Here is a 55471-nt window from a genome sequence, read left to right on the forward strand (position 1 = left end):
AGGCTAGTGACTTTATTTTGGTGGTTAGGAAGTGCTGACTAAAAATACCTATATGTTCAGTAACGTGGGAAATCAAAGGGTGAAGTGGAGAGGAGAGGCCGGGGCGGGGGGGTGGGGGAACGGATAGTGTGGTGCGGCTCGGGAGAACTTCAAAGCAAGTAGGAGAAACAGGATGTGCAGTGGCTTCCTGAAGGGGGATCAAAATACAGTCATACAATTCAGATGCAACCCATTTGTTTCCTTTCTCACGCAGTCGATCAACTTTTTTGAGAATGAGGTGAAACAAGTTGAATTGGGTGTGGTGCTGGGATTGAGAATCAGTTGTAAAATCTTTTGAAGGATTTTAGGTTTGGGGGAGGAGTGGAGTCGTGTTTACTTGAATATCATCATGCAGTATATGTCTTCAGTAAGCAGAAGGTTAGGTTGTGAATATAGGAGACTGCATGAAGTAAAGACGGAGGGACTCTCACTCCAGTGTGTTAGCAATAGAGAGTGATTGCCTTCAGAGGAGACAAGGCTGAACACATTTTCTGAGATCTCATGTCTTTAGGAAGTGTCACGGAAATAATAGATCAGCTTGCCTATAAAAAAGAATATTGTTAGTTTTAGGGCTAAGGTTTTATTTACTGAAGCTGACTTATTTATTGACACCATTCTACGTGGCAGTTTTTGTCATAAATGTTTTGTCAATACTGGACAACGCAGCACTCAGGGAGTTTTACATTTTGTGGTACTTGAACCTGACAGTTGTTTTCCGTTAAGCATTGAAAGAAAAACCCCAAAATATCTCAAGACTTATGTTTAAACTTGTTTTATTGTGACATTTATGTGTTCTGGATTGAACCTGCAGTTGCATCGTAACTTTGAACGTTCAGTTACTTGGCAAAAGTAATGGTAACCTATGGCTATGAACTGCTTCCTGGGGAATGCATAAAAAGTTGATTGCCAAAGATGGACCTGTGAGAAGTGTAGGAGCCCATCTGGAAGATGTGTGGAAGTAATAGCTGCAATAAAAGACGTATCTTGAGATGGTCACTTTGTAAACCTACTTGTTTCTTCTAATGCAACAAAAACAATCTTAAAAAAAAAAAGGAGTTGAATATGCAGTGGAAGCTTGTGAACCTAGATGCTGGTTTGGTTTTTTTGGTTTTTTTTTTTGTTTTGCATGGCAAACACTTTTATTTTCACTTCTTGCTAGTATTTTAGTAATGCTTTTCTAGCGTAGAACCCTTTGAATGAACAATAATAAAATGTGATAATGTAATCACCCTTGATCTGGAGGGACTACCATTAGCAGACCTCACTTCGGAAAGTTCATGTTCCTAGTCTGTAAGAATTCCTTGTACCAAATTTCTTAGAAGTGGAATACATGTCAGTGCCTAAGCTTTGTTGGCATTTAAACTACTAGGAGACTTGCCACTGATTCATTTTATATGTGTTGTATGAGAGAGTGTGGTAGGGCTAATGAGATAATGTCAGTTCTGTGTAATTCTGCATGTGCAGAAAAATACTATTTGCAGTAAGCTACTATTAATACTGTTGTTTTACCATAAGATGGTAAAATCTGAAGTTAGTGATGCTATACAGATCATCACAACAGATCCAGAATTGAGGCATGTACTTGAAGGTACTTAAGTAGCTGTTACATACCTAGCAGAGAAAAAACGAGTAGGAGCACATTTGCAGACCCCAGTACTCTCTCTGTTTTGTGGGATACCAGTGTTTGCAGCCAGTCTCTAGCCTCCACTTTTCAAGTAAGAGGCAAGGTGAACTGGTCTTACCAGTTTAAGACCCCATAATATTATTTGAAAATGTGGTATTACACTTTGGCAGGTTTCCACCAGAAATCTGCTGAAGGTCTGCCCTTTTCCTTTATGATGACTTTTTTTATCAGTGACTGTATTTTCTGTGTCACAGTAATGACAAAAGTGCTTTACAGAGGTGTGTGGGCATCATATAGTTTTAGGCATATCTCATAGTGTAGTGTTTCAAACTATAACTAGCTTCTCTTTTCATTTTATGATGTACAATAGTACATTTTTAGGTGGTAAGTGATTTTAGTTGCTTTGATTTTTGGTGTGTTATCTCGTGTAAAATTAAGTTTAGGCTCTTTTTGGAGCATAATGGTTGTTAGTGTCTGTCAATCTGTCAAGATTAAGTGTAATGTTTAAAAATAATATGTATACTTCCTCCTTTCCCACACCCTTGTTAATGAAGAGCTCATTGATGCTTCTGAGAGCACAGGTTTTAACTGTGGAAGTTACTTAAGTGTCTGTTCATAATTTCCATCAGTGTACATATCCCTGACTTGGAAAACATCATACATGATGTTCAGTCTTTGTTCCTGTTAACTGTAGCTGAGCAGAGGACGTGACAGTTTGTGGTAGCCTTTCCAATGCCAGGCATTACTTAACTCTCAAGATTTTAATAATCTACTTAACAACAAAAAGTGTGTGTGGGGAAGAACAGCAGGAGAGAGCAAATGAAGTTCTGATGTTAACATCTTAACAGCATAGACATTAAAGCTTACTCCACCATGCTTCACATCTTGCAGTTTTTTAAAAAGGAACGTTTGTGTGACATTTCAAATCTAGTTTCAAGCCGTGGTCTTGAAAAGTGGAGGTGATGTCTTTTTCAGACATGATGAGTATTAAGCCATCAATGTAGTTTTCATTGTGTTACTTTTTAATGCCTTATATAAAGTTTAGATACTGTTGATTTCACATGTAGTTGGGAGAGGTATTTCCAGTAGCAGGTAAGGATGAATGCTACTGTCCTGGTTAAGGCCTAAAGCAGAGTACAATTATGGTGGCTGGTATTTAATGTAACAGTGCAACAGGGACAGAGAGTCACTGATTAGGAGCCTCTCTTCTGAGAGAATACTAGTCTTGTTTCTTCTAGCAGAATGAAAGGTGAGAAGGATCTGTTTACTGTCTTCAAAGACCTTCAGAGGGGAAGGAAACATCTGGGGGGAAATAACAGTTTAAGCTAAAGGATAGGGTTGTTGTAAAGGAATGTAGATGTATAGGGCATTCAGATTTTGGAAGAGCTTTCAAATTTGAGCATTGGGAACTGGTTTTAGTTGTAAATACTTCTAAGTCACCATTTCCAAAAAGGGTTACCTGGTGTCCAGCATTACAGTGGCCTAGAATAAATACCTAGGAAATCTTTGTATTCCTGTGTTGATAATTATCCTGTCTCATTATAAACTTCCTTTTTTTACTTGTACTTATGCATGTTGCATTTAGTCATTTAGTCAGTAGTTGATTACCCCCACCCCGCACTAGACCAGGCAGGTAGGAAAAAATAAACTGTACCATAGCTGAACCATTGAAAATATATCAGTCAACTTAAAATCAGCTGTTCATTGTGGAAAATGAATACATATTTGATGGCTAATTTCTTAATAATCATCTTCTTTTAGCCAAAATATTTGCCGAGAAAATAGCAAGCGAAAAGTAGCTCAGCAGATCATGTCTTGGTCTTATGAGCTAATGCCGTATCACCTCAGGCTGCAAGCTTCCCAGATTTAGCAGGCTACAGAGGGTCAAGCCTGAGATGAGACCTCTCAAGGGAAAGTGCAGGTTCTTTAGGAAGTGGTTTTCATGCATCTGTTTGCTGTCTGCTTTCTGTTGACTCATTCCATGTGAAGCTGGATGATTTCTGTACACTATTGGCTCTTACAAATTGAAAATTAATATAGAAATACATGAATGGAAAAGTGAATTTTGGACACAGATCAATACTGTAAATTTCTTATGCCTAATGTTTTGTGAGGTTTCCCCCCTCGATATTTACAGTCATTTTTTTTTATTTACAGATGATGCCAAACACTTAGTACCCAACAAAATGAGAGACTTTTTCTGTACCATAAACTTGGACCAAGAAGAAGTTTTTCGTACACAGGTAGTTGAAAAATCTTTAAGGTAAGCTTAATGTTTAAATGGAGATGATAAGCAGAACTGCCTCAGTTCAGAATAAAAACAAGTTATGTATCAGTGTGCATGTGCTTTTGCTTATCCCTATTTAAAAAAGAGAGCTGGCTTGTGGCAACTACTCTGTAATGTTACAGCAGTGAAAGTAGTTGAGCCTTGCAAGTGATACAGTGCTTTTAAAATGAAGCTTGCTAAAACATATTTCACTATTACTTTATTCTGTTGTGTGAGCCAGCATAACATCATTTTTTTTGCCAGGTTGTTTTCAAGGGAAAGAGGGCTTGGTACTTGCTGTCCACGTAATTTCCTGCTTCCAACACACAGTTGATCTGTATTGGTGTGTTCTGCTTTTAGTGTCTGTCTTGTAAGACCTGTTTCCAGAATGAAGGAACTAGTACTCCATATGTTACAGTTTTGTGTGCTGTGGCATGTCCCCCTATTTAAGCCTCATTCTCTCCCGAAATTCTTGTTTTGGAACCTATAATCTGAACTTGCAGAGAGCAGTTTTGCTTCTCTGAGGAAAGCTTAGCTGTAGATTCTGCGACTGTCTTAGACCCTTGAGAAGCAATGAGGTTCACTGGTGACCCATAGTGAAGCATCACTGCAACTGCATTGTTCAGAATATCTGAGTGACTGTTACCTGTAGGAGACATTAAACATTCCTTGTAAAATCCAGAAGGTCTGTTCAAACTCTTCAACAAATTTTTCCTATTTCTTGTTGTTTCCCGTGGTTTTCAAGTAGACTGTAGTTTGATGGGTAAAAAGGACCCGATGTATCCATTAAGAAGAAAGACTTTGCTATCTCATTTCTGACATGTTAATGATTGAAACCCTAAAAGTTACTACTGTCTTTAGAAAAAAGACTTGTCTACATAAACATTAAATGTAACCTTTTTATTCTGTTTAAGAACTATTAAATTTGTATACTTTAATCACGTGATAATAAAATCAGTATTGACTCCATAGTAAAACACTTGATCAATGAGATGACCATAGGCCCAGTGGATTTTTTAAAAATACTACTGAAGTTTAATTGAAACATAATTAAAGGAAAACAATGCCACTAGTACTTTACGGAAGAAAGGAAGAAAAATCTCACTATAACCAAATGACAAATTGTGGGGGTGATCTTAAGTGATACCTTCCCCCCCTCAAACTGAGAATTGTTCAGATTATGTGAAATTAATATTTCTAAGTTGAGAACATTTTATTAGGAATTAAGAGTCTGTATTCTGTATAACTCATTGCCCATAAGTGCCTTTCTATTGTTTAGAGGGCAGATGTGAAGCAAATGATTTTTCACAGTTAGAAAAACATGAATAAATACCGGAGTGAAAGAAAGCTAATTTGACCAATGGCACAAGAAATATTTCCTGACATGATGTGGGTTTTCTGTGGGTTCTGAAGAAAAAAAAATGGTTTTTTCCTTGGAAAGTTCAAAGAATATCTGCAATCCTCCTCAAAGATCTGTGGTGTAATATGAGGAATTGGGGATGGGAGGAGCTATAGTGTGTGTGTTGCTTTTTTTTTTTTTACTTAAAAAAGAAAGAAATTTGATTTAGTTTGAAACTGAACTTTGTTTGCATGCAAGGTTTGAAATGCTGGGGTTCAACCCCCAGCCCTGAATGAGGGTTGGCATATGGATGATGTCCACAACCAGGCAAGTTAGACCCTCTTGATTGACTTTTTTACCCAGGGTCTGGGCAGCTGTGGGTGGGAACTGATGAGGAGATCACCAAGAGATGCCCCCTCCTTCCACATTGACTTGGAGGCAGGGCAGGAAGCCACTTCTGTAAGAACTGACTGTGCTTGCAGTGGCTTTGGGAGCTCTGCCCACACAGTGCATGTGGGACTCCCCAGCTCTTTATGGCAAGTGGAGTTCCCAGGGTGGCAGGATCAGAACATGAAGCTGTCTCTGAGTCCCTGCTCTGTAACTGGGCTCATGGCCTGGCTGCTACCATTGCCCATGGCTTGGCTCCTCACCCGGCTTGCTCCCTTCTTCACATCCACTGTGGTGGGTGAGGGCATTGACCTGTGCCTCCCTCTGGTGGTCTGGCACCTTGGATCTTTGGTGTGTGATGTGGGAGGGGAGGGAGCAGTTTGGCTGCTGGTCTGCCCATTAATGGTAATACCATTCTATATTGGGCTAGCGGTCAGCAGAAGAAAGTTGGTGTCGTGGACAGCCACAGCTGGAACCTCTGACTAGAGGGACCCTCCATGCCGCCCGTTAGCGCGTGAGCTGGCCGAGATTGCTGGACCGTGCAGACAGTGGGAGGGTCAATTAGCAGATGCCGAACCTCATGCTATCCTAGATAATGTCCAGAAATCATCCTACCAAAAAGGAGAGAATGTTGTCAGACGGGGATGGATGTTGCTGACATGGAATAAGAAACAGCACCAACTAAAAGAACAATTGGTATCGCAGCACTCCCATTTGGAGCGACAGCTCAATGATTGACAGAATCAGATTACAATGTTACAGTGCCCAAATGAGCTGCTAGCTGATAAACTGGGTGTTTCCCAGATGTCACCCAAAAAAGCTAAAGAGAGTTGTCCACCATGAGAATAAGAGGCGACAAGTTATTTGGAGAGAGGTTCACTCAGGTGCAATACAAGAGGAGGATAATGATGATGTCTGGTACTCAGCAGACTCTGATGAGGATGGCTCATCAAGTAAGCCTCATGATGTAAGACCAGTGTATAAGCAAAGGGCAGAATTGGATGACAACAGGCACTTGCTGAGAAAAGATGCATTAGAAGATTACACACAACAATAGGTAAATGACGTTATTGGGTGACTTAAACAATGACCAGGAGAACCTCCTGCTCTCGTGGATGGTGCCTATATGATGAGGGATGATTCTTGATGAGACAGACTCCAGGAAATTTGTGATGCTGAGTTGTGATTCCCTTGTGCAAGACACGTTTCGGAACAGTGATAGAACGACTTGATTTGTTGGCCTTGGCCACTGTAGGATGTAGAAATACATACCTGGTGGAGAGTGCCTGGCCAGGGTCGGGGCAGCCGCGGCACGCCCTGTGAGATGGAATTCAACACGTGAAAGAAGAAGGGATGAAGTGAGCTATCTTTGCTGGCCAAGGCGATGTCTTAATGCAATTTGCATTAACTGTTCCTTTGAGAAATGCCATTATAACTGCTCCACCAGCCTGTAAACATACAATGATGACGCTTTTACTTAACGAGACGGGGAGCTCCATCAGAGAAGTAATTGATAAAATACAGCAACTGCGGGATCTTGGAGAATGGGGCCCAGGAGAGACTGAAAGAAATCAAAGTACCCAGCTTCAGTGGGGCCCCTGGGAGAATGAAGACTGAGAAACCCAATGCCATAGGACTAGCCAACACAGAATCCCTCGAGGGGAGTTGTTTGTGGCTTTGTTAAAGGATGGAGTACCCTGTAGCAAAACTGATGGTGCTGAAACCCAGAAACTATGGAGAATATACAGGCAGAAAGGGTTACATAAACCCCGCAGAAAAGTGCAGAGGTATAAAGTGAACAACTCAGAAGCAGTTCAGCCTTTGGCACGTCCTCTGGAAACTCAACAGTACTCCACATTTGCCCACGGAAAGCTCCCTGCGAATGGATCAGCTGTTCTGAGGGAGAAGGCAGTTGGAAACTGTATTCTGACCTGTATCCTGGGAAGGAACTCAGTGGAATAACACAACATCTCAACTCAGACTGAAATGATGGCCATGCTCTGGTACAGTGGGAACGAGAGGACTGGCAACTGTACGTGGAGCTGTACATATTCTGGAAAAAACAGTCCTCACAAACAGTAAAAGCTCTGGCTGATACTGGAGAGAAGGCCTCTCTAACTTATGGAAATCCTAAGAAATTCAGAGGACAGGTTGTGATTATTAAGGCTTGAGAGGAAAACAAATTAAAGGTGTGCAAACCCAGATAGAAATGAAAATTGGAAACCTAAAACAATAGTGTCAGGTTATGATATTCCTGTCTCAGAACATACAATAGTAATAGATATTCTAAAAGGATTAACCTTGAACCTCCCTGATGGTAAATACCAATTTGGAGTAAAGAACTGTATCAGTGCCTAGGCAATTCTAGCAGGAAAAGTAAAATGTCTTCTGTGCAGATTCTGGCTGCAGCCAAAGTTGTGACAATGAAATGGTACAGGATTCCAGGTGGGCATGAAGAGATTTCCCAAACAATTAAGAATTTATTATCTGCAGGAGTTTTAAAATCAACACCTACATCCTGGAACAATCTGATTTGTCCTGTTAAAAAGAGGGATGGGTCATGCAGAATAACTGTAGATTTCAGGGAATTAAGCACACCGCACCTCTCACAGCAGCTGTACCTGACACTGTCACTTTATAATAGAGTTCAGAAGCATCCTGGAACTTGGTGTGCCGTGGTTGATTTAGCTGATGTGTTTTTTACTATCCCTATTGCAGAGGAGCATTGGGATCAATCTGCCTTTACGTGGTAGGGACGGCAGTATACCTTCACCAGGCTGCCTCAAGGATGGGTGCATAGTCCAGCTATTGTTGGTCATTGAATAGTGGCTGAACACCTGGATGAAGGAAAACTGTCTCCTTGTATGCAGATAGTACGTTCTATAGATGACATCCTCACTCAGGGACCAATGAGAGGAGTTACAGCAAATACTCAGATTGGTTGTGGACCATATGCAACAGAAAGGTTGGAAAATTAATCCTACTGAAATTCAAGGAGCATCTCAAACAGTTAAATTTTTGGGAATCCATTGGCACTGTGGACATCGGGAGATAATACCTAAAGCCCGACAGAAAATCCTGCACTTTGCAGTACCACAGAATAAGAAAGAGGCACAGAGATTGGACTGTTCAGCTTTTGGAAGCAACACATTCCACATTTAGGGCAGATTTTGGCCCCATTCTATGAAGTGACCAGGAAGAAATATGAATTTGAATGGGGAAAAGAACAGCAGGCTGCTTTTGAATTAGCAAAAGAGGCTATTCAAAGGGCACTAGATTTATGGCCCATGCAAAAAGGAGAAGTGGAGTTGAATGTATCTGTAAATGGATCATATGCTAATTGGGGCCTCTGGCAAAAGCAGGGAAAGAAGAAAGTCACTTTAGGAATTTGGGGAAGAAAATTGCCAGAGGCAGGAAATAACTGTACTCTCTTTGAGCAACAGCTGTTAGGCTGCTATTGGGCATTGGTGGAAATGTAACAACTCACAACAGGACACCAAGTGGCTCTTTGTCTTGAAATCCCTGTTATGCCGTGGGTTAAAAATTCTCAGAAAACCCACTGGATTGGGCACGCTTGGGAACCAAGCATTATCAAATGGAAGTGGTATGTTCAGGACAGAGCTGAGGTGGGGGTTGCTGCACTCCATGAGCAAGTAGTAGCTGCCCCCGTGAAGGATCTAGAAGTAAAGTTTGATCCTACAGTTGAACAGGAATCCCCTGTGAGATGGGGAAAGACCTTGGATCAGCTAAGGCCTCTTGAAAAGGAACATGCCTGGTTTACAGATGAGTCAGCTAAATATATATGAGGAAAAAGATTTTGGAAGGCAGTAGCCTGTCTTCCTCACTTGGAGAAATTTTTAGAGAAAACAGGAGAAGGGAGAAGTAGCCAATATGCTGAGTTATATACAGCATATTATATGGCTTTAAAACAAGAGGATTTGGGGGTGTCATCTATACACCAATTCTTGGTCAGTGCTAAGGGGTTGGCTACTTGGCTGCCAATATGGGTAGCCAGGAACTGGATAATTCTTGGCAAAACCTAGACAAAGATGTCTGTGGAAAGGAACTCTGGAAATAATTCAAAGAACTAAGGTGACTGTATTTCATATTGATGCCCATAGTAATATAAATTCACTAGAACAATTTAATAATTCTGTCACTGACAACTGGGCAAAAATTTCCCAAGCTGGATTGAACTTCCCTCAGGAGGAGGACCATGAAGGCTTGGTGAAATGGGCACACCAGAAGTGTGAATGTCTTGAGAAGGCCACTTAATAGTGGACCCAAGAGTGTGGCATAGTAATGTCACTTGATGTGATCAAAACCATAACTGCCTGATGCCCCATGTGCCAGCACACTCATAAATGTCTGGTGCCAAATATTGTGAAAGGAAAACTGGAGAGAGGGGAATTGCCAGGATAAATCTGGCAGGTGGACTACATTGGATCTTTACCCCAGGACCGAGGATGTAAGTGCATTTGCACATACAGCAGTAGACACATACTTTGATATTTGATTGCTCATCCCTGTGAAAAAGCTACTCACTATAGTGTACTATCTGTACCATAGACATAATGATCTGGTACTATGGAATCCCATTACAGATTCTAACGGATAATGGGTCTCATTTTTTAAACAAATTTGTCCAGCAATATGCCAAGCAGCAAAATATTTGGTGGATTTTTCCTATATTATCCACACGCTGCATGATTGATTGAACGGATGAATGTGCTATTAAAGGAGCAGTTAAAGAAGCTGGGAGATGGAAACCTGTGCAGGTGGAGAACTCCTCTCACAGATGCATGACATACTCTCAACAATAGACCCACACGGAGATGGAGACTCCCTACATGCTCACAACTACGCCCAGTTTGCAGATACAGCCTCTAACAGTTCAATGAAACTTTGACTGGCTGGAAAGTTATCCTGGGTGCAGTGGCCCCCTAAAGGGACGCTCCAGAGGCTGCTGGGTTAGGTCTTTATGCATTAGAATTGATAAAAATAAGTCAAAACCAGATGAGAGTTATTAACATCAGGGTAGGAGTCCAGATTCCCTTGGGACACTTTGGTCTGATAACTACTCACTCAAATTTAGCCCTAGGGGGTGTTCAAGTCATGGGAGGAGTGATTGATGCAGACCATCAATGAGAAATTAAGGTAATCTTGTTAAATAATGGTGAACAAAATTTGGTTGTTCAGCCCCATGATAGAATAGCACAGTTGCTGATACTGCCAGTTTTAAAAACAATGATGAAGAGGGAACCACCCTAACTTACCAGTGTACATGGGGATAAAGGGTTTGGATCCACCAGTTTTAGTAATGGAGCAAAAGTATGGGTTCAAGGGACAAGTGGCCCTCCTGAACTAGCTGAAGTAATAGCTGCAGGGAAGGAATCCTGAAGCTGAGTCAAGAAAAATAGGAACATGTCCACTCAAATAAGTGTTACTTGCGAGAATAACTAGGTGGTGTAGAACCTTATTTACAGTCCCAGTGCAGAGCCAGTGAGAGTGCGAGGACGATGTGAAGAGTCTCAGTTTCTGTGTAATGAGGGACACTATGCTCCCTTACTGTGGAGACGTGGTGGTGATAACAGTATCACACAGTGCATGTGCTGTGTGCGGGTTGTGGCTATAGGAGGGACTCCCCAGCTCTTCATGGCAAGGGGAGTTCCCCGGATGGCAGGGCCAGCACACGAAGCTGTCTCTGAGTCCCTGCTCTATAACTGGGCTCATGGCCTGGCTGCTACCATTGCCCATGGCTTGGCTCCTCACCCGGCTTGCTCCCTTCTTCACATCCACTGTGGTGGGTGAGGGCTGGCACCTTGGATCTTTGGTGTGTGATGTGGAAGGAGAGGGAGCAGTTTGGCTGCTGGTCTGCCTATTAATGGTAATACCATTCTATATTGGACTAGTGATCAGCAGAAGAAAGGTTATAGCAAAAATTTATTATCTTATTGGGGTAGAAATCAAATGATAGATTTAGGGGCATTGTTCTGTTTCTGCCGTAAAACTACCAGTTAAATGTAATAAGGAAAGGAAGAGCAAATGTTTGTCACACATTTAAATTTAATCTGCTGTGTTACTTTAATGTGGTTCTTCCTGTATGCCAGTCTAGTCTTACTTTTAAATTAGCACTGTGTTCTAATCTTGTATCTGTCACAGTCTTAAAGTTCTCATATCAAAATCACAAATGAAATTACTGAACTGACTTAATCCCTGAGGAACAGGTAAAGTTAGCCATTTTAATTATTCCTTCTTGGTATAACCTATTTTACCCCTTCTGCCAGTTCTGTATTCACCTAAGAATTTAATTAGTAATCTTTTGCATTTTCCACCTTGAATTTTTCTGTGCCTCATACTTTGCTGAAGAATAGTCAGCAGCTGATTCATATGGCAGTGGTGATAACATAGGTAAGGAAAAATGTATCAGCATGGGTAAAACAATGCATTACTGCCTACTTATGCTCGTTCTATTGACCTGCTTGTTCTTGTCAAATCTGAGACTTTAGGTAATGTTGAGGTCAAAGTAATTATTTTTGGTGGCTGATTATTCTATGCCAGGGAAGCTACAGGAGTCGGAAGTTTGCTCTGCTTAGTCATGGAATATGGCTGCTAAATGGGTTTTTGGAAATCTCTACTAATACTCTCCATCCCAGACTAGTTATCTGATTATAACTGGATACATAGAGTTACATAGATCCAGCAAGTATAGGGACTTAATGCTTAGTGATAAGCAGAAGATGATATGGTACATCATCATCTAGTGTTCTCCTTAGGATGTCTGACTGAAGCTGAGTGAGTTTCTCTTTATACCAGTGCCAGCTAGTTCACCCACTGCTCACTCCTTCTGCTGTAATATCTCCTTGTACCGATGCAGCTGTTAGGGGAGCCATATCATTGCATTGACCCAAGTCTAAAATAAGCCTTTTTTTCTTATTTTTTTGGTCTGAGTTATGTCAATATAATTAAAATGAGCAGCCAAAGTGATAAGGAAATGAGGCTGCCTAGGACTGCACTGTTGCTAAAGGTTATGCTCATGAATTTATACCTTTAGTGATCGTGCTGACAAGAAGACCCCAACCCTCAAAATTAAAGCTGATTTTGCTGGGTTTGAAAATTAAAAGTCTTAAAAAAAAAAAAAAAAAGGGGGTGGGCTGGGAAGGTGAAAAAACACAAGCAAATTTTTCCATGGAGAATTCTTAAGTTATGTCTCAGCATAGTGCAGAGTCTAATACTGATGTGTATTTGTATCAGCTCCTTTCTTATTTTTATTTAATGAGCCACTGGTCCTTGAGTATTTGTGGGTTTTTTTCCTGCAACTATTTTGGAGGGAATACAGTAGGGATGATTGCCTATTCGTCCTAATATACCTTTTTGTGGCTAATGCTTTTAACTGGTTGTTGCAAGCGTATTTGTATTAACTTCATTAATGAAGTCTTGTAACAATATGGTGTCAGAAAGGTACTTTCCTGGGAAACAAAAAAACCCAAATTTGTTTTCTGGGTTTGGTATAACTGTCATCACAGTACTTCTCTGTGGAAAGAAAGCAGAGGCTAAAATTGGTTTTATGAAGCTGCACGCCTTTTCCTGGTGATATTAATACATTGTAATTGGAAGTAGTTTAAGTCTTTAAGAATCCAGTGGTTCCAAAATAGTGATGGGAGGGTGAGGAGGTGCAGGCACTTGATTTGTCAGGATTCATGACTTGCAGTGACACAAATAACACTGGGTTCCTTTTCAGTCTTTTGAAATAAAACGTTCTAAGTACTGTCTATGATTGCATCAATAAGTACTCATTAAATTTAATGTAAGTATAAATTCCTTCAGTGAAGATCACAAGGTGTGTAAAGTCTAACATAAGAGGATACCGGAGTATTTTACGCAGAGGTTTCTGCAAATGGCAGTAAAGTAGGGTGAACTGTAAACATTACATTTGACTTCATTAAAGAAAGAAATGTGACTATTTCAGCATGCAGGAGAATGTGTGTATTTGAGATAAACTTTCTTTTGACTGTTCTGTTTTATATTTCCTAATGCTTATGGCTTCTTTTTACGGGCCTGAATCTTTGAGCATCAAGTTTGACACAGAAGTTAGAATCAAATAAAAGTCTGTTACTGAAGTAATTAATAAATTGTCTTTTAATGTAATTTAATTATGTACTGAATGAAAAAAGAGACCTAAAACTTGAGTGCCTCACGAAGTAATTTGGGGTGGTCAGAGAACCGGTTAGAATAATTTCAAGACAGAAAAATAGAATTGCAATTTCCAAGGAGACAACTGTGTGTGCCTTTTTTTTTGAGCACACGTAAGACATTCTCATGAAGTTTTATCTTGCAGTGCTACTGTATGTTTTTGCAATGAAATGGTTGTGGATGAGTTTTATGACAGATAAATATAGTGCTAAAGACCAAGGTCTGGGACTACAGTAAAAATGTAGCATTTTACTGTTTGTCTTCTGTATAAATTACAGTGTTTTTCCATGTTAACTTTCAGTCTTTCTTTTTAGTCCTTATTTTGGGGAAGAGTTTTACTTTGAGATTCCAAGAACATTCCAGTGGTTGTCCTTCTACATTTATGACAAAAGTGTTCTACAAAAAGACCTGCGTATAGGTAAGTTCTGGGGTGCGGTCTACATCTTGCATAACATTTGGTTATTTTCAGTATCAGCATCTGTAGTATTAAGGATACAACTATTGAAATTATGCTTTTTTCAAATCAGTGTATAGTGCACTTAAACAAACTGTTCCTTTAAAGTTTGAAAAGCAGGACTTTGTTTCCTTGCTTTATTATATTCTACTAAAATATGTGTATTTTTGGGCCACTAGGATGTTTTATAGTCTTATCATTGTAGTCTCCATACACTTTTTTTTAATTGTTTGGGGTTTTGTTCCACTTGTACTTCATTGGAGAACTTGAATAATTACTACTTCCTTGAATAATTACTACTTCCTTTAGATCTTTAAAGAATTAACTGTAGGGTAATCCCACAATAAGTGCAATTGTGGAATAATTATTAAAACTATTTATAGATATTTGTATTTTCTCTGTCAGTGCAACGTGTCACTTAATGACTTACAAGGTGGTGCAAAATGTTTAATGTAGCTTAGGTGAAAAATTACAGGAGGTGGATTCCCCACCCTGCATAATGACTCTGTTGCAGCTGCTATTTGGATATAGCTGCTATAAAGCTATAACAATCCACTGTGAAAGAAGCCTTCATATTGAGGAAGGAAATAATTTGCACTAGGATGCCAGATAATTTGGTATAATAATAGCTCTAAATATCAGGCAGAAGAATAAAAGGCATATACCTTCAGTTTTGTATTTAAACATTCTTCAACACTGTTACTGTTCTCTCAAATCTTTATTATGTTATTTCCAGCCACAAACGTGTTCTTTGTTTTACGTAATCTTGTTATTAGTGGTATCAAAGATAACACATCATAATTAATTTTATTTGGCTTTATATAAGGTATTCTTCTGCTTTACCTATGCTTCATGTTCCTTGTTTCCATAAGGTTTTTGTATAGCATCATCATCTTAAAAAAACCCCTAAAGGCAAGAATTTAAAAAAAAAAAATTACAATTGATTTAAATACTTGCTCTAATCAGATGAAAATGGTACTTAATCTCTCCCTGCCCCTGTCCCCCAGGAAAGGTAGCAATCAAAAAAGAAGATTTATGCAACTACACAGGAAAAGAGAACTGGTTTATGCTTCAACCTGTTGATTCTAATTTGGAGGTTCAGGTAACTATTAAATTGAGCATTTACATTTTTAAAATTAAATATAGATAAGTGCATGTGATGGTAGAAGTTTATATTGAGCTGTAGGAGACAGAGGTTAGCATTTGTAATTCTTGTGAGACAGTTGTCTTTCAGCTTGATTAGAGAATAATGCATATGCTGCCTTTCTACATTGGCTGTGTTTTTCCTCTTGGTGCTTAAAACTGGCAGAAGTCTTGAAGCAGCTGTGTGGGAAAAGTTGTAACAGAGTTGATGTCTATAATCTTTGCAAGAGGAGCAATGTACTTGAGACAAGGGGATGGTTTAGGGAACTACTGAATCTTTTTTTTTTAGTCAGTTTTGGCGTTATCTGAAATGATGACTGGTTATGTGATATGAAATGGTTAAAGTGTCCAAAATTGTGCTGTGCTCATTTATCTTATTTTGAAGTATTTTCTGCATTCCATATCAAGTAACTTGCACTTCAGAGTTTTAGCTTGGTCTGTGGTTCAAGTTCTCCTGACATGATTCTTCTAGTAATACATAAAAATGAGAAAATTGCAGCGATTATCTTTTTGTTTTGAGGAAGAAAACAGAACAGCATTCTTGACTCTCTTAGCCTTGTTGCTGTGATAAACAGTTTACTAGATTTTAATACTTTTTTCCGATTTGCCTAAGGTCAAAAGTGTTGAACTTGGGCGTGTTTGTATTTTTCTAGTAACTGGGAAATCCCTCTGTATAGGGAGAACCCTGTCTACTTTTACAAGAGGTGAACGTGCACAGAATTCTCAAAAAAAAGTCACGTTATTTTCTAGCATCTATGAGCTGTAAGTTTAGCATGCAGCTGTTAGGTGTATAGGAGGGCATGTGATTGCCTTACCTGAAGACAGATTTTCAAAACGTCTGAATACCACTTTCTGTTATCTGTTGAAAATCAATCCTCACTCAGTTAGGGTAGAATACAGCAGAATAGTTCAGTTAGAACGGACCTACGGATTATCTAACCCAACTTTGAGTTGTTTCATTCTGTTTCCAATTCTTCCCTCTAATCGCTGAATATTCTAGGATGTCCCTTCCAGATATAAACTGAAATGCAGTGTCTGCTTTGTGTTAAATATTGTCATGCTTGCTATGTTTTTTCTTGGTCAGAAAAATTTACTGAATGAAAGATTACTTTTTGTCATAATACTATGTAAATAAGAAAATCAATTATTATGTTAATAGAATTTAGCAATTTCGTACATATTGGAAATAAAAAGGTTTTAGTTTTTCGTGATTTTGTAGCTCACAGTTACATGTAAGCTCTATTGATACTTTTCGATGGCTGAGAGATGTGTAAATCTCCTGCATGACATTTCCCTTAAAGGGATGACATTTTCTGCTAAGGTGTGTTCCTTTCATGTTAATCCTTGAGTTAGGACACCTAGCTAGGTTTCTCTTCTGACCTGCTTCCTTTTTCTATGAAATTTGTAAAAGCAGAGCTGAGAACAGTTCCCATTTGCCAAATTTAGTTGACATCTGTTTGGTTTGAATGTGCCATACCTTACTAAACTGTATTCATAGGAGATTCCTAAGATTACTGGTGGGACATGGCTGAAAATAACACAATTTCACGTAGTGTATGTGCAGGAAAAGTACATCAAATGTTTTATATAAGTTTGGAAGAATTTCTTTCAGTAAAGAGTAGTGAGGCATTGGAACAGGTTGCCCAGGGAGGTGGTGGAGTCGCAATCCCTGGAGGTGTTCAAAAAAATTGTGTGGATGTGGCAGTTGGGGACATGGTTTAATGGTTGTGGTAGTGTTGGGTGATGGTTTGGCTTGATGATCTTGGAGATCTTTTCCCAACATTAATAATTCTATGATTCTATAAAGCTAGATAACAGTTGTAGGTGGGGGGGAGAGGATGGAATGGTTTTTGGGTGTGCTGTCTCCTTACGATGGCACCATACATGCAGTTGATGTTTTTTCCTCTAGTTCCCTCCATGTGAGTATTTTCCAGAATTTATGCTGACTGCAAGGCACTAGGATGGCTTAGAAGTATTTGTTTTGTTATATGCTTGTTATATACAGGATACATTGCAGTTTGCTTGGTTGGTTGTGGGTTTTGTTTTTTTTTTTTGCCTTAAATTTTGTTTCTAGAACACTGTACTTTCTGTCTACGAGTGACCTATTTTTCATACATGCTAAATTTGGTATAAGGTGCCTGTGTATCAGGTACACTGACAGTTTCTAGAAAGGCTTAGAATAAGTACATTAAATGCAACGTCTTGTCTTTTGTGGAATTACCAAGAATTAATCTTGCTGATTCCTACAAAAGAAAACTGAGCTGGGGATGTGGGATAATAAACAGACCAGTCATTATCTAAAACTGCCTTATTTGTAATAAATTTTGGGCTTCTCTAGGTCACAGTCCACTCGAAATGCAGAAGCTGTAGACCAGTAGTTCTCTATGCAGAATCCAAATTCCACAGATCTGTACATATAGGTAGTCTGAAGTGATGGTGATTAAAAGTTCATCAGAATAAAAGCACCGTGTGCTTGAGTTAATGTAAGTTTTTGGTGAAAGAAAGCTGATAAATATTTCTTTTCAAGTGTTTATGGCAGAAGAGTGGCCTCTCCCCAGCCACTGCAAGTGTATAGAAGTACTTTGATTTTTAGAAAGCACCTGCTCTGTGTTTGATCTTAGCTGGATTTTTGTTGTTGTTTTGCTGCTGGATAGAGGTCATTTAGGCAAGCTGGACACTCACAAATCCATGGGCTCTGATGGGATGCACCCATGAGTGCTGAGGGAGCTGGCAGCTATTATTGTTAAGCCATTCTTCATGATCTTTGAAAGATTGAAGAAGAGGAGAGGTGCCTGAGGTCTGGAAGAAAACCAGTATCACTCCAGTCTTCAATAAGGGCAATAAGGAGGACCAAAGAAACCACAGACCAGGCAGACTCACCTCTGTCCCTGGAAAGGTGATGGGACAGCTTATTCTGGAGGTCATTGCTAAATGTGTAGATAAAAATGGAGTGGTCAGCATGGATTCACCAAGGGAAAATGATGTTTGGCCTATTTCACAGTCTTCTACAATGTCATGACTGGCTGGGTAGATGGGAGGAGAGCAGCGAGTGTAGTCTACCTTGATTTCAGTAAGGCTTATGACACTGTCTCCCATAACATCCTCTAGGTTAAGCTTGGGAAGTGTGGGTTAGATGAGTGGACAGTGAGGTGAACTGAGAACTGGCTGAATGACAGAGCTCAGAAGGTTGTGATCAGTGGAGCAGAGTCTAGTTGGAGGCCTGTAGCTAGTGAAGTTCCAGTACTGGGTCCAGTTTTGTTCATCATATTCATCAGTGACCTGGATAAAGGTATAGATTGTACCCTCAGAAAGTTTGCTGGTGGAACAAAATTAGGAGGATTGGCTGACACACCAGAAGGCTGTGCTGCCATTCAGTGAGACCTGGACAGACTAGAGAGTTGGGCAGAGGGAAACCTCATGAATTTCAACATGGGCAAGCATAGAGCCCTGTACCCAGGGAATAATAATCCAGTGCACCAGTACAGGTTAGGTGTTGACCTGCTGGAAAGCAGCTCCATGGAGGACCTTGGAGTCCGGGTGGTTAACAAGTTAACTATGAGCCAGCAGTGTGCCCTTGGGGCTAAGAAGGCAAATGTTATCTTGGGGTGCCTTAAGAAGAGTCCAGCCAGTGGGTTGAGTGAGGTTCCACTCCCCTTCTACTCTGCCCTAGTAAGGCCACATCTGGAGTACAGTGTCCAGTTCTGGGCTCCCCAGTTCAAGAGACTGTATTGGGTCTGGCTGAGCTGTTTTCCCAGTGCAGCCCTCCTGGTGCAGTGCTCTTGTGCTGGGAGTTAGAAGGGTGTTGGTAACACCCATGTTGTGACCACCACTGAGCAGTGCTCGTACAGCACCAAGGCTTCCCCCCAGTGGAATGGGGGGGGGCAGGAGCTTGAGGGGACATAACCAGGGCAGCTGACCTGAACTGACCAAAGGGATGTTCCACACCATGTGATTTTGGCTCAGCTATAAAGGTAGTACAAAGGAGGAGGAGGGGGTGAGGAGGTGGGCTACTCCTTGGTCGTCCGCAGCAACTGCTATGTGTTTTGGGGCCCAGCTTCCCAGGAAGGGGCCAGACATCCCCTGCTGATGGGAAGCAGAGAATAAGTCTTTGGGTTTTTTCCTCTTCGCTTCTGCATGCAGCATTGCTTGGCTTTGCTTTTCCATTGAACTGCCTTTGTTTTTACCCACAAGGGGTTTTATCTCCATTTTATTTTCCTTTCCCCTTTTGCTCTGCAGAGGAAGAAGAGGAAAGGGGGATGGTGATAGAGTGGCTTGGTGGGCATCTGGTGCTCAGCCAGGGTTAACCCACCACAGAGACACAAGTAACTCCTAGAGAGAGTCCAACAGAAGTCTGTGGATATACTGAGGGACTGGGGCATCTCTCTTAAGAGGAATGGCTAAGAAGAGAATATCAAGTTCTTCATGGGTTCTTACCAATGATTATCAAAATGTAAAAGGTGTCAAGAGGATGTGGCCAGACTCTCTTCAGTGGTGCCAGCAACAGGACAAGGGGCAATGGGCATAAACTGGAACACAGGAAGTTCAATCTGAACATAAGGAAAAGCTTCGTTACTTCAAGGGGGGCAGAGCATTGAAACAGGTGCCCAGAGAGACTGTGTAGACTCTTTCTCTGGAGATACTGAAAAGTTGCCTGGACACAGTCCTGGGCAGCCTGCTATAGGTGACCCTGCTTTCCAGTGAGGGTTGGACTAAATGATCCACAGAGATCTCTTCCAGCCTTTGCCATTCTGTGATTCTGTTTGGAGCAAGGTTATAGTACCAACTTTTCGTCATCTCGATTAAGTTGCATATCGTGGTTTGAAGTTTTTGGAGCCTTTTACTGAGAAGGTAGAGTAGGCTGGCCCTTGGTGAGTTCTGAAGTTAACCCATGCTGTGCCATCATTTATGGATTCTTTTTCTTAAAAAAGCCTACCATATTGGAAAAAGAACAGGAGGAAGCCAGGTTCAGCAATGACTGCTACCTTTTCCTCTCCTTTTGGTTGTGGTTACTGTTGCATGACTACATCAGCAGACTTAATGAGATAGTTGAAAGCTGCACTGTGATGCATAATACATTTGTAAATCATCTTCAGTCTGGTGGGATGGACAGGATTTCACAGCTGGATGTTAGCTGGTTATGGCTACTGTGTGCTACTCTGTTTTTTTAAATAGACATAACTGCCTTCAGAGTCCAAGGACATTTTAGAACCTTCTGGAATACTCATAAATTCACTGTCTGTTCAAGAGTTCATCCCATGCTTAGGACAAAAAACCTGGAAGGGACTTTGGCTTTTGGTACTTCCTTATGCTGGAAGACATGTTTTTTGTGTTACATCTGGAGGCTTCACCCATTCATGTTCTGTCTGCAGCTGAGGATAATTCTGTTTATCATTGTTACTCAAAGTTCAAATGTGGTGGTTATATTCAACTTGGATGATACGTGCTTTAAAATACATATTTGAGGGAACTGGGGTTGTTTAGCCTGAAGAAAAGGAATCTGAGGGGAGACCTTATCACCATCTACAACTACCTGAAAGGAGGCTGTAGAGAGGTGGGGCTCAGTCTCTTCTCCCAAGTAACAGATAGTAGGAGGAAATAGCCTCAAGTTGCACCAGGGGAGGTTTAGGTTGGATGTTAGGAAAAACTTAATTGAAAGGGTTATTAGTTATTAAGCATTGGAACAGGTTGCTCAGGGGGGTGGTGGAGTCACCATCAACCCTGGAGGTATTTAAAAGATGTGTAGACCAGGTGCTTAGGGACATGGTTTAGTGGTGGGCTTGGTAATGTTAGGTTAATGGTTGGACTTAATGATCTTAAAGGTCTTTCCCAACCAAAATGATTCTATGATTTACTTGAAGTAGATATATTGCAATTACCTTAAATAGCTTCTAACTGTAAACTGTTATCTTTCTAATCACCACTTTTAAAATACAGGCTTTTAAAACTATTTGTTTCTCTCTTGTTTGTTTTTTTTTTTGTTTTTTTTCAGGGAAAGGTTCACCTTGAATTAAAACTGAATGAACTGATAACAGATAATGGATCTGTGTGCCAGCAACTAGTAGTACAGTAAGAAAAAACATTAATCCTTGAATGCCTAGCTTTTTGTTAGAACATTGTGTGATTTGCCTCTCTTAATACTGAATGTCTGCACATCCTGGTACCAGTAACATTTTTCTTTTTATATGACTTCCCTTAGAGCTTACCTTGCTGAGGGAGTGGGCGTATGCTTAGGAAACTTGTGCAGAAGTTTTTCACAACTGCTATCTTTATTGCTCTCAAAGCATTAACTGTAGGCTTTTAACTGTACTACTGTGGCTATCTAGTATCATTAGTTCAGTGTCTTATGATTCCAGTTGAATTGGTTCTGGAGAAAAAGGTAGAAATTCCCACTGCAACTGACTGCTAGAACTTGAAGACCAGTTACTGACAGAGTTCAGCTGCTGCTAGTGGTTTTGGAACAGCATGAAACTCTTCCAGTAGCAGTATTTTGGCTTGGTATGCAAAAATTCACTTTTAGTTTTGCTTCAGAATTACTTTCTCATGGTTAACCATGATAAGGAATGTTTATAAAAATACAGCATACAGGAGTTGCTGTTCTGGAGCAGTGTAACATTGCCACATTTCAGTAAAATTTTGTAACAGCGGCTTAAGGAGTTTTCACTAACAGAGTTAATTTTGACTCCAAAGTGTAAATACATTACTAGATGTCCAAAAGCCTCAAAGAAACAGTGAATTTTTGGTATATGTTATTTCAGAAAAGACTGATTTCACCAATGTTAAAGAAAAAGCAGAGAATGAAACATATTGGAAGATACTAACCGGTCTGTACTCTTGTGTTACTGTATTTGAAAATAGTCCTATGTGATGGCTTTGGGAGTATGAATATACAGGTTGCAGATGTTAGCCACAGAAGACCAAAATTCCACATATACTGATCATAGATTGGAAGGGACCCTAGAGATCATGTAATCCAACCTCCCTGCCATGGGCAGGGACGTGTCTCAAGTAGACTAGGTTGCTTAAGGCTTCATCCAACCTGGCCTTAAACACCTCCAGGGAGGGGCCATCCACAGCTTCTCTGGACAAGCTGTTCCAGAGTCTTGCCACCCTTGTACTAAAGAACTTGTTCCTAAGATCTAGTCTAAACCTACTCTCCTTCAGGTTAAAATAATTTCCCCTTGTCCTGTCGCTGGACACTCTTGTGAAAAGTCCCTCTCCAGCCTTCCTGTAGGTTCCCTTCAGGTATTGGAAGGCAGTTAAAAGGTCTTCTCCAGGCTGAACAATCACAGTGCCCTCAGCCTGTCCTCATAATAGAGATGCTTCAGCCCCTGAATGAACTTTGTTGCCTTCCTCTGGACTTATTCCAACAGGTCTATGTCCCTGTTATAGTGGGGACACTGGAACTAGACTCAGTATTTGAGATGGGCTCTCACAAGAGCAGAATGAAAGGGGAGAATAACCTCTCTTGATCTGCTGGCCATAACCCTCTTGATGCATCCCAGGATACAGTTGGCCTTCTGGGCTGAATGAGAACAATGCCAGCACATGTTGAGCTTCTTGCCAGTCAACACCCCCAAGTCTTCTTCTGGCCTGCTCTCACCCAACTCTGTTCCCAGTTTGTAATTGTGCCTGGGATTGGCCCAACCCAGGTGCAGGACCTTGCACTTTGATTTGTTGAACCTCATGCAGGTTGCATTGGCCCATTTCTCAAGCCTGTCAAGGTCTCTCTGGATGGCCTCCCTTCCTCAAGTGATTTCATTGCATCACAGAGCTTGGTGTCATTGGCACACTTGCTGAGGGTGTGCTCAGTGCCAGCGTCCGTGTCACTGACAAAGATGTTAAACTGCACGGGGCCCAGAACAGACTCCTGAGGAACTCTGAACTGTGCTTGTCACTGGTCTCTACCTAGACTTTGAGCCATTGATCACAACTCTTTGAGTGCGTCCTTCTAGCCAGTTCCTTATCTACTGAGTGGTCCATCCATCAAGTCCATGTCTCTCCATCTTAGAGACAAGGATGTCATGCGGGACAGTGTCAAATGCCTTGCACAAGTCTAAGTAGATGATGTCCGTTGCTCTTCCCAAATCTATCAGAGCTGATCATTCTGTTTCTTTTTATGTGTTATTAAGCAATACATTTAAGGCCAGAAATTGATAAGAAGCCAATGCAAATACAGCTATACAAAAATATTTTGACACTATCATAAATGTTTGATATGGGTATATTAGAAGATCTCTCTAGAAGAAAATCCTATTCTTTGTTTTGGAGAAGTCTCACAGCCTTCCATGTTACTTGCCTCTGGGAGACTGTTCACTTTCATTGAACAGATCAGTGGAAGCCAGTGACTTGCAGAGATTCTGTGAGGTTGACAGCATTCTCTTGTGACTCTTCTTAATATTTCCAGCATGAACAAGGTTGAGGAGAACAAGACAGGCCTACTGTAGTTTTTTTTGTTTCAGTGCTTCAGAAAGAAATAAAGGCTTTTCTGCTCTTGTCCTAAGTGGTTGTGGGATAGGCCATGTGAAGAAAAGGGTACAGACAAGGGGTTAAACAGACTAAGGGAAAACAAAGATTAAAAAATCAAAAGGTAGTAAGATTCTTTAATTCTTCTTTCCAACATTCTTCCTTGACACATTTATTCAGAGAGTGAGATTTCTTTGAGTTTTGATGGGTTTTTTGTTTGTTTAGGTTGTGGTTTTGTTTGTTTGTTTGTTTGTTTTGGGGTTTTTTTGTTAGGTTTTATTTAGTTATTATGGTGGGGTTTTTTCTGATCTTAATAAGTATTCTCTGATAATTTAGTATGAGAGAATGGGTTGTATTGTAAAACTGACGGAAGGAGGTGGTGTATGGTCTTTTTGTTGTCTCAGTGGCTTCGTGTTCAGATCAGCTTCAGGGAGCACGGGAAGACCACTACACTGTTAGATATGCTAATATAATGTTCATTAGGAAGCTTAGATTGCACTCATCCTCTCTATGTCAAGTATCTAAACGAGGGTGAGTAGTTTAGTTGCAGCAAGACCTAGAAAAATAATCTCTTGGCTTTCTGTTACTTGTTATGAAAAGGGAAGCTAGTTCTGTCATAGAACAAAGCCAATGAAACTGGTAATGTTTAAGTGGCTACTGCAGGCCAATGATTCAGGTGAGATATGGAAACTTGCTGTACACCAATGTATATTTATAATTTAAAGATAATTCTGACTGTGTTTCTAGTTGTATAGCAGATGGTAGCTTGGTTTATTGGGAGTCCTGCTGCTCTTATTTTTGTAGCCTGCTTGCAGCACAAGGCAGAATTAGAATGGCTTTTCACCCATGAACTATTCACTACCAAAAGCTCAGTGGAGCTTCATGACTTGCTGTTTTATTCCCAACTTTACTTTCTGATGGATGTAATTATTTAATTTTATATATAAATACATATTTTTATATATATACATGCACTTTTGTCTAAGTTAAATAATTTTTAAAATATTTTTAAAACATGTTTGGATTTTTCATATGATAAAGAAGAATTGCTTTAGAAAGTTACTGTTGTAGGTTGCAGTTTTAAGTAGGAAGTGGGTTACTCACTCTGCCCTCACTTAGGATCTCTTTATGATGGAGATAAATGGTCAAAAGGAAGTCAGGGTTCTCTGGTGGTTGCTGTACTCACCCACTCATTGACATGTGAGAGAGGGCTGTGCATTAAACACTGCAGTATTACATCAGGACTTTTGTCTTCGTCTGAGATTATGAAATGCACTGAAGTTCCTTAAAATGCTACTGAACATTTTTAGTTTATCACGTGTGCTGGTAGCTTTGAAATAATTGGCTATTTAAGTAATACATTGTACATAAATGTTTTTTTTTTTTTTAATGTACCTGTGACAGTGTGATAAATAAGACATCTTTAACTGCATATAGTATTGCAGAAATTAATGTAAGGGCATTTTTGAGACACTTTAATATCAAAAGTATGAGGGACTTACAGAAAATACAAAAGATTCTTTAATAGAAAATTCAAACTTTAAAAAAAACTGCTTATTTTGTATATTTCTAAGGATAATTAGTAAGTGATCCACTTATTGCTGTTTTGTTTGTCACCAGGCCCTGAGAAGTCATTGTACTAGCAACGCCTTTAACAAAGCTGAAAGAGAGGAAGTAGCAGAACTGTGACTGAATTAAAAAAAAAATAAAATTTGGTGTATATGTATATATCTGTCCCTGCCACTTCTTGTTGTGTCCAAAACTGAAAAAAGAACTGGCCAAAGAAAAAAAGTTGTGGAAAAAAGTAGTTCTTAAAGCAGGGGCTATAATACTTGTGTTTAGGAGCCATGTTTTGCTTCATGTCCAAATTAATAACCTGTTAATGTAATGAGTTGGGGAAGCTTTTCACCAGTTACTTTTTTTTGTAGCATGAGAGAATTCTAGATGCTTATGCTGGCTTCTGTGCATAGGTTAGTTTCTAATGGATTTACATCTTGTATTCCCCGAGAGTCCAGAAATTGTACAAAGATGAAAAATAGTAGCCATAACTTTCACAACACAAGATTAATGATCTTAATTACACAGACAGTAGCAAGTAATTCAAGGGCTGTGGTTCTGAGCATTATCTGCAGGCCCCCATCACTGTTTTTTGTGGCTGAACCAAAGTGATAGGATTAGACATGACTAGAAGGTGAATCCATATTATTTTGGTTCTGTGGACATGGTTATGGAAGTATTTTTGCTGATCTTCTAGATTGGTTTTATGGTGAAGATTGATTTTAAAACTGATGGTAGTTCCAGTAGGAAACAATTTTTAAAAGTTAAGGATTTGGACAACAAAGAGGTAATGATGATATTAACCTCTTACATCCAATGTGTGAGGGAGGAAGGCTTCATTTCTCATGCTAGTATGTGTAGTAAGCTCAACTTTTCCAAACAAGAGGTTTTAGGGAAAATAATGTGATTTTGTAAAGATAAATGTTACTGCATATGATGAAGGGATGGTCAGTTGTCGTATAACAAAATGAGGAATGTGATTCCTCATGTTCCTTTTTGTCCTCTGTCTTCCCTGCCTGCCCCCTTCTGGTTTTGTTTTTCATTTAGATCCTTATTAGGGTTCTATTTCAGCAAAGCTGTGGATAACAGGGAAAAAAAAAACAAACCTATCACTTCTTAAAAATCAGAAGTTTCCTTCTTTTATTCAAGTTGACAAAAGTGGTCATGTACAAGATAGACCCAAAAGTGACTGATCAGGGCTTACTTGATGCCATGGAGGGAATAAAACAAACAAAATTTTTTTAAATTTATTTTCAATTTTCTTAAGTTGGGATATTCTGAAGCCAGCTAGGGCTTTCAGGTTGTATAACCATTCTAAAAACATGATCTTGAAATACAGCTTTTTCCTTGGAGAAAGTAAAATAGAGGCTTGTAGTTGCTTATCTTATATAAATGAAGCCCTTACACTTTTTTGAAATACAAGCATAAAGTTAGTCTTCCTTTAGTGATGAGCTACCTTAGAGACCACTTGCAGTATGCTAGGCCCTGACTTTACACCTTTGGGTTTTTTTTATTAGTTGGAAGCTTCCTGTTAAACTTCATGCAAATACACAGACCACTTCTGATTTTATTTTTTTTTCCTCCGATACTAGTTGTTTCTTTTTCTAATGTGTGAATGAGGAGAGGGGAAAAAGATAATGCAATAGGTTAACTGCTGACTCAATGTGGGCTCTTTTTCAAAACCACAGTGGCATGTATAGTAGCACGTTTAGAAAATAAATGCTTGCAGCTCTCCTGTCTGGGAGTCTGTAAAAACTAAGTTTGCATGACCTTTGTTTGCATATTTGCTTCTGAAGCAGATAATTCTTGAACACTTTCTTGCCAAATTAGGCTATTGGCTGGTAGTACTTGCCTTCTCTGTGTTTATTATGTCTTACAAGCATGTTTTAACATGTTTTTACATGTCTTATGAGGAGCAGCTGAGGGAACTGGGATTCTTTAGTTTGTCGAAGAGGAGACTGAGGGGAGACCTTATTGCTTTCCACAACTACCTGAAAGGGGGTTGTAGTGAGGTGGGGGTTGGTCTCTAAACCCAAGTAACTAGCGATAGGGTGAGAGGAAATGGGCTCATTTGTTGTTGTGCCAAGGGATGTTTAGATTGGATTAGGAACAATGTCTTTCATGAAAGAGTGATGAGACATTGGAACAGGCCGCCCAAGGAGATGGTAGAGTCGCCATCCCTGGAGGTGTTCAAAAAATGTGTAGGTGTTGTACTTCAGGACATGGTGTAGTGGTCAGGGTCAGTGTTCGGTTGACAATTGGGCTTGATGATCTTAGAGGCCTTTTCCAACCTTAATGATTCTATGATTCTAACATGACTTCAACTCTGAAAGAAACAATTTTATGTATTTACAGTGTGAATACTTGAAAACCCAGAAATTGCTGATAGTGGTAATAGACATTTTTGCACAGGATCATTATGCCAAGTATGCAGGTTATTCATGCAGTAATCAAAGAAGGAGTGACAAACTCTGTGCGTAGGGGAGGAAACTGCTTTCCGTAGGGTGTCTCTCTGCTAGAGAAATCCAGGAGCTTGGTGAACAGAGGCTATAGGAGGAGAAATTGTATTGTTCTGTTTAAAATAGTTGAGTTCTATGTAGATGTGTTTGATTTGATCCATCTGCCATGAATTTCCTGAGATTCACGTTGAGGTGAACTTATGGGTACACTCAGCACTCATACCTGAAACCAAAAATCTCTTGGGAGCTGCAGAGACAGTATGTTTAGTGCTACAAAATGCCTGATAGTCTGACAGAATCAAGTCCTGGCAACCTCAGATCAGATACCCCAAATGACTGAGAAGTCTAGACAGTTTAATTTTGTTGCCATTCTTCTATATCATGTGTGTGTTGGAGGAGGAATCAATTAGTGCTTATGAAACAAATGGATGTTTCAAGAACCCATTTAAATTGTGGGTTTGAAATCACTGTAGGGTTCATTGTGATTCAAAAATTATTTGAAATGCTGAAAGCCATGTGCTTGAAAACTGGAAGAAAAATAACAAATGATTGTGCAGTGGTTTCAGCACTAAATGTTCCCTGAACTGACTGAGACAAAGGGACTTTCAGGGAGGGAAATACAATCTAATTTATAAGTGTGCATACTTCAAACAGGGTGGAGTTTTGAGGCAGCAGAGGAGCGTTAGTGTCTGTTGTTTCCTCACTTCTCAGTGTTTCTTTGCAACTCTTGTTATTTTTTTAACTGTTTTTCTACAGTATAGGAAGCATTTACTTAGCAACAGTGTATAGCTACTGTTGCTGCTGTGTAACTTGAGCTATACGACTTAGTAGTAATAGTCCACATTACAGTATTAGAACGTTTACTTGATTATTTATATGATCTTAGAGCAGAAAAGTCTATTTTCTCCTTAAGTTGTGTAGGTTTTGGATTTTATTCAAACTGGCTTATTATGGTAACCAAAACTTACTTGCATTACTTTAAGATACCTGCAATATGTTATTTAAATAGATATTATTTTCAAAAGAGAGAAGAGGAATATAACATTTGGATCTCGTGTCTTCTTTATGAAATTGTGTAATCTGCTCAATGTTTCTTAATACTGCAGTGTGCATGGCTACATTAGAGCATCGTTTTACTAGAAAGTCTGATTTCTGCTCTGAATTTACAAACCATTTTGCTTTACTTCTGTTCCTGCAGCTAGTTATAGTTAATACGTACACGTGAGCAGCATCTGAAGGTTAGTCAGCTTGCTGTCTCAGCTCTGTTTCTAGGGGTGTTGCTGCTGTGGTGATTCAAAAAGATTGCGAGCTGACAGGAAAGGTCTAGAAATTGTGACTCTGTCCCCATGAGCATTACTTTCTAACCATCCCATCCCTTTTGTATCAGAAGTGTTGAACAGTGTGCCTGTGTACCTGTAAAACACCTGCTAACAACTTACTGTATGAACTAGGGAAGAAAACAGTATTTTTAAAAGGGCTATTTAACCATGGTCAATGCACTATTATGAAAATAGTTTCAAAATAAACTTCAAATGCTGCTTCAAAGGTAAACTGATTTTCTCTTCGTGGCTGAATAGTATGGATGGATTCTAGACATGCTGGGACTATTTAATAATAGTTTTTGATGCTTAATTTTGAATAACTTTTCAGGATATGACTTTGCATTTCTCAGGTTACTCAGCTCAGAATGTAGTTAGCCGAAACAAAAGATTTGAATCCAACTTAATGTCTTCCAAATGTAGTTGATGCCATGTGGATGAGGCCAGATAACTTTTTATGGGCCTTGAGAAATCAAATTTTAAAGTTAAGTCTGCAGTTTCCCCTAGCATAGCAGTTCATTTGACTTAAGATTTTGCCATGTATGTGTGATACCGAAATGTCATTTACTGAAGCAATTCCAAGAATTTTTTTCTCACAGAGCCCCCTAAGTCTGACTGTACACTTGACTATTACCTTGTGTTATCATCCAGAGATCAGTAGCTATGATCTACTTCATGTGCCTAAATTATGTTGGATCGATGTGTGTGTCAGAGTGTAATACAGCAGGACTTAACAATCCTTTCTTTTTTATTTTTTTTTTCATTTATTTTTTCAAGCCAGAGGCATTGCTTCACTGATCTGTTGATTGCCTTTTCCTTGTAGCATAAAGGAGTGCCATGGGTTGCCTCTTATAAATGGACAGAATTGTGACCCTTACGCAACAATCTCTCTTGTGGGGCCTTCCAGGTAAAATTTTAGTATAAGATTAATGAATCTAAAATGTTATGATCTTAAACTGGAAAAGAAAGTCATAGGTTTTAAGCAAAATCTTTAAAATATAGAAAAATCTTAAAATGCTTTCTGTGTACATCACATGTTCCATTGCTACTGTACTCTCCCCCTTCCCTACCATACTCTAAAGACTATGGAAGTATCTGGTCTGTCTGAATGACCTGTGCTGGTCAAGAACCACTTGTGACTCAGTTCTTTCTGCTCAAGTTTTGTACTGTACTCTTAATATCTGCACTGTACTTCCTACTAATTTTTGTCAAACTCCTGTATGGGATGATATAGTCAATTGCTCAGTCTCCTTCCTCTGCCCCTTCTTCTTCTTAATGTGTGAGTTTTTTCACAGCAGATGTTTAGCATTTGGGAGGAAGAAAGAGACTAGAGGTTCTGGTGAGACCTTTCTAATGCCAGCACCTTCAGGATGCTGTGTTCAAAGTCCCTACAGTTTGAATGTTTTTGGTTGGTTGTTGTTGTTTTGTTTTTTTTTTTTTTTAATTTTTTGGACCGGTAATCCCGAATAAATGTTTATGTTTTTAATTTAAGAAAAATCCCATGTCCTGTACATCCACTATCTCCAAGTCCTTGCCCGGTAACATTTAAAGTAAGCTGGGTTTCAGTTGGTTTCTTTGCACCATCAAGCCTTTATCTACTTTATTCAATACTGAAGAATTGCCACTATGAACATAGTACCAAAATATCTTTTAGCAAACTTGGGTGTTTTAAAGGCTTTGGAGGGATTGTCCTCAAGTAAGGTCTGAATGAATGGAGCATTTTTTTTTCTTCCATGAGCACATATTTTTTAGGGTTGAGTTTTGGTCTTTTGTGTTGTAGTTCTCGTTTTGGTTTTTTGGTGGGCTTTTTTATGTTTGTTTTGGTTGGTTTTGTTTTGGTTTGTTTTTTGTTGGGTTGATTTTTTTTTTCTTAAAGAGAACTAGGGAGATTTGACCATTATACCTAGGAAGCATGCTGCTGATTGCGAAAATAAGTAAATTGACATGTATTTCCTGTCTGATACAGTGATACAGATTGAACTGGGTGCATGTTGGTCCCACAAAATACTTACCCTGTTGGTACTGGAATATATTTGCAAATTTGACAGAAGATCCTGGTTAAGATTTTCCATTCTCAGGCATGTGTGACTCATGTACTGTGGCAGGAATACTCATATGGCCAGTGCCTGAAAACATTTAGTTGATGTATAGGACAACTTCTCTTCTTTGTCTGTTTTCCCCCCACATTTTTTGTTTATTTTCAAAAGCATTTTTATACTATTGTAGTCCTTTAACTACGACTGTATTGTTCTATAAAACATGTAAAATTAAAAAAAAAATTAAAATTACCTATATAAAACACGAAGGAGTGAAGATCAGTTGTTTTGTTTGACCCTATGCTGTATAGCATCTAGCATTGGCAGTGATTCTTTCCAAAGAAAACATTTAGTCGCTTGGTGTAAGCCTCTGTCTGTAAAGAAGTAGTGGGTATTTCCCCAACAAAAGAGGGTGGGAAAAACAGAAATTGGCAGTTGAAAAAGGTAAGGAAAGGTTTGCTCTTAAACTGCAAGCAGTGGTAAAGAAACTGTTTGCAGACTTAAGTTTGAAATGCTTTAGAAATTGTTGGTAAAATTTTCTTGATATGTGTAAGTTATACTCATTAGTGAACTGAAATAGAAGCTTTGAGCTGGGCAGATGCATGATTAACCTGATACAGCACTTGAAATTTTATTTTTTAAAACTATATTGTGAAAAAGAACTCATTTTAATATTTTCTTCATTGGTCAGACTGATCTCTAAAATGGTAAAAAGTTTTAACAGAAATGCATGGGTCCTTCTTGACAGTAGAATGTCTTTATAATTATGTGTTTAAGTTGTTTATGGTAAAAAATTTTACCACATTGGAACAGGAATGACCAAAAGAAGACCAAAGTAAAGAAGAAAACAAGCAATCCGCAGTTTAACGAAACATTTTATTTTGAGGTAACTTTTTGTGTGATATTCTGTCTGTTTAGCTATTTTATGCAACCCTTCAAATGTTTTTGAGCAAGCTGCATAGCAGTACCTAGTGCAGAAAGCTCTCTTAAAGCAAATTGAAAAGTTTTTAACTAGCCTCTCAAATGTAAGTGAATGACAGATTAAAGGCTGCCAGACAACAGCATTCCCTTCAATTGCTATGTGAAAAATTACTTCCTCATAAGCACATATGTGAAGGTAATTAATTTTCTTCAGTCACTTTATAACTCTGTTGACATCAGTTCTGAGAACTTTAACCTACCCGGTGGAATTCAATTTAAATGTTTTTCAAGTAAAATAAGTAACAATTATACCCAGTAAAGGCTAATTGTATTATTTTATTTTTAAAAAATGTTAACTTTTTTGTTATTTAGGGTTTTATTTCAATCCTACAGGAGTTACACTACAATAAGCAAATGACAAGTTTGAATTTTCATCTGATTAGTCTGTATAGTAAAAACAACTTGTAAGCATACATGTTTAGGTAAGAGGTGAAGTAGTACAACTATTGCATAGGACTCAAAATGTATCATAATTTCCTGTGTTTATATAGATCCTGGTCATGCTGTGGGACTTCTGTAAGAAATTGTTCCTTATTTATACATAAATAGGTATCAAAGTATAGCATCCATTTCAGCTGACTTGCTTAACAGAGTGTAATTTCCTAAGAAGTAAGTTATTAGGATGAAAATGTGGTCCAAACCACTCCGATAACTTTATGACTTAAGGTTTATTGGAGTTACACTGACAATGCAATCAATCAAGAAATGAGGAAAATTTAAATAAGTAGTTACAACTGTGTTATAACGAGGGCAAGAAGAGTGGAATTCTTATTTGTTGTTTCTTTAAACATCTTAGTACAAACTTCAGTGCTTTCTTGGGGCTTGTGCTGGATCCAAAGAAATTCTTGTTGTTTCACATCCTACTCCCTTCTTGTTTTTTTCTAATAGATCTGTGCTATAATGCCCTTGGATACCAGCTAGCCCTCATGAGCCTCTACTCTGAACTCTTCTTGGCCCATTTTTCACCTTTCTGTCAAAAGGCAGTTTATTTGGCAAACTGAACTTTGTTTTTAAAAGGAACAGTAACTATTTACCAGCGTGGGGTAGGTTTGGTTTTTTTTTGACATCTGTAATACAACAGTAAAAACAGGAGGAATTTGCTTTCAGGTAACCAGGTCCAGCAGTTACACCAAGAAGTCGCAGTTTCAGGTGGAAGAAGAAGATATTGAGAAACTAGAAGTCAGGTAAGTTGTGTAGCTTACAAAGTGATTTGTTTTATCATTAATAAGTCATAGTACTTGATCATCAAGACAATAAAGAAATGTCTTATTTTAGTGTAACTCCAGAGAATTACTGATCAGACTTGCAGAAAAGAGCCTTCTAATACGTAAAATTACTCAATTTTTTTAGTGTTTATTAGTGAATATGAGGGTTTTTAATTTTTAGGTAATTAATGAGGGAGTGTATCTAGGAGCTTAAACTTGTTTCCTCTCCTTGTGAGTAAAGAAGTGTGAGGACCTCCTATCAACATATATTAGTTTGGGGAGAATATTGGCAATAGAAATTGTGCTGAAGGATAGCAGCATACCTGATGCCAGTCTATGGTTTCAAATGTGTTTTGCCATTTTTATGAAAACAGGGAAAAGCCTCTTTTATCTGGTTCTTAAAAATTTTGCGTTGCTTCTTAGAGGAACTCACGTTGCTTCTTTCACTTGCAAATTCCAAGTGCAAAGTATGTTTCCTTTTTCTGCTCCTTTGCCCCTGGAGCATGTCTGTCTGTATTTATGTTACACAGAACTGGTGAGAGCCCCTGGGCGTGGCTTCTTTTCTTTATTGTGCTCATGCACATAGATGAACCAAATATGCTGAACAGCAGAAAGTCTTCAGGGCTAGCATATGTTGCCTAACAGACATCAGAAGAATAAATTAGTGGTTATTTTTAATAGCCATTAGAGAACTAGATATGTGCATTTTTAACTATTAGATTCATGAATACCTTAGTTATAATTGTGTATTTCATTATAGATGCAAATGTACTTAGAAAAACAGTCATGCCCCAGGAATTCTAGTATTAATTTTTTTTGTTCTTCTTAATAACTGCTGTCTGTCAGAAATGTCAGAGAGGTAAGAAGTAATAGAAAAAAGACCAAGGTGCATGTCTGGCATCTGTGATTCCTTTTGAGGTTGTAAGCATACAAGCTGCTGTTTGGAAAAAGCCAATGCATGTGTGGCATTACAGTGTGCCAAATTCTAGCCATTAGATAGACGTATGTAAATCTGTTGGGTAGAAAGTTCATTCGAGTTACCCAAGAAGAAATGTGCACAGTTTTTGGGGTGAAGACTGCTCAGAATATGTGTATATTGCCTATATCACTTATTTACTGACACAAGGTCTGTGAGGCTGTGAGTGAAAGTTTCACTGTTTGTTTCTGTATCTGTTAATACACCACTCATCTGATTTTTTTTGTTTTAATTAGAATGGAATGAGACTTTTAACATTTTCTGCCTGCATGCATGTGGATTAGTGCTGTAAGGCAGTTACTGTTAACTTGAAGATTTTCAGTTCTCTCTGGGAGAAAAGAAATTAAGCAATGTTCTTTTTTTCAGGGTTGACCTATGGAATAATGGAAATTTGGTACAAGACATATTTCTAGGAGAAATTAAAGTTCCTGTGAAGGTGTTAAGAAATGATTCGTTTCAAGCATGGTGAGAAATGATGGCTCAGAAGTGAATTTGCTTGTCTTGCAGATCTTCCTTTGCAAAGGAAATGTTTTATTCTGTCTGTTAAAATGTCTTCCTATTGTACTCTAGGTAAAAAGTCTTTCTGGAGTTTTGCTCTGCTCAATAAATTTACCCTGCCAGAGGGTACATTTAGCTCTTCTCTTCCTTCAGTCTGCCCACTCACAGAGAATAGCTCATGTGTTGAAGGGGACTGTGTGGAGAGTGAAGAAATGGAAGACTGACCATAACTGTCTCCAGTCAGCTTGCTGGATTTATGATCTTTTGTGCTTTTCAGCCTAACCAGCAAAGATGGAACTTCTCAGAGTTGCATCACTTGTCATTAAATCCCTAAGTCAGACTTCTGGAATGACTGAGAGTTTATTTAAAAATAATCATTAAGTATGGCCCCTTTTTTTTATTATTATTTTCCGCTCCCTTGGGAGGTTCAGAAAATATCTTCTGGAACCAACCCAGTGTCATTTCAGGGGAGCAGGCACCGGAATTTAAAATCTGGAAAGGCAGGTATGAAGGGAATTCAGGAAAGACCGACCTCTGCTTATAACATAGCAGCAACCTCCCTTCTCAAGTTCTTGCAAGCAGGAGCTAATCTTTAGCCCCTTTATTGTCCCAAATTCTTAGTGGCAGGAAATAAGTACAACAGATTCTAATGCTTCAGTGTGTCGCATAGTCTGCATTAATGAACCTTTCAGTACAAAGAAAAGAGTGGAGGAGAAGTAGAAAACACATAAAAAAGAAATGGGTAAATAGGAACTTAATGGAAGCAGGTCTTAGCCAGGAACTGTTCTGACTGTGCTGCATGGACCCACCTCAGTCTCCAAGTGTCTTGCATATGTCAAAGACCAACTCTTAGTGTCTGAATATGATCCTAAACATAATAAATGCTTGTGTCACTATTTCCTATTTTTACGTGGTGCATTGCAGACACAGGCTTGTTCTGCCAGTGCTCTAACTGATCAAAAGCTGTATGACCATAATAACATAATGACATGCCACTGCTAACCTGCTTTGAGAAAGGTTGTATTAGGATGGAGGACTCTTTACCCGTGTATTGTGTTCATACAGCTTTTTTTAATTAACCTGACTCATGTCCAGTTCACTTGAAGCATCAACAGAGAGGTTTATGTCTTTAGGGCCAGGCTGGATGAGGCTCTGGGCAGCCTGATCTAGTGGGAGGTGTCCCTGCTCATGGCAGAGGGGTTGGAACTGGGTGATCCTTGTGGTCCCTTCCAACCCTAACAGATTCTGTTTTGGCAGAGGACTTTGGAGCTCTGGTGGTTCGGTGGTTGGACTTGATGATCTTGGAGGTCCCTTCCAACCTAAATGATTCTATGATTCTATGAATATTACTTCCTAGGCACACCTTGTCTGGAACATTCTCATGTCCAGTTACGATCTGCTGTACAAAACCAGTTCTGTGATTTAAAATAAATTGAATTTTTTTTATACTATCACTAATTTACATTAAATGTTTGTGAACACAGGTGAGGTATAGCAGATAAAACAGTATCAGTAGTAAGAAATATTGGGAAAAGAAGCCTAATAGTCATGCTTTCAAGTAGAGATTCTGCTTGTGCATCAGTTTTATTTTATATTAGCACACCTGAATGGGCAAGCATCCGATTATTAAAAAAAGTCTGATCTTCTGATTGTAGAAATACAAGTAAAAGAGATTGTAAAAGAATATTTGAAGATATGATTTCAGTTTGTTGGGTTGAATGTTGAAACTATCCTGTGACTACTTAAGAGCTGTTAAAGTTTTTGTAGGGCTGCACCTCCTGCTGGAATACAGATGAACTACAGCAAAAACAGATTATTTAATGTATTCTGTATTGAGAGTAGCAAAAAACCACTTTTTTTTTAAACTTGTTTCTTAGGAACACATCCTGTTAACACTATGTATTTTTATTGTTTTCAGACTATGCCATTTAAATTCTTGACACCAGAATTTCTATCTGTAAAGTCCAGCACCCTAAATGTAACCTAGATGTAAAATGAGAGGTCCAGCATAATCTCTCACTATTCTTGCTATCCCAGTTGAGCTATGAGAAGTATATCCCATTTCACTGTTTGGAAAGGTTTGAGAAAATAAATATATGTTTCATTATGTGCTAATGGTGCATCAAATGCTGCTCCTTTGGGTTTTTTTGTGTAAAATTTTTTTTAATTTTATTGCTATTTTTCACACTCGGTTTATGTATTCTGAAATAATTAAATGTGATACAGTGCTTTATTGTAGAAATAGTCTAATGAAATATGAATCTAGTATTTTACATTAGATTGGATGTTCAGAAGATTGTCTTTTCTGGAAGAGTGGTGAGGCACTGGAACAGGCTGCCCAGGGAGGTGGTGGAGTCACCATCCCTGGACGGGTTCAAAAAACCTGTGGATGTGGAAACTGGGGACATGGTTTAGTGGTCATGGTAGTGTTGGGTGATGGTCGGACTTGATGATCTTAGTGGTCTTCCAACCTTAATGATTCTATGATTCTATTCTAGAATTGCCTTGTTGCTTTCAGGTACTTACTTCAACCGAGAGAAAATGGAAACAAGTCTTCTAAAACTGATGATCTGGGATCACTTAGATTAAATATCTGTTATACTGAAGACTGTGTACTTCCATCTGAATACTATGCTTCTCTAAGAAACTTACTGGTAAAATCATCAGAGATTCAGGTACTTGTGTTGAAAATTTCTTTTAAAATGAAAACTTAAAATGAATTATGCAATCCTATGTGAAACAATGTGAATATTCAGCTCAGTGGTCAGGACATAGATTAAGTGGACAGTTTCAACCAAAACTAAAGATTTTTTTTTTTTTTTAACTTTGCATGAATTAATCTGTCACAATAAGATGAGCAACTAATAGAGAATTTACTTTTGCTCCATCTACCAGTATTTTCTTCCTATTTTAGAAGAACCAGCAGAGATAGTGAAATAACTTGTGCTGTGTTACTGGTAGAGATAAAATGCTTTCTTTTCATCGGTTGCTCTTTTCAACATTGTTTTGCCACTGACTGCTATCAGCTCCCTGCATTTAGTGGGGTATTTTTAGTGTTTTTTCAGGGACCTTGATCCATTGTTGGCACTGGAGGGACAGATAACCACCTTTACTAACAATAGTCTGTTTCAGAATGTATTTCTGATTCCACTTCTGAATTGCTTCTGTCTTACCTAGTATTTTAATCACTATGACTGGATTTCTCATGTGGACCTGGGGACAGAGGGAAGTGTGGTAGATGGTTAGCATAACATTGAGATGGGAATCAAGTTATAGTAACTAAGCTTTATATTCATGGATCTTTTATAGCCTTTCTTCATTTCAGGGTTGGTGAAGTACTGGTGGAGGAGAAGAAAGGTAGAGAGGAAGCAGATTGCGACTAAAATTTTTGCTAGTCCATGTTCAAATACTGCTTCACTAGAATTCAGGAAGAGCTGAGCATGTAGCTAGTGGCAGTCAATAGTCACTTACCTTGATCAGTTTTTGTATTGAAATCCCCAATTGTAGAATGGCCACAAATGCTTTACTAGTGCAAGAATTGTGTTTTCATGTGGTATGATTATACTTTTAAAAGTCCTGTAAAGATACAAGACATTGTAGTAAAACAGTTGCTTATTGTCTTTTATTTGGGTTTGTGAGAAAGCCATATTCTAAACCCTTTAGGGAGAATGAGAAGGTTGAGTAGGTGCTGAATTTCATTCTTAAATGTCAAGTATTGAAAAAGTGACAGCAGTTTTCAACAAAGTATTTCTATAGAATGGAAACTTTCAATTGCCATGTTATACAGCAAATGTTGAAACTTTCTGTGAAGCTGTGTCTATAGTCTTGTTAGATTTGATCTGTACTTTGCCAAACCCATGAACATATAGCTGCTTCACTCATTACTTCATATTTTGCTTTCACAGCCAATTTCTGCATCTGCTGCTTACATACTGAGTGAAGTTTGTCGAGACAAGTGTGATGCTGTTTTGCCTCTTGTACGATTGTTGCTACACCACCATAAGCTTGTTCCATTTGTTGCTGCAGTGGCAGAACTAGATCTGAAGGACACCCAGTATGTATTGCATGTTTAGTGATGTCATACCTTTTTAAAGTATTCTTAGAGTTTCAAAGGGCTTCATGATACAGCACTGATAAGTACACAGGTCACATTTCTTTCTCTCATTATGTAAACCTAAACACATTAATTTCTTAATGCTAGTTAATAAAAACACTCATTAAAGTCGTATTGAAGCTGAGAGAGTTAATGGTTGTGTGCTATTTGGTAAAATTTGGTAGAATTTTCTTGGAGCTGGTATACAGCTAAACATAAGCTAGCAGTCTAAAGTTGTGTCCAAGAGCACACAGTTTTTATTTTAAAATGTCGTAATTTGGTCACTCTTCAAACTTTACTGGTACATTTTAGATTGGTACGTAACATTTTTTGAATTAGCAAGACTTATCCTGTTTCCTTTGTTATGTGATATAAATTAGAGGTAATCTTTTTTCTGCAAAAGTGCCTTTTAAGTAAGTAGGTATCCTCCTGCATGCCTTGAAAGTAGCAAGCACAATAGTTTTTTCAAGTAGCCCTGTACAGCCTGTGAATTTGCAGCTCTCTGGTTAGGAGGGAAGTGAAGTAGACCTTTGTAGTGGCCACTGAGGTGCTGAGTCTTGTCCTGTGTTTGTCACTACAAGTTGGTTCATTTCAGAGCTGGCTTTCTGCAGATTTAAATAACGTGAGACAATTTAACTGTGTAGAAAGAGCTGACTCATGGAAAATAATTTTCTGAACTGTATTGTAGTACAGGCATTCCTTTCTGTTATAATTGAACTGTAACAAAGAAAGATTAAACTAAATCTCTGAGATTAGAAGGATTTACTTTGCACAGCTGGCTCTCAGTTTTCTTCAACAGTTATAATGCATAAAAAGCATAACCCTAGACTAAATATGTTTTGGTTAAAGTATCTATTACTATAGTGTAGCAGTATGTTATCTATTGTAGCTCTAAGATTTTTTTTTTTCACCAGGGCTACTAGAGGAAGAATTGTATATTAATGAGGTATAAATCTTCCTTGTTTTGGAAATTTCTGTAGTGATTGTGTCTTACATTTGGCACTGGATTATAACTTGCTTCTCTGGAATCTCATAGGCTTTTCCTTACAGTTTTGTTTATGTTCCTGGTTTTGGTAACAGCTGGAATAATATTTTTGTTTATCCTCTTCTGTTTGAGTGCCATTGCAAGCTGGGTATCTAAGTTCTGGAATTCCTGAGTGAAATATATGAAAAAAATGTTTCTTAAAAAAAAAAAATTAGAGAAAGTATTGATCCAGTTTTGCAGCTGAGCTTCTTTCTTGTTCCCTGTTCAAATAAAATCAATTATTTTCTTACAGAGAAGCAAACACAGTCTTCAGAGGCAACTCATTAGCAACTCGGTGTGTAGATGAAATGATGAAAATAGTGGGGAAGCACTATTTAAAGGTTACTCTGAAACCTGTTATTGATGAGGTAGGTTGTCATAGCACTGGGGTATCCTGTCTCTTTGGTAGGCATTCTTCTTTCACCTCTCTGTGTGGTAGTAATCACTCAGGTGGGGGAATTCTAGAGAAAAGTTAAATTGAGCAATAATTGGTTAAGTTCAGTGGGAGAAGCTGCTTTTTGTTACTTATGTTCCAGATGCTTGAAAATAGACAAGTCAGTGATGGTCACTCCAGCCTCTAACACATTGCAGAATTTACCCATATGATGCTTTATGTAATCAATCCATGTGAAAAGGCACACACAAAAGTGAGGATTGTTATTGAATGCTGTTATGGATGGTTAGAACTTATTTAGAGTTTCTGAATCTAGGACAGAATCTGGTTCTCAGTAGATGCGTTTCCATGCATTCTGTTTGAAAAATTGAACTCCTATAATTTTGTTTGTTTCAGATATGTGAGTCTCCTAAACCCTGTGAAATAGATCCCATCAAATTAAGAGAAGGGGATAATGTAGAAATAAATATGGTGAGTTTCCTGTCTGTTTTTCCTAATTTAAAGTTTCTCAAAATCTGATAGAAAAACATTTTAAAAGGTAGTTCTGTAGGAGAAAAAAAAAAAGAAAAAAATTAGTAAATTACAGTAGCAGTATAATTCTCTGATTTCAGAATAAAAAAAAAAAAGAAAAGTTTTTTCTTATTCCTGTTTGTGAAAGCAGCAAAGGAGAAGTCCAACAGAAAATAGGATGGTGAGGAGAAACTGAACAGAATCCTGCAGTCTTTCTTACTAAGTTGTTGGGTGTTGTGATACCTTACGTTCTGTGCTCCAGAATCTAGATGATGACGTACCAAATTAGGACTGCTTTAACAACACTTTTCATTGAAGTTTTGCTTGACATTTGCCTGTTACCAGAAGATAACAGTTCTTTGCAATGACCTTTAACTGTAAACATTCACTAGGTATGCATGGAAGGTGCTCCTTCCTTGTAATATATTGTTGTTAAATTAGAAAAATGGTATTTAATAGACAGTCATATATTGCCAGACACTACTTACATACTTTAATGTAAATGAATATCATTACACTACCTTTTAACACTTGTAATCCCATATAAATATAGCAAGGCTTTTAAAATATGGACTGTACTAAAGCACATCATTGAGGAATCGGGCATTGTTTTGAAAAAAGGAATTGTAGTGTTATGTTTGTCCAGGAAAAAACAGAAATGCAGATGTTAGTGGTTTGAAAAAATACCTATTTTCATAATTGCAGGAAAATCTACGCTATTATGTAGACAAAGTATTCCGTGAAATTGTGCAGTCAAGTATAAGTTGCCCTACCCTAATGTGTGATGTTTTTTATTCTTTGAGACATCTGGCTGCCAAAAGATTTCCAAGTAAGTGTTCTCTAAAAACTTTTGAAAATGGTATTCAGAGTCAAATACCTTCTGCAGTTACCTTACAAGGACTGTTAACATTCTTACCTTGTGCCTTGAAATTCTTATCTTCACAGTAAGCATTTGTTTTTTCTGTCAATCAGCAAGAATTTTGATACAAAATGTAGCAGGTCAGAAACACTGCAAGACAGCAACAAATAAGTCACCAACAAAAATATGAGATAATAGAAGAAAAACACAAGTAATACAGGAAGCGAGTTAGTTCAAAGATACATAAAATTTGGAAGAGCTTCTCTTTATTGCTTCTAAAGAAGAAAGATGTAAACTTGAAAATAAATTCAGTATTTCCATCTTAACTACATGAGCTGTGGCTCTGTTAACTGTGTACTAGCACATTCATAACTTGTATCATAGAATGGTTTGGGTTGGAAGAGATCAACTAGTTCCAACCACCCTGCCATGGGCAGGGACATCTCCCACTAGACCAGGTTGCTCAAAGCCCCACCCAAACTGGCCTTGAATACCTCCAGTGATGGAGCATTCACAGCTTCCTTGGGCTACCTGTTCCAGTGTCTCACCACCCTCACAGTGAAGAACTTCTTTACATCTAATCTAAACCTACCATCTTTGAGTTGGAACCTGTTACTCCATATTCCATCTGTAGGACCCCTTGCAAAAAGTCCTTCCCTAGCTTCCTTGGAGGGTCTCCTTTGGACACTGGAAGGCCTTATGGTCTCCTCAGAGCCTCCACTTCTCCAGGCAGAATAACCCAAACTCTCTCAGCCTTCTTGTAGGAGAGGGATTCTAACCCTTTAAATATCTTCAGGGCCCTCCTTTGGACCCACTCCAACAAGTCCATGTCCTTCTTGTGTTGAGGGCTTCTGAGCTGGAAATACAAAGTTAGGTTTAGTATTTGTGAGTAGCTTTGAGGACAGTGAGTAATGTAAAATATTTAATACATTTGTAATTTGACCACTATTAGAATAGTTTTATTCTTTCAGAATGGTTTTAATACAGAAATATTGTGGGCCTGAAATACTGCTCTACTATAGCAATTAAAATGTGGAACCTCATATAAGCTACACATGAAAAACATAATCTGGAGCCTTTCTCTGATTCATGTTTGTTATGGGAACTGATGCAAAAAATTTCTCTACTTCAGACAGTCCTTTCCAGAATAGCTAACTTCCCAGACAGATTATATTGAAGTAGTTATTACAGTAAAGATATGATTCCACTATATTTGCCAGTATAAAGATGTATATCAAAAATATTAAATGCAAAATTTCTCATTTACATCATCAAAACTAAATAACACCATAGTTTTATGATGCAGCTTGAAATTAAAGTTGTTCGTATGTGTTGACTGCATTTGTTGTGCAGCATTAATGTATTTGGGTTGATCAGTGGTGAGGTTTCGTGGGTGAGCAAACACAACAGCTCCTAGTGTTTAAAGGCAACTACTAGAGTATTTTTTCTTTTGGTTCAACGTGCATTTAGCTGTACCTAATAAACACTGTGTATGTAGATGTTTGCAATAGGTTTATCATTCCTGGTGGCAGAGCTGATTAGCCGGTTTTAAGAGAACAGAAGGTCTTATCAGGAAAATAAACCCTCCATTAAAAGTAGGACATTTATTGCCATGATCACCTGTCTCATTTCATGCACTTCATTGTTTTTCTATTCTGTTTTAAAATACAAATTTCTCCTCCTATTGCTACCATCTTCTGGATTCTTATGTTGACTGTCTTCATTATTTCCTGTTAAGTTTAGTTCATGTTACATTTCATGGTTTTTCTCTGCAGATGACCCTCATGTACAGTATTCTGCAGTGAGCAGCTTTGTGTTCCTTCGTTTCTTTGCTGTAGCCGTAGTCTCACCTCATACTTTTCATTTACGACCTCACCACCCCGTAAGTTTTGTGAAGCTTTGTTCTGTTTTATTCATAACAGATCTCTTTATCTGGGATGGCATTAGTTACTTTCAGTGGGTCTGTAACTGGGAAATAAGATTACTAGGTGTCTCTAAGTTGAGTTTTCAATTTTATACCTTGCCAAAGGAATTATGACATTTGCAGTTCTTCAAGCGTCAGATTTCTCTGTCTTTATGAGATGTTCTCAAATGATGTAGAAGAGCTAGTGATACTGAAGACACTGTGCCTTTATTGGGAATGTGCTTCTTTGTTAGAGTAGCAACATGACTGAGGGTTCTTTAAGGCATATGCCTAAACTACATTGGTTTTTTCACCGTGGAAGTGAAACATGCAGATGTCAGTTTTACTTTTTTTTCCTAAAAAAATCCATTTGTCTCTTAAATGAAGGTTGTAAAATTATCCTGTAATTTCTCTGTGTATTTATTCTGAACTTTACTAATTGCAGGAGATTGCCAAATCTTCCATTTTCAGTTTTCAAATTTTCACAGAAATGTGGAGATAAGAAAAAAATTACTGGTTTATTTTCAGATAAAATACAGAATATGCATGAAATCTACTGCTCCAGAGGTTATTAGCTTACTTTATCTACCTAAGTATGTTGTGCTTTCAAGAAAGAAGGGAAAAAAAAAAGTTTACTCAAATTCATTCCGTAGATATTATCCAGTTTACAGATTAAAAAGATTACGGGATTTTATAACTTCAGAGTTAAACAATTCAAAGGGAGCAGCAAAGCCCCTTTATGTGGCTGTGTTTGTAATCCTGTACTAAAATTCAAGCAGTGAGTAAATACAAACTTAAGCAAAACCCCTAAAGGCAAAAGTTTTACATTCACTTAGTAATACTAAAATTTCTATAATTTGTCCAGCAACAGTTCATTACGTTTAGTGTTAAGTTTTGAAGAGTTCAGAAACATTAGATGGGTAGTAATTGAAGGATTTGAGGGGTTTGAGATGTCTTATAGGTAAAAATATTTTTGCAAGTACTAATATTAAATTCCAGCAATAGTAAAATATTAAACAGTGTGCAGTGTTTTGTAAAATAGATTCATAAAGCACAAGTATTAATGGAGTACAATAGTGCATACATATTTCTTCTCATTGGGTGAAAAAGAAAAGGAATTGAAGATGTGTCAGGTTTACTACATTGTGTAATATAATAATTTTTGTGACGCTTTCATTTTTAAATGAATTTTTTTCCTGGAATTGTGAAAAAATGTGACTTCTAAGGTTTTTTTTTTTCTCTATTGTAGGATGCACAGACTTCTAGAACATTAACTCTTGTATCAAAAGCCATCCAGACTCTGGGGAGCTGGGGAAGTTTAACTAAAAGCAAACTTGTAAGGCTACTAAAATTACTTCACATTTCATGGACAACATTCTTTATTTCCCTCATTATTTATGTGACTGTACATTTTCTTTCAGTCAAGTTTCAAGGAGACGTTTATGTGTGAGTTTTTCAAAACATTTCAAGAAGAAAAATTTACTGAATCTGTTAAAAAGGTACATTTTAATTATGATTTATTGAATGGTTGATGTAGTTTATTCTTCTTAATTATTAGAAGTTTGTTATTGTTCAGTTTTCTACCAGAGAGAAAAAAAAAAAATTGATCTATTTCAGACAGTGTATAAAAGAAAACAAACAAAAAACAAAACCCCAAAACTACAAAATCCACACAGCCAAATACCTGAGTTATACACAGTAGACTAAGCTAATTTAGTTCATTAAATAAAAAAGTTGGGTTTTTTTTAACATATTAAATATATTAAATCTGCTCTTTAGGAATTAAAGAAATCTTGTGTGGCTTATGGGCATCCCTTGTTACATTGTTCCAAGTTCTTGCAATGTAATTTTATTTCATATGTTGCATAAAGTAATCGTTTTGTTCCAGGAGGAGCTGTACATGTATATTTTCAAAATAGCTTTTGATCTGTATTTCTGAATAGTATATATTTCCTGTGTATTTTTCCTTAAGTTCCTAGATGATGTTTCCTCTGCTGAAAGTAAAGAGCCCAGTGGTCTGAATGAACCAGTGCATCTAAAAGAAGGGTAAATACATCTTGAAATCTGTGTTACGCCAAGCAGAATTGACTTTACTGGTTTTTCATTAATGCTAGCATCAGATTAATGTCCATTAAAATGTTTGATATACTGTAGAAATTACAATATTTATAATGATAAGTTTTTTGTTAATTTGCAGAATTAGTTTAAACCGACAGCTGTAAACTTTCATAACTTGTCTTTCAAATACTTTGGAAAAAAATAATTTAAAGCAGCTTAAAATTTATTAAAGCCTGTCTGCATTTCTGTTACAATTCACTGTGTGCTCTGTGTGATGGTTTATTTAGGATTGTGAAAGTAAAACTTAAAAGAACATATTAATTTAATTTTATAAAAATTGAGGTGAAAAACTTTCCTTTCTTTTTAAGAAATTAACTGTCTTTTAATATGGTTAAGAAGAGCTGACTCAGACATCTATGGGGAAGAATATTTGTATTTATCTGAGAAGTAGATTCATAGCAAGTAAAGATTCTTTTGTGAAATGAGAACCCAAATTTCAAACAAGGAAGAAATGTACCACTCATTAAAATTCTAAGTAGAAATGGAGACAGTTTTAGTGGAACAGCACTTAATTGCAGCAGTCTGAAAGCCAATCTGTATTACAAATTGAAGACTTACTTAAAAAAAAATGTTGCCAGTGAGTACACTTGAAGTGTAGTTAATCCAGTTTGTGCCTGCCCTTGCTGTGTGAGTGGTGTTCAGCTACAAAGAAGATTCTGGGTTGCATACTTTTCAAACTGCTTTCCTGGTTTTGGAACCCTATACACAATCACCATACTGGGAGGTAATCTTGACAATATATTTTGAATGACCAGTAGATTTTCTTAATCTACAATGAAGTAAATTTTATGTTGCTGCTGCTATATATGCACAATATTGTGTTACCTTAATAAATGGTTTGGAAAGCTCTTCTGAAGACTAATGGTTTCACTGAATTTGACTCTCTTTACAGAGAAATGTACAAAAGAGCTCAGGGAAGGACTCGCATTGGTAAAAAGAATTTCAAGAAGCGGTGGTTCTGTCTAACGAGTAGAGAATTAACCTACCACAAACAGCAAGGTAAATTATGTTTATTTTACTTTTTTTTTCAATATATTCTAAACATTTGCATTGTGTCGTTACCAACACCCGATCCCCGGGATCTCTGCTACCCAACCTCTGCCGTTGGGTACCATCACAGACACAGGCTTCAATATGAAGGATGTTGCAAATGGCGTTTATTGCGCAGCTGCAATTGCTTATATAGCACAAGCCACACCCACAAGGCCCCTCGTGGGCAGTCTGAGCTTTCCGTTACATCGCGAGATCTTCCGCACGCCGATCCCTGCCTAGGGCGGGCTCTGCTCACCACAACAGCATTGATCTGTCGTTTTGAAAATGCATATTTTTTTTCTTAAGCACATAAAATGTTTTAGTTACCTGTGCCCTGATTGCTGAATGCTTCTGTGATTCATGTACATTTTCTCAGTAATAAAAATGCAAAAATTACTTTACTCATCTGTTAACAATTTTTTACAGATAAAGAACCAATTTTCACTATTCCAATCAAAAATATCCTTGCAGTGGAGAAACTTGATGAGAGCTCGTTCAACAAGAAAAATGTGAGTCAAAAGATAGTTTATATGGAGTTCTTGATGTGTTCTTTAAATAAAAGATTATAATTAGCTTATAGAGTTACTGTGAAACCCTAGTAATAAACACTTCAGCAAAAAATCTTTTTGGGATCAGGCATACAAAGCTGTATGCAATACTTCCAAGTACTCTGAATATTGAACTTAACCTGGGCATTTGGGTCTCTTCACCAACTTCTCTGACTGATTTTAGGACATCTGCCCCACTTTGCTAATTTCTGGAATGTAGGTTAAATCTACCATGACCATATTACAAGGCTCTTTTATATAAGGTATTAATAGTATGTATTATGTTATGTTCTACAAAAAAGGTAATATTACCAAACTTGTAATGTTAATTACAAATAAATTACCAAACTCTCTTTTCATGAGCACTTCCTGCAACCCCCTAACTGCTGTTGTCTGTGCTGACAGCCTCATTCCAGACCTGTAATGCATCAGTATTTCTGTTGTCACTTCAATCCAAAATTCTGATGCAGTGCTAAAAGTACAGCTGTTAAGCTGAGAATGACTAAACCAGAGACTTCTGGGAATCTTCTGTTACTTCCAGGATATAAAGCGTCAAGTTCGAGGTCACATGTAAAGATAGGTTGATGAAGAGGACAGAAAATGCATCATGTTCTAATTCTTTAAGGATTGTTTTTTTTGGATGAGGAAGTTGTATAGGCAGGACCCAAGGAGCTGGTGGGTTTTTTGGGGGGGAGTTGGTTTGGTTTGGTTTTGTTGTTTGTTTGTTTGGGGTTTTTTTCCCCCTAAATAGGGTTCTGTAGTAAAATGAAAGAGGTGAAGTCTTCCTTTCTCCCGTGTCTCTGTATTAACATGGCTTTGTTGAATTGCCTGAGCTTTGAAATCAGTTTTGACATACTCAGAGTTGCTCAATAGCTGGATTTTTTTTTTTTACTGAACAGCATAATGTTGAGTTCTTTCTACAGATGTTTCAAGTACTACATGGAGAAAAGCCACTCTACATCCAAGCCAATAACTGTGTAGAAGCTAGTGAGTGGATAGAAGCTCTTTGCCGGGTCACGAGGTGCAACCAGAAGAGGCTTAGTTTCTACCACCCTTCTGCTTTCCTGAACGGGAGCTGGCTGTGCTGCAAGGCCACGGTGGAGAACACAGTGGGCTGTGCGCCTTGCACCGCGTGAGTTGCTTCTCAGATGAAAATACAAATGCTTTGTAGGACAGATAACATATGACTCGTTATACAACTTGAAAATCTGGAGGTGAGGCTTTCCCTCCCTACTTCAGCAAGTTATGCTCCTAGAAATCATGCCTGACTAAAAAGACCTGAAGTGTTGGATTTTACTGTGTCTATTACTTTGTCAAACACCATATGAAATGAAGGTGACCAATTCAGCATGTGAGTCAGAAATATTGAAAGGTTGGTTTCCTTGCATGCAGAATAATAGATTTCTTTAGCTTAGGTTTATTCAGATGCCAAGCTGAATGCAAAAAGATGACAGGCCTAGGTCATCTATATTGAAATAACTTGCTGCAGAGTGCGCAGCCTAGCTCTTTCCATAGTGACGTTTGTCTTGTTTTCTACACTCACCTTTTTATTTTAAACTTGCATATTTTTAAACACAGTGTACTAAGAAAATCCGTTAGATAATCTTGAGGGGTTGGTTCTGAAAAATCATTTTGTTTCTGTAGTTATGTCAGCAAAAACAAATAGTCTTATAATGCATTAATGTCTTTCTTTCAGGTGCTGATTTCTGAACACAAACATGTTCTGATCTTTTTTAAAAATAAATTTATCCTTAAATCGATAGGTTGCATAAATTTCAGACTAAGGATTTCAGTCAGTCCTCTAAAATTCAGTTTAACTCCTACAAAATAACTTTCTGAAAATATATATAGTATTTTTTCTGTGTTGCTCAGTTCATTCTTATGTTAGATTTCTTAACAGTTCAAAAGGTTCCAGGTCCTAAATAACTTGTTCTTGTCATTCTGGTTTTTCAACTGTTCTGGTTTGGGAATGTATCTTGTCGTCTTGGTTACCTTTCACACATAGTAGATTCTAAAAGAAGTTTTACTTGTCATTTTATAACAATTAACCTTATCTTGATATTTTTAAAATATTTTTTCTCTTGACATACTGAATAATAAATATGGGAGAAGCAATTTTTAGTATTGCTGTATTCATTGCCCCCAAAACTCTATATACCTGTTTCTGTAGAACACTTGCAATGAATGCTGAGATTCGTGTAGTGATTGTGAAGCTGTGAGTGATAGACACATTAAAAGGCTAAGTATATTGCAACAGAATTTAGTTTTTACTTGCTTTTAAACTTTTCAAGATGACTTATCTTGACTACCCATCTCTTTTTTTTCACCTTTTAGAGATGTTCCTGCTGCTACTCAAATTGAGATTGATGGAGACAGAGAGACAGAAAGAATTTACTCACTTTTCACTACCAACATGTCTAAACTACAGAAGTTGGAAGGTACTGAAATAATTGAGAAGAATTTTATTGATATTGTTCAGCTCTAAGTCTTTAGGTCCATAACATCAATTCGATGTCTTAAGTACTTACCTGAAAATAATAGGGAGTAGAGACACAGGTCATATATTTTGTTATCTTAGTGTTCTCTTATCAGACATTCTTCTGTCATTTCTTTACAGTAAACATCAGGCATGCACATTATTCTAATTGAATTTGCATATATGAAATATCTTTAATTGCCTAAATAGAAAGCCTGTCACTATAGCTGGTTGCTCTTCTGTCTTTTCTCCCCTTCTGACTAGGGAGTGAATTCTGTTGAACATGGTTGAGTTGCAGTAAAGCATTGACCTTCTGTTACGTGAACAGGAGAGAGCTGGATGCTCAAGATGCTGAACACAACCAGCAGAGAATAAGCCACAGAACTGTAAACACAGCTAGTTGATACTGTCTCCTGCTTTCGTCCTAACTCATTTTATGTATAGAGTAACTTTACATTTCAGAATTCAGAATTACCATTTACATAGGAGTTAGATCTGTTTGTTAATTATTGAAATTCTAATTGTGATAATTATGTTAATTTTTGTAGAGGCTTGTGGAAGTATAGCAGTCTATCAAGGTCCACGGAAAGAACCAGATGATTATTCAAACTTCACAATTGAAGATTCTGTAGCAACTTTTCATACACTTAAACAGATAATAGATATAGTAAAAAAGCTGAATGAATCACATGAAAAATACCGAAAGAAGAGATCATCTAGTGCTGAATATGGTAGTGAGTAAGTGTCTTGTAATTTTGACATACATAAATGTGGGCTTTTTTCATTTAAAAAAAAAAAAAAAAATCACGGAAAAGGCCAGGTATGTTTAGGTAGAGATAATCAAGCTAAAGGTAGACAACACAAAGACATGGAGAAAATAAGTACATCTTTTGTAGTAATGCAGCTTTTTACCAGTTGTTAAAGATATCAGAAGTTCCTGTGGTATTCATCTGTGTTCCTGTTGAGATTCCCGTAAGTGGTTGCAATGATTCTTTCATTTCCTTGTAACTTAAGATCTGAAATGCACACTAAATGTATCAGTAATTTTGACTTTTTTTTTTTATTTCAAATTTCAGTTAAATAATTAAAATATCAAGTTTTATAAAATTGCAAAAATTACACTTCAAAAACATCTTTCATGCAGTATATTTACTGCTTGCAATTCACTTATCATACTCAATGATAAATACAATTTCTGGTGAAGTTAAAAGAAATCTGATCTTTGGAGTACATTGTTGTTCCAGAGCAGGTTCTTTCAATTCTCTTCAATCCTGGCTGATATCTATAGAGCATTACTATCAAGGTTTCTGATTTGTTCTTTACATCAGTAAGGCTTGAATCACTAGGGGAAAAAAGACTGCTCAAACCCTGATTTGATTTGCCTAGTTTAGTATCTGATCCAAGTTGTTCGAAAAAATTCACTTTGATTTAGAGGTCTCATGTAAAATTATATGAGGTTTTCTGGAAGTCATGACATTTCACAAGTAGTGGTAGAAATTATGTAAAGGCTTCCTTAATAAGTTAGAGTTGTATGGTGAGAACTAGAAAGCAAATTATAACCTTTAAAATATTTACATATGATATTTTATTTTTTCTAGAGAAAATCCAATTGTTGGAAAAGTTTCCTAACGCTTGGATGAAAAACGAAACTGGACATGTTCTTGAGCATCTGGGGTTTTTTTGTGTTTGTTCATTTTGTTGTTTTTAAATCACTGTATGCATTTTTACAAAGTATTTAAGAAAGAAGATAAATGCTAGTTGTGTTGACAATCTATTTAATATTTAATAGAAAAATACCTACTTGGAAATTTGGTCTTAAGGTTCATTCTCATTCTGCTGAAGACTTTGATGTTCCAGGTTCTTGAAGTAACAGGTGTGAATAACTTGTTTTGCCAACGTGGTAAACAAATAAGCCTTTTTAATGGAAGAAAATCCACATTGCGTTTGTTAGTTGGATTACACGTCTAAATATATGCACTGCAAACTTGCATGAGTTTACCATGAGTGCCTGCCCTGCTGATATGGATCTTGAAATAGAAATCCCAAGATACTATGCCATGGAAAAGATCTGAGGCTTCAGTCAATTCATTTTACTTTTTTCCTTGTATTAGGTTTTGTCAGGACTTGATTTTTCTACAGCTGAAGTCTTACAAAATCATGCAGTATGCTGCAAATGATCTGGACAGTAGATACCACTGTCAGTTATGTTTTTAAGTACTAAGGAAGAAGAAATCAGGGAACTTATGTTGTACCTCTGTTTACATTTGGGGTGAGTAATACATGGAGTGACCTTAGACCACTGTCTGTTTTCTTGAGAATTTTTTAAGGTACATATTTTTTTCTTAATCTAAAAGGAAATGCAGAGTAGCAATATTGTTTTTAAATAAGTTTGCCTACAGATAGAAAAATTTAAATATGAACAGAATGTGATTAAGTACGAATCAATTTACATCATCCCATGTATGATTTTTATTTCCTTTTTTTTTTTTTTACATGAAAAGTAATAACTAGGTCCAGCTCACCTTTCTCACAAATCTAATAAATAATCTTTATATCTCACTTAAAGCACTTTAGATATCTGGACTATCCCGGATTATTTTTAGATACTTTGTAGTATCTGCTTGTTATGATCAGTTGAATGATCAACATTGTTTTGTCTTTAAGCAATGCTTCAGTGAGTATTTTTATATCATTAGTTATATGGATTCATATTTGCCACTTAAAACAGTTTAAAACTGGCATTCTTGAATTTAATAAGGTTAGGTTTTGCTTACTTCATCTATGAAGTTAGGTTTATGCCTAAAGAACATACATGTATATAACCAGGAAGATGCAAAGGTATTACTGTGGCAACTTTGCTTCGTCAGTGTTAAATACAATGGTACTCCTTGGACTATTGTATTTAATAATAACGATATGTGGTACTTTTATATTTGAAGCATTTGCTGTGGGGTATTTTGTTGTTGTTTTGTTGGATGTTTTTTGGGTTTTGTTTCGTTTCTTACAATCGTGATTTGACCAAATTAATTAGGAATGTAACTTACAAAAAGAATAGAAACCTACAGAGCTTGGAACTGAGCTGTTTAGGTCGCTGTTCATTCATTATACTGTTGTGGGGATGCTTCTGTCACAGAAGCAAGTTGGCAAGACAGGAGTGGAATCTGTTTTGGGAGGAATAACTATTTGGTTTAATACTAGATAACTGTTTTAGAATATCTGGGATTCAGTTCTAGTGGCTGCAACCTCACAATCATTTAATCACCTCAGTTGTTTTTGCCTTCTCCTTTTCTATATATTTAATGTATTCTAAGGGGCCTTTTTTTTTCGCCAGCAGGCGAAAACTGGGGGAGAGGGAATTACAGTAATGCCAAGAAATGTGTTTTGCCAGAGTAAAGTGGGTCTGCTTAATTGCCATTAATAAAAAGCTGCCATTAAATAAAGTTCAGTATCACTGAGCGTCAGTTAGGTTTTGATCTATATGAATTAATTTTGTAGCAAAGTTACTGTTTCTTGGAGCCATTTTCTGTTGTTTTTAAAGCCAAATTTATGAAAAATTAAATTGTATACTCTTCCAACTTGTATTTGTTTAGGGTTTTGTTTGTTTGTTTTAATATGCACTTTTTTTCTGCTTTGGTACTGGAATATCTAAGAAAAAGAACAAAGACCATTGAGTATTTGTGACCATTAAGATTTTATTTCTCATTTTATAATGTTCTAAAATGCAGTAGATGTTCTAGAATTTAATTAGATACAGGTAGGATGATGAATAATAAAAGTTGCCTTCATTTTGATTAGTGTAGAAAGATGATGTTATTCAGTAATTAGTTCTGTTAGGACTGTAAATTGCTATTTGTTTTAATTTGTATTATGATGCATTGTAGAATGTATTTTTATTTAAATTTTATTTTCATATCAAGACATTAAAATGTTGTGTAACATTGAGAGTAACTCAAATAAATTACAACAAACTTGAGATACTCTGTGTGTTTATTGTGAGGCCTGGCTTTTTAAAACATTAGCAGTTATCTGAAGACTGAATTAACAGGGCTTTATATACAGGAGTTGGGTACAGAGAGAGACATGTAGTTGACAGGAGGAAAACCCAGTATTAAGCTGAGGGAACTTCTATGGCCATCCTAAGAATGGTTGGAGAGAGAAGTGCATTTAGCATGCCAGTATGCACAGAAGCCTTAATAATTTGATAGTTCTTAAAATGTTTGCAATTGCTAGTATTGAAGAATATCTAGTACTATGTTAATAGTGTTATAAGACTAATTTTTTTTCTTGCTTACTGATTTCTTTCATTACCTGTCCTATATAATTTGTCAGACATATTTTATATGTATTTCATATGGAAAAAATAGTCTTTACTCTTCTTCATCTTCTTTCTTTATGTAATCTGGGCACTTTTTTTGCCACCTGCTCTCTCCTCCTGTGCTTATGAGCATTTTTTATAAGATAATTTTGTATGAGTGCGTTTTAAATGTCTTGATATGTTTTTTTCCCTTGTACAGAGAGCTGACCTTGTTGTCTTTTATTGATGGTGTGGAAGTTACAGTGCAAACCTTCCAGCCATTTTGGAATTAATTTAGATTAATTCTGAAGTAAGCTGTATTAAGGCCAGTCTGAGCAGTTGCTACATTGATTTGCAGAGATCAGAAAGCAAAAGAAGTTTAAATCCTTCGATTTTAAAAAAAGATCTGTAGAAGATTTTTTCAGTCTTCTCAAGAGAGTACAACAATTGGCAAACAAGAACCTAGTGTAGAATTTGATAACATGGTCTGGGGCCTTTGTCCCCATTGGCTTTAAATCTGCCTTCAGAAGAAGAGAGAGATGAGCCTGGATGTTCTATGAATAATGGAGAAGTTTCAAGGGTTCAACCTTAATTAAAGCAGGTCAGCAAAATCAGGAGCGATTTAATCTCCCCAAGCAAAGTTATTAACTTTTTTTGTAAAAATTCTTTAAAGATTTCACTTCTATGTATTAGGTGCCATGGTGTCCATTTGTTTCACTTAATGAGTAATGCACAAGGCACTTAAGAATCTGAACTACTGGTACTTCTGTCTTTGAACTCGTTCTTGGACTTCTGTACAGTTCGTGCCAAATCACCTATGTATGCAGCAATGGAGGGAAGATGGTGAGGATGTACTTCTTAAAACTGCTACTCTGAGTAGCAGCATAGATCTGTGATTTCTTCACTCCAGTCTCCTTTCCAGTGAGATTCTCCCAGTGTGAAGGCAGTATCCAATTTGTTCCACAAATGCAGTATGTTTCTCCAATTCCTGTTTGGTTTCTTTATTTCTGGATGCCCCCTTTATGCTTTCTTTCACAGAAGCTATACTACTAGTTACTGTCTATTTTCTCTTTTGGAGAATTGCATCAGGCAGCTTTGGTACCTTTAGAACTGCTAGAGGTGGTTGTGTCACAGGAGACAGCTGGAGTGCTGATACAGCACTGCTGCCTGTGCTGTCTGCCCCCATTGCAGCCTCACTGTCTGCCCTTCCTCAGGTCTCAGCTATAGCCACAACAGCATTATCATTACTGGCCATTAACAGCCCTGTTTTAACATATTCCT

General features: G+C 37.6%; 1 protein-coding gene across 1 annotated transcript; it reads left to right on the forward strand.

Annotated features, from left to right (window-relative positions):
* Window positions 1–1554: 1554 nt before the first annotated feature.
* RASA2 (RAS p21 protein activator 2) lies at window positions 1555–51525 on the forward strand. The gene is made up of 24 exons (XM_008948881.1): window positions 1555–1627; window positions 3821–3926; window positions 14163–14266; window positions 15310–15404; window positions 21435–21511; window positions 30067–30150; window positions 32093–32165; window positions 33368–33444; window positions 34808–34906; window positions 37458–37614; window positions 38845–38993; window positions 40310–40424; window positions 40847–40921; window positions 41666–41789; window positions 43595–43701; window positions 44972–45058; window positions 45144–45221; window positions 45695–45768; window positions 46733–46839; window positions 47299–47381; window positions 48344–48552; window positions 49755–49858; window positions 50445–50634; window positions 51495–51525. The coding sequence occupies exons 1-24, from the start codon at window positions 1555–1557 to the stop codon at window positions 51523–51525; spliced, it is 2478 nt and encodes an 825-aa protein (XP_008947129.1).
* Window positions 51526–55471: the final 3946 nt, after the last annotated feature.

Source organism: Merops nubicus, unplaced genomic scaffold (genome assembly GCF_000691845.1).
Source record: "Merops nubicus isolate BGI_N331 unplaced genomic scaffold, ASM69184v1 scaffold1751, whole genome shotgun sequence".
Lineage (NCBI taxonomy): Eukaryota > Metazoa > Chordata > Aves > Coraciiformes > Meropidae > Merops > Merops nubicus.

What these genes read in the sequence shown, in the direction of transcription:
- RASA2 (XM_008948881.1), top strand. Translation starts at nt 1,555, where the DNA reads ATGGTAAAATCTGAAGTTAGTGATGCTATACAGATCATCACAACAGAT. An exon ending in GTAGTTGAAAAATCTTTAAG is followed by an intron (nt 3,927 to 14,162) that starts GTAAGCTTAATG and finishes CTTTCTTTTTAG; the next exon opens with TCCTTATTTTGGGGAAGAGT. An exon ending in TCTCTTGTGGGGCCTTCCAG is followed by an intron (nt 30,151 to 32,092) that starts GTAAAATTTTAG and finishes ACATTGGAACAG; the next exon opens with GAATGACCAAAAGAAGACCA.